Source organism: Rhipicephalus microplus, chromosome 3, assembly GCF_043290135.1.
Source record: "Rhipicephalus microplus isolate Deutch F79 chromosome 3, USDA_Rmic, whole genome shotgun sequence".
NCBI lineage: Eukaryota > Metazoa > Arthropoda > Arachnida > Ixodida > Ixodidae > Rhipicephalus > Rhipicephalus microplus.
In genome coordinates, this window is record NC_134702.1 from 116,138,593 (window position 1) to 116,209,386 (window position 70,794).

The 70,794-nt window shown below is 46.5% G+C and overlaps 1 protein-coding gene across 1 annotated transcript; it reads right to left on the reverse strand.

Annotated features, from left to right (window-relative positions):
- Nucleotides 1–24,518: 24,518 nt before the first annotated feature.
- Nucleotides 24,519–43,099, reverse strand: LOC142802913 (uncharacterized). Its single transcript, XM_075887996.1, has 4 exons — nucleotides 43,001–43,099; nucleotides 39,667–39,808; nucleotides 38,543–38,635; nucleotides 24,519–25,858 (listed from the first exon to the last, which is right to left on the reverse strand). The coding sequence occupies exons 1-4, from the start codon at nucleotides 43,097–43,099 to the stop codon at nucleotides 25,722–25,724; spliced, it is 471 nt and encodes a 156-aa protein (XP_075744111.1). The 3' UTR covers nucleotides 24,519–25,721.
- Between the last annotated feature and the right edge of the window lie 27,695 nt (nucleotides 43,100–70,794).

A 70,794-nucleotide genomic window follows, 5' to 3' on the forward strand; every position in this document is an offset into this window, starting at 1 on the left:
GTCAAGCCAAACGGCGACGCTGACGCCCGGCGACGTGGGACCGGCTTTCCGAGGCAACATGGACGCTACTCTCATGCAGCGTGGATACGACCCACATGCCATGAATTGGGAGACGATTACGACTTCCGAAATGCCAAACTCTGCTTCTTCACTGAGGTTTCGGAGCCAAGCTCTCGAGGACGTGGTGGAACGCCGCTCGCAAGCCAACGCCAAGAAGGCGGCGTCCGCCGCAGCCCCGGCATCCGGCACGCCAGTTGACAAGACGCAGCCTCCCGCTTTGCGCGCTGTGGGACGCGAGGGCAAGTTTCTCACCAAATGGAAGCCTCACCCGTTTCCGAAACTGAGTCCGGACGACTGTGTGATAGTCGTAAAGCCACGACAGTGCATCTCATTGCATGATGCTTTCTCTGAGAACTGGTACGGGACCGCGTTTAAGGCATACCTAGGGCCCAAGCGAGCTGAGACGCTGACAGGTATTCCATCGAGAGGGCAAAATTTGATCGTGATTCACACCCTGGACCCTGACACGGCAGACAAAATCATCGGGGACTTCGCGGTAAACATCGAGCACAGGCAGGTTCTGCTTAACGGGTACCTGCGACAAGATGGTAGCAATGTCTGCCACGGAATCATCGTAGTCCGCAACACAGATACGACGGAGACACTCCGAGAGAGCGTACGCTAGAGGTCAGGCACCATCGTTGAGGTGCGTAAATTTGGCACATCGAACAAGGCGTGTGTAACCTTCGCCGGCAAGGAGAAGCCACGCTTTGTTAACTACGACACCATGCTGATCCCCGTCAAACCTTATTACCGGACGATCCCGGCCTGCGGAAAGTGCGGTGTCGTCGGCCATCGGATGGACACTTGTCCCAACGCACGACCGGATGCGTGTGGCCTGTGTGGACAGCAGGTTCCGCTTGGGGAGGAGGGAGTGTGGAACCCTCAAGAATGTGTACCCGTTTGTTCTGTGTGCAGTGGAGCACACGCCACAAACTCTCGAGCATGTACGGCCAAGTACCGTAATTCCAAGGTGGCCGCACAACAGGGCGGAAAGTCCAAAAGGGGTCCAAGAAACGACGCAAAGATCAGACTCCCAGTGAGCCACCATGCCGGGAAGTCGCCAAGACAGATAAGCCTGCTTCCCCTACTGGAGAAACTGAAAAGCAGCCGCCGTCGCAACCATGCGGCAAAGCCGGGCCATGGGCCAACACCGTCAAAAACGGAAACGAGGTGGGTGGTACGGGTAGAGCTGCCTCCTCATCCCCCCTATCATCCCCTCTTCATCGCGTAACGGCGACCAAAATATTATTGCCAAACTTCAGGCACAAATCGAAGCGTTACAGAAAAGACTAGCGGCAGCCGAGGCCAAACAGACCCAACTAGTCTCCCCTCCTCCTACCCCCGCAGTAGAGGTAATGGAGAGTGAGACCGGGGCGACGGCAGCGGACGCGGTTGCCGCACTCGAGGCTCGTGTGAACACCCTTGAGGTCCGTATGGACAGCCGTATAACTGTCCTCGAAACCCAAATCTCAGCGGCTGTAAATGCCGCCATTGCTAAAATGAAAGAAACCATCCCAACCCTGATAGCCCAACAAGTTGCGCGTTTCACCAAACGAGCCGGCCCAATTAAGGACGTGTCTGGCCGGTACCTTAAAACGCTTATACGACAGATCGAATTTGAGGATGATGACAGCTGCTCCGCCTCCGGAATTGAGGACACCCCCTCCCCGCGAGTGCTGGCTCGGGAGCACCGCCACCGCAATTGCTCGTTTACCCCACTGACCATGGCGGGCACCCTTAGAATTCGGAAGACCCCACGATCCAATACGGCCACTCCATTCCAAATCACCCAGTGGAATAATAGGGGCTTTAAGGCTCACACTAAGCGCGCCAACCTCCGGCTTTTCCTCGCAGCATTTCAAAACCTTCCTGCTGTGGTAGCCCTCCAGGAGCCAGGGAGTGCTGCCACACTCACAAACTATACTACGTTTCAGTAGGACCCTTTATCTTGTATCTGCGTGCACAAAAATTATACGGCCAACCTAGTTGATCTCGACCTTAAGCCAGCTTTCTCGTACGTGATGGTGACACTCTTTCCGCTGCGTAAACAGGACCCGCCACTGCACGTGCTCAACATTTATTGCTCACCGAAACTAAGCAACATTACATTAGCAGACCTTTTTAGCCGCGCTTTAAAGGCTGCAGGCAGGGACCTTCTGATGATCGTGGGTGATTTTAATGCCCCCAGCACACTCTGGGGGTATGCACGTGAAGAGAAACATGGATGTATATTGGCGGAACCTATGTCCACGCTGGGCCTAACTCTTCACACCGACCCTGCCTACCCAACTCGCGTGGGTAACTCCGTGACCCGCGACACATGTCCGGACCTTACCCTCACAAAAAACATGCAGTATAAGGATTGGGTCAACACTGAGGAGACCGTCGGCAGTGACCACTGCATACTCAACACCATCATTCGCACCTATCCTTTAACAAGACCCTACGGAGAGCCAAAATTACCCAATTACACGAAGTTTCGGCAAATATACGCCAATTCAACACCCATTGAGGAGCAAGGATACCATGCTTGGTCCCAGCAACTGGTTTCCTCATTACGCTGCACAGAAACACAAATTGAACTCTCCGAGGCGACTCCGGCAGTGGATAACCATCTCCTTCACCTCTGGGAGGCCCGGCGCAGCCTCGTCCGCCGATGGCGCCGGCAAAAACACAACTGAAAGCTCGAAATTCGCATCGCTGAGCTCACCCAGTGAGCAGCAGAGTACGCGGCCCAGCTCGCTGACTCTAACTGGGTGGACTGTTGCAACACGGCCGCTCGACAAATGTCCAGCCGGATTACCTGGCGCCTCTTCCGCGCCTTGATTGATCCGACTCAAACTCGAACAGAGACACAAAAGCGTCTGCAACGAGCATTTCACAGCTTCGACGGAGACACAGCCAAATTGGCATGTAAACTCCGAGACCAATATCTATGCACACAGCAGGACTCCCGAGGGCCTGTGTACTCGTATGCAGGTACCGAGAACGCGGAGCTGGATCAACTGTTCCAGTTACACGACCTGAAGGCAGCCCTAGCAAAAATGAGGCGAGGAACGGTGCCGGGAAGGGATAAAATTACCGTGAAATTACTTGCCAATCTTCCTGACTCGGCCTACACCATGCTCCTTGCCTACATCAATTCCATTTGAATCGGGAAAACAAGCCTACCAATTGAGTTGAAGACCGCCCTGGTCGCCTTCATAACCAAAGCGGGCAAATCCATTAACACGGACAACCTCCGCCCCATCTCCCTTACTTCTTGTGTGGGAAAATTATAGGAGACGATGGTGCGCGACAGGTTGTCTACGTTCCTGGAGACCAAAAATGCATTTGCAGACACCATGTTCGGGTTCCGCCCAACACCGGTTCGCGCAAGATGTCTTGCTTCAGCTCGACCATGAGATCCTCTATCCAGTCGAGTACCCCCTGAATGACAAAGTTGTGCTCGCTTTGGATCTGAAGGGGGCCTTTCATAACGTGACCGACGAAATTATTCTAACACATCTCTCACAGGTGGATTGCGGCCAAAACACTTTCAACTATATTAAACAATTCCTCACTGAGCGACAATCATACATTCGGATTCAGGACATTGAACACGGCCCTTACCGATTAGGCACGAGAGGGACTGCGCAGTGAGCGGTCCTCTCGCCCCTCCGATTCAATGTGGCAATGATGAGACTCCCCACTCAGCTGGCGAAAGTCGAAGGCATACAGCATGCGCTGTACGCCGACGACATCACCATATGGGCTTCACACGGCTTGGCAGGAGACATGGAGGCAAGCCTGCAGCAAGCGGCAGACATCGTGCATGACTATGCCCGTCGCTGCGGCCTTCAGTGCTCCCCGTCCAAATCGGAATTTGTGCACATACGCCTATCACCAAAGTGCACCACAAAAATCGACCTCTCCCTTCACAGCGGACCCATACCCGAACGCGATGTAATTAGAGTACTAGGGCTTTTTATACATAAAAATCGCAGAGCAGACACAACATTGGCCAAATTGCGTAAGGTGGGGGACCAGGTGGGCCGGATGGTCCGCCGGGTTTCCAACAAGCGCAGGGGGTTACGATGCAAAGATGCCTTGCGGCTGGCGCATGCATTCGTAACCAGCCGAGTCCTGTACTCGGCTCCATACCTCCACCTACGCAAATCCGACGAGAATGCACTCGAAGTAATTCTCCGCAAAATCTACAAGCGTGCCCTCGACCTTCCTGTCAGCACCTCTAACCAGCGCCTTTTGGGCTTGGGAATGGTGAACGCCTTCAAGGAGCTGAGAGAGGCGCACTTGACAAATTAATATACTAGACTCTCTAAAATACCGTCGGGTTGCCGCCTCCTTGCCCGGCTACACATCAATCATTCAATACACATGGAAGAGCGCGTACAGATTCCATAAGTTTGGCGATACTCCTTGCACGTGTGCCCTCTTCTGGCTATCATGACCCCAGACGACTAGAGTGGCCGACGCCTCGCGCGGGCGCAGCCTTGGCTCGACACTACGGCCACAAATTCGGAGTATTCTACGTGGACGCCTCCGGCCCGCACCACGGTGGTTGGTGCACGGCTGCGGTCGTCCACCAAAACACCGTTGTAAACGGACTCACATTCCGTGCACATAACATTAGGCACGCGGAGGAGATCGCCATCGCACTAGCCGCCGCAGATCAGGACTCGAGGGTCATCATCACCGACTCAAGGGGTGCCTGTCGCAATATTGAACAGGGATACAATCCGTACCGTGCTTATAAAATTTTGCAAAACAGCAGCTACCTAGGTGCCCCCGCGCACCGAACGATCATATGGGCTCCGGCTGACACGGGCCTCGATGGTAATGAGACGGCCGATGCCGCCGCCCGCGCGCTCATTCTCCGGGCACTATCCTCGTCCCCTACCGATCCGGAACTCGAACCCAATCCCGCCTACACCTTTAAGGAGGTCACACAATTTTGTCAATCCGGCCATAACGTCTATCTGAAACCCTGTAATGGCCTCACGAAGGCGGAAGAGCGAATCCTCCTTCGCCTTTATACTAAAACTCTATTGGGCCCGGCAATCATAAAGCACTTTGACCCCGCTTGCACGGGGAAGTGCCCGCATTGTGAGGAAAATTCCTCTGACATTTTCCACATGATGTGGGCATGCCAAAAAACTCCAAACCTTTCCCCACTACCCAACCCTTCGCGGGAGGACTGGGAGGCAGCCCTGCTCGGCTGCTCTGACCTGACGGCCCAACGAGCCCTGGTAGAGCGTGCCCGGGCCGCGGCCAACGCCAATGGGCTCCCGTAAGAGGGAGCTCACCTAGTGTTTGTACGGGGCGGCCCCTTAAGGACCGTTCCCACCCTCCCTGTAAATAACATCTGTAAATAAATGTTTTTCAGCAGCAGCCGTTTTGCTAGCTCCACGTGTACCGAATTTGGTATCACGGGAATGCAATAGCCGAAAAAAATAAATGACGCGTCCAAACCTGATAATCATCATATGCGTTTTATGTAAAACATGACTACATGCTACGCTCATAGCGTTCTTGCAGCCGTTTCACTAGCTCCCTATATACCAAATTTGGTATTACGTGACGTTAATGAATGACGAATGTAAACGATACGTCCAAACATAATAATCATGATATGGATGTCATGTGAAACATGATTACATAGCACGCTGACGGCTGTTTCGCTGGCTTCAGATGTACCAAAGTTAGTATCTGGTGACGTTCACAGATGACGAAGGTAAATGGAGCATCCAAACATGATAATGATGACTTGGAAGTCATGCACAGTATATTTACCTCCGTCTCGTAACGTTGTGCTGATTTTGGAGTGACCTATGAACCTTTCTCATTCGCGCTTCGCATATCATCGATTCACACTATACGTGGAATCTGCCATTTTTTTTCAAGTAGAGACATTGTAATATGATATTGTATTTACGCGCTGTTATGTCGTGTGAATCTATAAAGATGTCACGGTGAGGGCATGAAAACAAAAAGCTTCATCTCTGACGCCATGACATGATGACGCTTTTCGCACTTCTTTTTTTGAAGCCGGCATCGCCGATGATGAATTTTCGTGTTAGCTAAGGGACCTAATAATTTGAACTTACTCAGCAACTAAGGATTGAAGGCGTAACAATTCGACTTTATTTAATCCTTATTTGATGTTGTTTAGTATAATTTGCCTCAAAAATATGGCAATGGTAGCTAAGTGCCTCTTCAGCGCTAAATGTCCTGGCGTCTATCATTTTTTGTATATATAATGCTTTATTTTTTGTATATAACGAGTCTACATACATCAGCATCACGGTTTCACGGTCGAAACGAATTTGCTTTGACCGACATTTCATTAACTCCCCAATCAAGCGATGTCCGCATCCTGCGTGATGCCAGTGATTCTAAGAAGTCAACGTTCGGAGAGCACATCTACAGCACTTGCCATATGAACATAGTCCTTGACTTCAGCAACCAATATCGTAAAGCGCGTGAAGAGATCATCAGATATCGGTACAACTAGAAGAAATGAACGCAAATACCCAGGTGAATTTTAGGACCACTCATTTGTGGTAGTTACAAAACTGCAGAGCACTCTGCAGCAAAGAAAGTGCTCTTCGGTGCAAGGTAACTGGGCGCGATTCATTTTTAGAGATGCTACCGTCTAGGTGTGCTTCACAGACAAAGTACCAAGCCGCTCCCGCGTTCATGAAAGATTACGCCACCCACGTGTGCCCTCACCGATTGTCTTCGATGCGAGGCCATGCCGCGACCTCTGCCACTTCACGATACACGAGCATGCTGCCCCATGTTCGCAAAAAATGTGGATGATCCAGTGCACGTACCAGACTGAAAGTGGTGACTGGTGATTGCCAGCTTCATCACCTTCTTGACATGTTCATAGCAAGCGTCATTCGCGCTTCTGCCTCTGAGGAACCATATTGGGTCAGTGAGCTGAAAGAGCTGCCTGTAGAAGGTCCAGGCGACCAGGTACTGCAAACCTTCCTTGCCAACTGAGCTGCTTTCAAAAAGTTCTGCCAGCATTCTGCCAATATCTTCGCGATAGAGCATTTTGTCGGAAGCTCTATATGTGCGATTGGTGTACTTCTCAAGAAATGTCTCCCAATCATCTGGTAAGAAAAAGAGAGAAGAACGGTGAAAAGTTAGTTTTGACAAAGTGCTAACAAAGAGGCATACTTCAACTGAACACTCTGCACACAGCGGACGTACAAGGAAGCATCATATTCACTGCCAACAGAAAATTGTATCGCCTTGGCGCGCAAAGGCGTTGCAGTATAGCTCTCAAGTTTCTACTGTACGGCCGCTGGACCAAGGACACGTTTTCGAAAAGTGTTGTTGCTCACCAGAATGCACGCAATTGCTGTGAAAAGGTAGCTGTGCAGGAAGAAAGGGACTTACAGTTTTTTGTTCGGTACATTTCACCAGTGACTGCTTCCCTACAGGTAATACGACGTGAGTTAGGATATCATTATGAATAATTTATATTATTCGGAAGGCTTTCTGAAGAGTGTTGTTAACTTATGTTGACACTTTTAGGGAGAACTGACCCTTCAAGTAAGAACTGCCTTCAAGGTTCAGTAGACTACCTCGCAGTCCCAAAGTTCTCAAGGAGAAGTACCCGTACAGGTGCACATTAGGATTATGTGACAAGATCTTTGCCAATAAGCGCTCTTCGCAGAGTATCCAGTTCTGCTTATAATAGCTGGATTTCAGTTTTTTTTCAGCATAGCTGCTTGTACAACTTCACAAACATATATAGTGTTTTTTTAATGCGAACCATTTCTTAGCAAACTGCGGTGACTTTGAGCGTATCTATCTTTCTAGCCGCCTACGACTTTTAGCTCTCATGGCCGTTTCTATAAAGCTATCAATACAAAAATTGGTATGGCATAATATGAATGTATGAAAAACATATTTGATTAGTAGTAACATAAAATCATGACATGTATGTCATAAATGTCATGATTTTCTTCTTATAGTTCTGCAGCCCTTGCGATGGTTTCATTCACATTGACTGTTGCAAAGCTGGTACGGTATGGCATGATTGCATAGCGAACACAAGTGACTGACCCTCACTTGAAAAGTATGACATCTGTGTCATGTAACGACATTACTACATGCCACGCTCATGACATGCTCGCGTTCGTTTCGCTTGCGTCACATATACAAAATTTCGTATTACGGTACGTGAATGGATGACGAAGGTATGTGACTGGTGCAATTATGATTATCATGGGATGCGTGTCATGTAACAACATGACTGCATGCCACGCTCATGATGCGCTGGCAGCCGTTTCACTAGCTTCACTTATACCGAATTCGGTATTACAGGGCGTAAATGGATTGCGAAGCTATGATACTGCTGCTAACATGATAAACATGAGATGGTGTCATATAACATCACTACATGCTACGCTCATGATGCGTTCGCGGCCGTTTCGCTGCTTCACATGTACCAAAATCGGTATTACGCGGCGCGAACGGACGACATAGGTAAATGACAGATCCAAACCTGATAATCACAATATGCGTGTCATCTAACAAATGACTACATGCCACACTCAGGATGCGCCCACGGCCGTTTCACTAGTTTCACATACGCCAAATTTCGTATTACGTCACGTCAATGGATGACGAAGGTATGTGACTGGTGCAAACGTAATAATCATGAGATGCGATGCACGCCAACATGACTATGTAGTCAGGCCACAGCCAACGCGCCAATACATTTCGACGTGCACTTGCTCACTGGCGTTCCATTTCGACGCGTGTTGCCAGCGTTGTCACGCCAGGCGCCAGTCCTGCCATGTACTAGCATGTGCGCGCCGCGCTGCGTTGCTCTGACGCATGCGCGTTTCTGCGCGTCCAGCGTTCATCCATTACGAAATGAAGGAGACGCAATGTTTTTTGGTGGTGGTGGTGGTAAAAACTTTATTTTACCATGTGATTCGGGCCCGTATGGCCCAGCGTCCACGCACGACTCCACTGCTCTATGCGTTCATGAGTTCATGCATGACTTCGGCGGCCCGGTCAGTGGCGGTCTTCTGCTTGACCGGGTCCGTCAAGCGCATCAGGGTCTCCCATTCCTCCCGTGTGGTTAGTGGCTGGGGGTCCCACGGCGAGGGGTCCGCCGGGCATTCGAGAAGGATGTGGGTAAGAGAAGCGTCGGGGTGAGCGAATTAGCACAGGATGGGGAGGATGCTCCTTGGTTGATGCGGGAAAAGAAATAAGAGGAAAGAAGTACGTGGGTGTAGAGGCGATACCATACCATCTGGTGAAAATTGTCAGAGATCGGTGGGGTGGAGGGTATAGCTGGCGTTCAGGACGGCATACTTCAGTCGTCTCGCTGAAGGAATGCATGCGCTCCCTGGAAGAGCCCGACTCGGATTCTGCCGTCACCCGGTTGATGGGACCTCGGGCGTGGTTATTGGCGGCTTCGTTGCCGGGATTTCCAGAGTGAGCAGGCACACAGATCAGCTCCACATAGCGAGCTGAATGTTTGGGGGCGAGCTTAGTATACCGAAGGTGGTCTCATAGACTCAGCCTCGCGCAAAATTTATAATTGCGGTTTTTGAGTCGGAAAGGACGTACCGGGAATCAGTGCAAGTGAGGGCAAGTGCGACCGCTGCTTCTTCCGAGGATTCCGGGTTGTATGCAGGCGTTATGCGGAGAGTTGTGATGGGCTGCAGTGTGCCATCAACGACTGCAACTTCCACGTCATCGCCCGTGTAAGCTGCATTCATCCATACGGCATGCTCCTTCAAACCGCAGTATTTGTGGAGAGCTTTTGCGCGGGCCTTGTGGCGGGCCAGATGGTACGCCTGGTGAGTGTTTCTTGGGAGAGGCTTTATGGTGAACTGTGTGTGTGTGTCTAGTGACTGGTAGGAGTGAGGGGTCGGCTGCTGGTATGTGAATGTTGAGGGTGTCAAGTATGTGGCATCCAGTAAAAGTCTTAGCTAGACGAGTGTACTGGGCTTGTCTGTGGGCCTCTATCATTTCGTGTGTACTGTTATGAAGCCCAAGTTTAAGAAGTGTAGTGGCTTGGGTGTTAGAAGGGAGATGTAAAGCCACCTTGTAATCATTTCGAAGCAAGGCTTGTAGGGTGACTATTTCTTCTTGTCGAAGTAGGAGATATGGGACTGTATAAAGGAAGCGCCTCAGTATGAAGACATCAATGAGTCGACACAAATTGTGTTCTTTCATGCCATAACGTGAGCCAGAAACACGGCGGACAATGTGGGAGAATGATTTCGTCACCTGATCCAGTTTATTTATTATTTATTAATTTATTTATTTATTTATTTACTTATTGGTACTGCATTCCCCTGGAGGGATTTTAGCAGGTGGGTACAAAAGACGTAAACATCAGCATATAACACCAGGCAAGCAGATAGAACAGCCTATCACATTTCACATAGTAGGCAGCCATATAACACAAGGCAAACAAACAACTGTCACTTGCGTTTTACAACGTAAACAGACGTAACAAAATTTTTATCGATGACACATCACTCTCATTTTAAGAAAAAAAAACAGAACTAGCACACAAGTAAAATTATTTTCTCTTTTGTTCAGACCAACGGCAAAGGACGTTAAAGACTGTGTTGTGACTTGAAGGTTACTTAAACTATTCCAATCCTGCACAGTTCTGGGGAAAAAAAATATTTGAAGCAGTTAATGCGGGTACGTATGGGAGTTATTGTACGATCATGGCGTTGTCTGGTGGCGTAACCTGCAGAAAATGACATATATTTTCCAATATCTATTTTGTAATTCCCAATAATTATTTGATATAAAAATTTTATTCGGGATATGCGGTTTCTTTCTGAATATGAAGGTGAGTTAGCTCTTACTAACAGTTCATTTACTGAGGTTCGTCCATAACTGTTATATATGAAGCGAACGGCTTTTCTTTGTACTTTTTCGACTTTATGAATGTTAGTTTGAGTAAATGGATCCCAGATCACTGCAGCATAATCAAGTATAGGGAGGACTATCGATTTGTAAGCAAGAACACGGACAGATGGAAGGGAGAGTTTCAAAGTCCTTCGTAAAAAGAACATTTTCTGATTAGCCTTGGAAGTTATTATGTCAATATGTTTTGTCCAGTTAAGATCAGTTGTTATCCATAACCCAAGATACTTGTAGGATTGAACCTCGGAAAGAATGGCATTGTTTGTAAAGTATTGAAAATTTAATTTGTTTTTATGAGAAATGGACATGTACAATTTTTTTCAAAATTGATGGACATTTTTCAAGCCTCGCACCAGGAAACAACCCTGTTAAACGACTAGTTTAACAAAATTTGGTCCTTTGAAGATTCAATTTCAGAATAAATAACGCAATCGTCCGCGTAGAGCCTCATATTTATAGGTATACCGTTTACTATGTCATTATTATATAAAATAAATAGAAGGGGACCCAGAACCGACCCTTGGGGAACGCCAGAGTCAATGGAAACCCTGTGAGAGGAATGATTGTTAATATCTACAAACTATTCTCTGTTTTTCAAGTAGGTTAATAACCATTTATTAAGTTGATCATTCCCGAGAATTTTTTCTAATTTGTATACTAATTTATTGTGCGAAACCTTGTCAAAAACTTTTGAAAAATTCATAAAAATTGCATCTGTTTGTTTTCCATTATTAATTGAAGTAGCGAAGTCGTGTATTGTTGATACCAATTGTGTTCTTGAAAATCCCTTCCTGAATCCATGCTGATGTTGGTTTGAGATACTATGTTCGTCCAGAAAACATGAAATACTATTGTGTTTATTGTGTTCCAAAAGTTTACAAACGGTTGAAGTTAGCGAGATGGGGCGATAATTTTTGACACTCTGCTTGTTGCCCGATTTATGGATAGGCTTGACTCTAGCTGTTTTCCAGTCGTCTGGAACCTGGCCCTCACGCAGCGATTTTGTAATAAGAACATGGAGGTATTTCGACATCCATTCAGCGTATCTCTTAAGGAACAGGTTAGTGATATTGTCCGGTTTAGAGGACTTTCTGATATTAGGGTTCACAAGCATGTTCAATATGCCCTGTTCACTAACAACAATATCGAGCATTCGCGGCGAAACAGTTTCAAAGATCGGTAATACAGAGTTGTCAAAAGAAAAAACTAATTTGAAGTGATCGTTGGAAGCATTTGCAATTCGAGCAATATCGTGCGTAAGAATACCATCGACATTAACAACGTAACACTCTTCCGAAGCGGGCGAAATGCTCCTCCAAAATTTCTCGGGACACGAGGTCAAGTAATGCGGCAAGGATTCCCCAAAATAACGCTGCTGATCTGTTTGAATTAGATTTTTCAGTTTTACTGAAAGCTTAACTGTTTGTTCTGAATACGCTACGTTCAGACTTCATTTTTTCTTTAGACGCTTTATTTGCCTTTTTAGCCTCAGTGTTATCCGAGAAATCCACGGATTTTATCGCTTCAATTTTTTAATTACCAGAGGCACAAATGATTCCATGCATTCTTTGACAATGTCCTTAAAACAGTTCCATAAATTATGTATATCAGTTTCATTATTCGCAAAGTTATCAAAGTTGAATTAAAGGAGATATATAATAGCAGTATCATCTGCACGATCGAAATAAGGGAAAGTAAAACAGGGCAATGTCTTATGGAACACTGTGTTGCTTAAAGTAAATAGCACTGCATGATGAACGGAAATTCCCGGATATATCTCAGTCGTTGCTTTAGGTGTAATTGCCTGGTTAACGAAGGAAAGGTCTAGGGTTGACTGAGTGGTCCCTTGAATTCTTGTGTAGCCTTCAACTAGCTGAAGGAGGTCAGAAATGTAGCAAATATCAAGCATAACTTCACCCGAAGGGTCACACTGCTTCAGGGCAAATTTTTTCCAATTTACATTAGGTAAATTATAATTGCCTGTCATTATAATCCGGTCATCATGCTTAATATTCAGTTTCAAATAGTTTTTCAATTCATTCAGTACGTCAACAGGAGCGTTTGGGGGCCTATAAACACCTCCTATAATGTAACGGACATCGTTGCGATAAGCCTTACAAAAATACCTTCTACTCCTGGCACATCAGCTATTCTACATTCTAAGGTTATTTTTGAAAAGTACACAAACGCCGCCGCCTTTACTAGCCCGGTCATTTCTGTATGTGCTGTAGCCAGACGGAACAAATTCACTATCAAAAACCGAGTCGCTTAGACATGTTTCCGTCAAGACAGCAATAGCAGGATCATGAGAAAGTATTAATGCCTCTAATTCAGTGGCCTTATTAAGAACGCTCCTAGAATTTACATTTAGTATTCTTAGTGCGCCATAGTGCTTGTTTTTGTGTCAATTAGATTTTTTTCTTCAGCCGATAGCGTGACCCCTTTCCTTCGTTCCATGCAAACAACACGTCATCGACCTTAAGCTTATCATAAACTAGCTTTGTCTTACAGCCACGCAGCCTTTTCTCGTCTGAACGTTTCCACAATTGCTTCCGTATTTCTCGAACTCGTTTCGAAAAGTCTACAGACAGGGACAATGTGCTTCCCTTTAATTTTATTGCACTCGACAAAACGTCAGTTTTTTCCCGGTAATCAAAATATTTTATGATCACAGGTCGTGGCCCGGCCTTTGTTTTTTTGCCAAACCTGTGACATCTTTCAATGCCGGTTACCGTTATTTCCAACTTCCGCTGAAAAATATCTTCCTCTATTTTAGGTTTCAGGTCCTCATACTTCTCGTCAGGGGGCTCCTCTAACCCGTAAATGATTAAGTTATTTCTGCGGTTTCTATTCTCAAGGTCATCTACTTTGTCAATAAGTGTTGATACCTGTTCTTCAAGCTTCGATGTTGACACCTTCATATTCTTAATGTCGGTAGACAAACTGCTAAGTTCATTCAATTTCTGTTCGAGGCTGTCTATACGATCTGCTAAACTTGAAATTCTTTTTTCAATATTTACTTGCTATTCCTTAACGCGTTCAACGGCACAAGTAAGCTTCTTTTGTCCTTCCAACAACAGTTCCTTCAATATATTTTCGTTAGGAGGGCCTGGGTTTGATTCAATTTTCCCTAATGCCCAAATATCTCTTGATAACAGAACAACACTGTTAAGAAAGCAATGAACACACAGTGGGCAAGGCAGCAGCACTAAAATCGGTCATCATTACGTATACAATAAGCAAGATGGTGATGACTAACCTGAAGCACAAAGCAAAAAGGATTGCTCAGCATGTTGCCCGTTGTGCTGCAGCCATGCCCACTGATGGATGGTGAAAGTGTTACGGCCATTGTTTTGGATGTGAAGGCTCAAGATCCGTATTGTGCCAACCTCCGGGATAACATGGCCGGTCAGGGTAATGGTGATAGGAGAAGTAACGCATCAGTGCGAAATGCAGCATGTCGCATGTAGCGCCGGTTCCGATCGGGCCGCCCCGATGGACGCTGGTCGCGCCATTCGCACTTGGCATCAGAATATAGAGTGCTCGCGTTTTGCTAACATTGCATGGCTGTGCCCAGAGCGCGCGCGCGTCAACGCTATATAGGAGTATTTTGGGCCTTTTATGATGCGCACGCGGCCGTTTTGCTAGCTCTACATATACCAAATTTGCTGTTACGTGGCGTCAATGGTTGACGAAAGTATATGACTTGTGCAAACTTGATAATCCTGACAAGCGGACAACATACCACGCTCGTAGCGTGCTCGCGGTCGTTTCGCTAGCTCCACATATACTAAATATGGTATCACGTGACTTGAATAGATAAGGAAGGTAAACATGACATGCAAACATAATAATCATCATACGTAAGTCATATACGGTATTATTTACCTCCAGCTAGTAACATTGGGCCTATTTTAAAGTGACATATCAATCTTTCTCATTCGTGCTTCCCATATCATTGATTCCCACTGTACGTGGGATCTGCCAATCTCTTTGGTTGAGTGGGATTTTCCCAGCGAGTATAGCAATTTTAATAAACATCATACTCATCATGAGAGCGATATTCATTCACTAGTACCGCGTTTGTTCATTACCTTAAGCAGATATGTAGTGACTTCAAACATATATTTGGGAAAGAAACAAGTAACCAAAAGCCTGCACCGACAAGGTGCATTAAACCGAAGAGAGACGACACCACAGATAGTGTTAAAAATGAGCTTGTGCTTTCAATTTTGGCCACAGCTTCGCTGTAGAATTAAATATTCAAATTTTTGTACCTCTGCCTCATACTTTAGTGAGTTTTTTTTATGTAACTTAAGATATGAACATTCGGGAACTTCACAAAATTCCTGCTTCTCCTGGGTTTCCATTGTTGTAATTATTGGCGTGTTAGCTGGCTAGCATCTAGCAAGTGTGATGCTGTATTCAAAAAGTTACAAGACGCAGAACAACTCGCACTTGCAGTTTTTGGTTCGTCATTCGACGAAAGCAGAGAGGAGTAGCCCTTTGCCGCGACTAAGCCAACTTTCAAACGTAACAGGCGTCAGTGAGTATCGGCACGCACCGACGATGCGAGGAATACAACACTCTGGCAAGTCATGCATCCTTCACCCAGCGGTAAGGTAATAACACACATTGAATTCGGAGGCTTTAGTTATGACAATCTAGCCAGTTAGGAGGCTGTGACTCCCGAGTAGATCTGGTCACTGGTCGAGGTAGAGTGCAGCTTCAATAACAATTAAATGACCTCAAAATGGAGCGGTTCTTGCGCACCACGTAATAGGTGAAGCCAGTGGCTTCAAATCGGTGAGTCTGAATCTGCACCTCCACGTAGTACATCACGGCAAACGTACGAGTGCCTTCGGATGTTCTCACGGCTAGGTGAAGAAGCTCAGGCTGCGGTATCTGGGGTTGGATGGTCCTTGGCTACATTGAGGGGAAAACATTGGTGGGAAAACATGCTCTTCAGTTGCTCCGAGTGTGAGCGCTTGGGTTCTCTGCCCGTTGCTAAATATCCGGTGCGGGGAATGTGCCCCACAGGCTAAACCAGCCCGAGTCTGCAAGCGGTGTGGAAAGCCAGCGTGCTCTTTTTAACTGCACGCGGCGAACGCTGATGCTTAAGACGGTCAGTCTAGCTGCGTATGGGGATCAGTCTGTCAGTCTAGTTACGTCCCTGCAAAGAGCGGGTAAACAAGCGGACACGCTCAGCGGCAATGACTCATCTGAGCCCTAACAATCGGGTTCGCTTTATTCATGGCTCTAATGCGAATCAAGACTATATATGACCTTCGTGTATGCCCCCTATTTGCTCTGCTTCTATGGACGAACGTTGCTCATTGAGAAGTGAACCACGGATCGGAAAACACGTCAGCTTCAGGAGCTTAACAATAGACGCCCACTTACAATTTGCTGTGTTGTGGTTGGTACATCATCCCAAGTAAACTATGTCAGGACTGTCACAACTAGCCAGCCTATTGTAGTTTGTGCTGTTTATGCTGCTTCTTTTGTGGTTAGCTGTAGAGCAAAGCGGAAAAACTGTGTGTTGACGAGATTTGTCGTGGTTATTTCCACAGGAAGGCTAAAGGAGGATGAAATACTGTTTTAGCTTCAGTGTGCTGTTAAGAAGAACGTCTGTTCACGACACGTCTGATCAATTATGTTTTGAAGGGACTCACTTACCCACCACAATGATAGACTACTTCAAGCGTTTGTCATGGCAATTGGGCACAACGCAATTTTCGAAAAGAGCTTTGTGTAGAGGCCCAGCCAGCACGTCTACTTAAGAGCAAGTTGTTATTGTCATATGCAGGAAAGTCTTAACGGTTGCAATCGTTCATACACCTGCAGAAGTCTCAGACAGATCAAAACGATTTCATTTTGCACACGTGCATTATACATATCACCTGATGGAGCATGTTTTCTTCACTGCGTTGACATGATTCATTGTTCCAGCAGCAAACGAAAGGATGACTTCGACTATGTTTTTCCAAATTGTGTGCAGCGACAACGACATGCCTGACACAGGTGTAGTGGAGAGGGCGATCGTGGCTGTGGTGAGATTTAGAAAGTTTTCAGGTTTTTCGGAGTTCACAAGACATAGCACGCGAGATACTTGCCGGCTCTTTTCATGGGATGTAGATATTTAGCGGTGTGCAGCACAGAAAGAGAGCCGCGGCCAGCAGTTAGTGGATCAGCAAGTACGTAACCACCTTGTCCATCGCACGTTGTTGTACCATTATCGCAACGGTAACATCCATGAAGTGTCGCTTAGATTGCACTTGTCATTTGTAGAAAGAACACTCGCGACAGATTTGCTTTATGCGACGATGTACCATAATAGTTACAGTTCGTAACTATGTATTCTTGCTCGAGGCATTTGTATATTGTCGCAAAGAGCCTCTTCGGGAGGTGGGTCAGCCATTACTCTATGAGTTAGCAAATTAAAGCTTATACGCGTGGCCTATACTGCTGCGACATCAATGACATTTCTCACTTGAGTAATATTGCCGCTTTTGAGGCACCTCATGTTTTGATGTGTTTCTCAAAGGCTAAAGTTACAGATTAACAAGGCTCTCTGTCTTCATTTCACAGTTCCTCTCACAGCCACTGCAGTCTGTGTGGCAGCCACTGCTTTTAAACGTGTGGGAGGCGCTCGTAAGTAGTTTTTGCAAGTGCTGCAGAAGCTTTAACGTGATTTTAGAAGGCGGTTGCGAGCAGCCAGCTAGGCCGGCTGAGCATTGTCTACACGTGTCAATGTTTTCAGAAGGATTCTAAATGCAATGCCAGTGCCTGCATCACAACTGGGCAAAGGTGTAGTTTCATTGTAAAAAAAATTAGCCGATTCCATGTACACTGGGAATCGATAATATGTGAAGCGTTAATGAGGACGGTTGAAAAGTCATTCTAAAATCAGCACAATTTTTGAGGCAGACGTAAACCATTCCCTACATGACTTCGTTGTCATAATTATCATCTTTGGACGTTTCATTTACCTTAGTCGTCTATTCACGGTCACGTTATACTAAATTTGGTATATGTGAAGCTAGCGAAACGGCCGCGAGTGTGCATTGAGCGTAGCATGTAGTCATACTTCACATGACGCGCATATAGTGAGTATCATGTTTAGACGCAACATTTACCTTTGTCATCTATTCACGTCACGCAATACCGAATTTGGTATATGTGGAGCTAGCGAAACGGCCGTGAGTGCGCATTGAGCGTAGCATGTAGTCATACTTCACACGACGCGCATATAGTCAGTATCATGTTTAGACGCAACATTTACCTTTGTCATCTATTCACGTCACGCAATACCAAATTTGGTATGTATGGAGCTAGCGAAACGGCCGCAAGTGTGAATTGAGCGTAGCATGTAGTCATACTTCACATGACGCGCATATCATGAGTATCATGTTTAGACGCATCATTTACCTTTGTCGTCCATTCACGTCACGCAATACCAAATTTGGTATATGTGGAGCTAGCGAAACGGCCGCGAGCACGCTATGAGCATAGCATGCAGTTATGTTTTGAATGAGAAGCGTAACATTATCATGTTTGGCTGTGTCATTTACCTTGGTCACCTATTCACGTCACATGATACCAAATTTGGTATATATAGAGCTTGCGAAACGGCTGCGAGTGCGCATTGAGCGTAGCATGTAGTCATACTTCACACGACGCGCATATAGTGAGTATCATGTTTAGACGCATCATTTACCTTTGTCGTCCATTCACGTCACGCAATACCAAATTTGGTATATGTGGAGCTAGCGAAACGGCCGCGAGCACGCTATGAGCATAGCATGCAGTTATGTTTTGAATGAGAAGCGTAACATTATCATGTTTGGCTGTGTCATTTACCTTGGTCACCTATTCACGTCACATGATACCAAATTTGGTATATATAGAGCTTGCGAAACGGCTGCGAGTGCGCATTGAGCGTAGCATGTAGTCATACTTCACACGACGCGCATATAGTGAGTATCATGTTTAGACGCATCATTTACCTTTGTCGTCCATTCACGTCACGCAATACCAAATTTGGTATATGTGGAGCTAGCGAAACGGCCGCGAGCACGCTATGAGCGTCGCATGCAGTTATGTTTTTAATGAGAAGCTTAACATTATTATCATGTTTGGCTGTGCCATTTACCTTGGTCACCTATTCACGTCACATGATACCAAATTTGGTATATATAGAGCTTGCGAAACGGCTGCGAGTGCGCATTGAGCGTAGCATGTAGTCATACTTCACAGGACGCGCATATAGTGAGTATCATGTTTAGACGCAACATTTACATTTGTCATCTATTCACGTCACGCAATACCGGATTTGGTATATGTGGAGCTAGCGAAACGGCCGCGAGTGCGCATTGAGCGTAGCATGCAGTTATGTTTTGAATGAGAAGCTTAACATTATTATCATGTTTGGCTGTGTCATTTACCTTGGTCACCTATTCACGTCACATGATACCAAATTTGGTATATATAGAGCTTGCGAAACGGCTGCGAGTGCGCATTGAGCGTAGCATGTAGTCATACTTCACACGACGCGCATATAGTGAGTATCATGTTTAGACGCAACATTTACCTTTGTCATCTATTCACGTCACGCAATACCGGATTTGGTATATGTGGAGCTAGCGAAACGGCCGCGAGCACGCTATGAGCGTAGCATGCAGTTATGTTTTGAATGAGAAGCTTAACATTATTATCATGTTTGGCTGTGTCATTTACCTTGGTCACCTATTCACGTCACATGATACCAAATTTGGTATATATAGAGCTTTGGAAACGGCTGCGAGTGCGCATTGAGCGTAGCATGTAGTCATACTTCACACGACGCGCATATAGTGAGTATCATGTTTAGACGCAACATTTACCTTTGTCATCTATTCACGTCACGCAATACCGGATTTGGTATATGTGGAGCTAGCGAAACGGCCGCGAGCACGCTATGAGCGTAGCATGCAGTTATGTTTTGAATGAGAAGCTTAACATTATTATCATGTTTGGCTGTGTCATTTACCTTGGTCACCTATTTACGTCACATGATACCAAATTTGGTATATATAGAGCTTGCGAAACGGCTGCGAGTGCGCATTGAGCGTAGCATGTAGTCATACTTCACACGACGCGCATATAGTGAGTATCATGTTTAGACGCAACATTTACCTTTGTCATCTATTCACTTCACGCAATACCGGATTTGGTATATGTGGAGCTAGCGAAACGGCCGCGAGCACGCTATGAGCGTAGCATGCAGTTATGTTTTGAATGAGAAGCTTAACATTATTATCATGTTTGGCTGTGTCATTTACCTTGGTCACCTATTCACGTCACATGATACCAAATTTGGTATATATAGAGCTTGCGAAACGGCTGCGAGTGCGCATTGAGCGTAGCATGTAGTCATACTTCACACGACGCGCATATAGTGAGTATCATGTTTAGACGCAACATTTACCTTTGTCGTCCATTCACGTCACGCAATACCAAATTTGGTATATGTGGAGCTAGCGAAACGGCCGCGAGCACGCTATGAGCGTAGCATGCAGTTATGTTTTGAATGAGAAGCTTAACATTATTATCATGTTTGGCTGTGTCATTTACCTTGGTCACCTATTCACGTCACATGATACCAAATTTGGTATATATAGAGCTTGCGAAACGGCTGCGAGTGCGCATTGAGCGTAGCATGTAGTCATACTTCACACGACGCGCATATAGTGAGTATCATGTTTAGACGCAACATTTACCTTTGTCATCTATTCACGTCACGCAATACCGGATTTGGTATATGTGGAGCTAGCGAAACGGCCGCGAGTGGGCATTGAGCGTAGCATTTAGTCGTACTTCGCATGACGCGCATATCATGAGTATCATGTTTTGACCCATCATTTACCTTTGTCGTCCATTCACGTCACGCAATACCAAATTTGGTATATGTGGAGCTAGCCAAACGACCATGAGCACGCTATGAGCTTAGCATGCAGTTATGTTTTTAATGACAAGCGTAACATTATTATCATGTTTGGCTGTGTCATTTACCTTTGTCACCTATTCGCGTCACATGATACCAAATTTGGTGTTTATGGAGCTAGTGAAACGGCCGTGAGTGCGCATCGGGCGTAGCATGTAGTCATATTTCACATGACGCGCATATCATGAGTATCATGTTTAGACGCATCATTTACCTTTGTCGTCCATTCACGTCACGCAATACCAAATTTGGTATATGTGGAGCTAGCCAAACGGCCACGAGCACGCTATGAGCGTAGCATGCAGTTATGTTTTTAATGACAAGCGTAACATTATTATCATGTTTGGCTGTGTCATTTACCTTCGTCACCTATTCACGTCACATGATACCAAATTTGGTATTTATGGAGCTAGCGAAACGGCCGCGAGTGCCCATTGAGCGTAGCATGTAGTCATACTTCACATGACGCGCATATCATGATTATCATGTTTAGACGCATCATTTACCTTTGTCGTCCATTCACGTCGCGCAACACCAAGTTTGGTATATATGGAGCTAGCGAAACGGCCACGAGCACGCTATGAGCGTAGCATGCAGTTATGTTTTTAATGACAAGCGTAACATTGTTAACATGTTTGGCTGTGTCATTTACCTTGGTCACCTATTCACGTCACATGATGCCAAGTTTGTTATATAAAGAGCTAGCGAAACGGCCGCGAGTGCGCATTGAGCGTAGCATGTAGTCATACTTCACATGACGAGCATATCATGATTATCATGTTTAGACGCATCATTTACATTTTTCGTCCATTCACGTCACCCTATACCAAATTTGGTATATGTAGAGCTAGCGAAACGGCCACGAGCACGCTATGAGCGTAGCATGCAGTTATGTTTTTAATGACAAGCGTAATATTATTATCATGTTTGGCTGTGTCATTTACCTTGGTCACCTATTCACGTCACATGATACCAAATTTGGTATATAAGGAGCTAGCGAAACGGCCGCGAGTGCGCATTGAGCATAGCATGTAGTCATACTTCACATGACGCGCATATTATGATTATCATGTTAATACACTTCATTTACCTTTGTCGTCCATTCACGTCGCGCAACACCAAGTTTGGTATATATGGAGCTAGCGAAACGGCCACGAGCACGCTATGAGCGCAGCATGCAGTTATGTTTTTAATGACAAGCGTAACATTGTTAACATGTTTGGCTGTGTCATTTACCTTGGTCACCTATTCACGTCACATGATGCCAAGTTTGTTATATAAAGAGCTAGCGAAACGGCCGCGAGTGCGCATTGAGCGTAGCATGTAGTCATACTTCACATGACGAGCATATCATGATTATCATGTTTAGACGCATCATTTACATTTTTCGTCCATTCACGTCACCCTATACCAAATTTGGTATATGTAGAGCTAGCGAAACGGCCACGAGCACGCTATGAGCGTAGCATGCAGTTATGTTTTTAATGACAAGCGTAATATTATTATCATGTTTGGCTGTGTCATTTACCTTGGTCACCTATTCACGTCACATGATACCAAATTTGGTATATAAGGAGCTAGCGAAACGGCCGCGAGTGCGCATTGAGCATAGCATGTAGTCATACTTCACATGACGCGCATATTATGATTATCATGTTAATACACTTCATTTACCTTTGTCGTCCATTCACGTCACGCAATACCAAATTTGGTATATGTCGAGCTAGCGAAACGGCCATGAACACGCTAAGAGCGTAGCACGCAGTAATGTTTTATATGACACGCGTAACTTGATTATCATGTTTGGCCGTGTCAGTCACCTTCGGCGCCTATTCACGTCACGTGATACCTAATTTGGTATATGTGGAGCTAGCGAAACGGCCGTGGGTGCGCCAGTCATGTTTTACATGGCATGCATGTCATGATCATCGTGTGTGGGCGTGTCGTTTACCTTCGTCTTGCATTCACGTCACGTAACACCAAATATCGTATACGTGACCTAGCTAACTGGCCGTGACCGCATCATAAACGTCGGGTTGAGCATGGAACTGCAGAGTCGAACCAGGCCAGGAACTCCGACGGTTACAATGGCTGTGTTGCGTCGCGCCTTTCTTGGCCAGCTGCAGCGCTAAAAAAGAAGAGAGCCGTGTGGCTCGCATAGTTTTTGTAATAAAGAGTTCTTTATGGTGTGCAGCATTGTAGGTACTGGCAAAAAATATGCATGCCGTAGTCTACTGCGTAAATTAGCAAGCTTGATCAGGAGTAGAAAAAAGAAAAGATGAATCCTGGTTATTTTACCTTGAATACTTAGGGACTGATGCAAATTTCGTGTTACTTATTTTCTTGTGGCTCTGTGTCACGATGAATTAAGCAGTGCGAATATTTTTGTGTCATAATCTTGTCCAAGTTAAAAGTAATATACAGAAATTTTACGCATACTTGAAGACACGTTCGCTATGTCTACTTTTGTTCTGTAGTTGCGCAGTGGTGTTCTCTCACCGCAGCGTCTTTACAATTCATGCGCCCGTAATAAATTAAGGTGAAATCGGCTTAGAAGACCGGTAAATAATACATGCTTCTAGATACAGCCAATTTTTTCATACTTTGTAGCCACCCTTCATAGCCACCGTGTCACAAGAAGCAAGCTGCAGCGTAGTCTTGGTAATTATTGGTGTCGCATCTAGTAGAACGCCTAATTGTCACTACTGCTCCAGCTGCGCATCCGCAGCAGCGAGACACAAGAATATTAGGTCGGGAAAAGGCAGAAAAATACATAACTAGAAGACACACTCCAAGGCAAAAGGGTGATAAAAGGATGTGTGGTTCGTCTTTTCAGAAAGATTCAGGCTGCCACAACCATTATTTTATTTAAGGCGTGACGGCACTTCGTCCCACAGTTAGTTCCCACAGACCACATCAAAGTACAAACATTTACACCTTAGAAGCCCGTTAGTCCACACAGATCATTCAAGATGCTAACATTCACTCCTCACGTACATGCCTTCCCGAGCAGCCATCTTTCCCCGCAGTTCTCCTCAAGACATTAACATTTTGTCCCCTTATTTACGCCTTAGCGTGCATCCGTTAGTCTTCAAATTTGCACTTTGCTGGATGACTGGATGGTTCACTAAAAAATCACCGGATATCCACGGAGTGAATGATGCTGAGTGGGGCGATGTGTCCGTCAGTCAGTCCGTGCTCCCGTCCATCCACGCGACATCCGTTTGTCCATCCATGAATCCCTTCGTTCTTCCGTCCGTCCATTCGTACGTTTGCACGTCCATCCAACCATACGTCCATCTGCTAATCTGCCTGTCCGTCTGTCCATGTGTCCATCTAATGAACCCTCCAAGTATTGCCATCTCCCATCTCGCATCTCCTGTGACACATACCCGCTCTAGAGAAGGTATGTGCCACCGGTGGCTACCTACTGTTATACATTTATCAGATGATGTACATACCAACACCTTTAGGAGCTTCGCCCCTAAAATACTCGATTCGGACGTTTTTATCCGCAGTCCAATTGGATCCTGCATCCCCACCGATAACTTTCTTGATTTACTCTCCGCAAGGCTTAATAGTTTTTCACCTCTCTTTCTCCGCAGTAAGCAACAAACGCGCTGAAAAGGATACGTGTAAAAATACTTACTCAATCGTATGTCACTGCTTCCGCACTCAATGCAACATCAAAACACGAAAAGGAGACAATAAATCTATTTTATTTTTTGTATAGGTATGTTGTTTCTGCATTCTCACAGTGAATTCGCGCTTATGTGTCCAATACAAGTCCACCCGCGTTGTCAGATATTGCGCAGTCTTCCTTGTGATGCTGCTCCGACGGAAGCGATAGCTAGAATGTTTTAGTGAGAATGACTTGAAATCCGTCTAGGATTTCGGAGGCAGTAACTTTGAGGTTACGTTTAAGAGTAAGGTCGCGGTCGATCGCTTCTTAGCTGATTCCGCGACCATTAAGGTCAAAGGATCCAGTTGGTGCTGTTGCGAATGATGAAATCATGCCTTTCAAATATATCCATTATCATTCTTCCTGATATGTCATAGTTCTCTCATCAAACACGGAAGTAACTACCACAGAATTTTTATATATAAACCACAATAGCTATTCTATTTCAATAAATGTTATTGGTGTCAGATTTGATACTCTGCAGCTTGGCACTCCAACACGTGCTTATTTTCTGATCGAAATATCTCAGTTCCCACAGTGGCAGTTGAATGATTCATGTTTATAGTACCTCGAAGTTGTCTGAGCTCGTCTAGGGCACTCCCTTTACATTTATATTGTTGTGCAATGTGATTTTAGTTTGTGCATTTTTTCTCGTAATATATAAATCGACTGGGGAGCGAGCAGTCTATTACAGCATTGTGAGTGCATAGGAAGTCTCATCCCAGTATGATAACATGAGAACAGTGCAGAAGCACGATGAATTAGACCGTATAAAAACATCTTCGATGACCACCCATGCTGTACACGCAGCGTAAAGCCGAATGTGTTGCGCATCAGTTAAAGAGTTCTTGAAATGTCGCTCCTAAAACCACAGGGCAGAACTGCTGGCAGCCACGCCCACTAACTAGGTGACGTCAAGCAAAGAACGTAGACCTGCATGGAAGCCACAATGAGCTTATCGAGCATGGAGGCTTTGTTTCGATTAGCGTCCACGCTCGGTACTTTGGCGGACGCCACCTAGTTAGTAGGATTAGCTGCCGGCGGCATTCTCTCAGTAATTTGCGCTCATGTGTCCAGTACAAGTCCATCTGCGTTGTCATATATCGTGCAGTCTTTCTTGTGATGCTGCTCCAACGGAAGCGATCGATGAGTGCCATTACACGCACCAGCACCCACAGCCTTCCGTACGTTTCGGACCATGACTGCACAAAAATATAGAAAAAATTGTCACACGTCACAGAGAGGATTATGCACGCAAAATACAAATAGCAAGGTACAATAAAAATATAGATATAAAAACATGGCATAAAAATAATTTCACTACCATATCTTACATCGTCAAAGTCGCGATTCGAGCCATATAGCCTAACAGCTGAAGTACGGGAGCCCCCCCCCCCCCCCCCCCCGCCGACAAGTCGACGAGTTTTAAGCGGGCGACAGCAAGTCGAACAAGCAAACGCGAGATCAAACATGGCGCCTCATGCGAAGCGTCTGCGCCAGAACGAGCGTATCTCGAACAGAAGAGCAAGCAAAATATGACCCAGCTGGTCTGCCGCCGTGAATGGCGCTGAGCTGCTTCGGAGCTAGCGCTACAGTGGCTAGAATAAGCAAGCGTGATGAACGCGCCGGCTAGGGCGTAACGCTTTCGGAGAAAAGCGCCAGGTGGCGCTGGCATACGTTTGTACGTCCCCCAAGCTGGTGGTTCCCCCAATGGTACTTCGAATAGCAATTTATTATATCGGATTCAATGTCGGATATCAAGGCATATTATGTTGCAGGGTATACAAATAAAGCGGCACTGCAAATATTAGCACGACCTCAACAAGAAATCAAGCTCATTTGGGTTCCGGGCCACTGTGACAACCCGAGAAAAGAGGCCGCTCACCAGACAGCCCGAAGGAACATAAAACAGGCAGTGGTGCGCTCCCAGGAACCAAATCAGAATGACCTGGCGCTCAGCTACAGAGACCGGCTCAGCCAGCACAGAGAACAAAGAAGGCTTTATCCACCTCCAGATGATGCATTAACCCAGACCTAAGCAACTACAATGCGAAAGACTCAGACTCATTGTATACTCAGCCCGAGGAGGCTGGCCACAATAGTGAAATTAAAAGCCACACAAGTGCATTATTTGTGGCCTAGCGCAGGCAGGACAAGACCACGTGTTGTGGGGTCGCCCCACCCGAGGAGCTCCTGGAGCCATCTCCCTCACCCGAAGCCTGGGAGAGGTCCTTAAGAAGCCCGAATTCGCATATACAGGCCAAGCTGGTCGACTGGTCTGCTAGTGTTACGGCCCCTTAGGCCCCAATCTAGCCCCCGGGAAACTTGGTTTCCCCCATTTCCCCTTCCCTTTACGAATAATGAAATTTATTCCTCCTCCTCCTCCAAGCCGGCGGGGCGCTGCGCAGAGACAGGAATCAACCACGCGAGCGGGCAACGTGATGATTTTAAAACAAATTCGTTGCTCATACATGGTTTCAAATGACGACCGAGAAAATATGTTAAGTAGCTTATGAAATTAAATGATACCTACGCGGGTGCGCGACTGAACTAAAATATTGACAGGGTGCCGAAAGTGAGCGCGTGACGACACTGAAACATTTATACGATGTGAACTGGTAGAAGAGTGGAACGATGAACTGAGTTGTGAGCCATTGCTTGCAACACCTTCCACGGTGAACCATCATTTCCTAAAGCAATAATCTGTGAATAAAGCCCAATCATTCGTAACGTTAAACTCAGAGACAAGAGTGACAGTGATATCTGGGTGAAAACTTTTTATTTTCAGCACCCTGGTCATACAACGCATTTCCGAGTAGTGACTCCCAATCTGTTTACAACCATGCATTCCTAATATTGGTCGCGCGTCTTTAAAAAAAATTATATTTCACAACCGCCCCACAGAACATTGTTTCCCTTGTGCTGCGAGCCTAGGTGACGCGCCTAATCTTCAGCTACTTCCTCTTTTCACGGGAAGATGCTCGCTTCTTGTGGAGTGCCTTTGTCTAAATATGCAAATGGGTCAGCAGAAAAACTTTTTCCCTCGACTGATGAGGCTCGGACCATGTTGTGCGCAGCCCAGTGTGACATCTTTTCTTTTTTTTTCAGTCAAGAAACAAGTTCTTTCAAGATGCCACTGTGAAGCTTGTTTTAGCTAAATCACTTTGAAAAAGGGATTTCAAGGGCGTTTACAAGTGTGGCGCTTTGGGCAAGTTGGTATGACATTACGAGAGTGATAGCGCGAGAACAGAACGACGACAAGTGTACAAGACGGAGACGAGCTGGTTTTTGTCCCTTTGTAGTCGTTCTGTTCTCGCGCTATAACTATCGTCTTGGTCTCTACAAAGGCGAAGAGCTTCTCTCAAACACCTACCCATCGGCGTCCGCACGAGGGGGGCAGAAGAGGCGTGTGCCCCCCCCCCCCCCCCCATAGTCACCTAGGAGGGCGGGGGGGCGCTAAAGCTAAATCTGCTTTATACATTGACGAGGCGGCGGGGCACTCTTTTAGCCATCTAAAAGAGGGGGCGTGCGAAATCTGCCCTGCCTCATACTCTGAAATAATAGCGAGGGAGTGCCCTGCGATGACACCCCCCCCCCCCCCCGAAACGTCAAGCACGCCTATGGGTCTACCCCTTTCAGTACGCACAATTTCACCGTTCACAGGGAGCGCGAAGTACCGATAGAATAAATGTACCTCTCCTCGAAGTGCCGCTTGCACACAGCCAAGTTTTCTTGAAGCAGCTTGTCAGCGCGCAGGATCGATCTCCGCCGCTGCACACTTTGGAACCCCGAACAACCTTACTTGTAGCCTCTAGTGCTCCCCGGGACGAAGTAATGACTTTGTTTTCGTGCCATGAGAGTGCGTACAGAAGCACTGGTGTGAGAGTGCCACCGCAATAAAAAAAAACGAGGACGAATGCGCCCAACGAACCTGCCAGAAACGTGCAAACTACGTGCAAATGCCTACATGCGCCCCCACGCGGCTCCTCCGGATGAGTGCGCTCTGTAGGAGCCGCCTGCCGCTTATCACACTTCCCTATTCTAGCCACTGTACTTTTGCTGAAGCCTGCGGTGATGGCGGCCCTTTCCCACAAACTTCCTGAAGTGAGCACACAGTAAAGCGAGTGACGCCTACGGGCCGCCGCAAACGGCTGGCACCGAGCTGTTGGCAACTGACTCACGGGGAAAGCAAGTGTAATGGCGACCACTGAGTTCCGAGGCACTTTTTAAGTAGGCTAGCGAAAGACCCCACCAGCCCATGCCGGTGCACTTTAAGCGCGTGAATATAACTAAGCTCGTAACCGGCAACCGCAACGCCATTTGGATGAGTCGCAGCGCACCGGTGGGGTATCCGCCCTATATCACGAGCCCGCAGCTCATCACGGCGGCGAACACAGGTGAACAGTCGATAAGCAGCCGATCTGGGCATTCCAAGTAGCCGACGACAATCGCTTCAATTTTCAGGCAGTCACGCCCTCTTTTTTATCAATGCCAGCAAGAAGCGCCTAATCACGCCGTCCACCGCCCTCTCTTCTAGCCATTTCCTTTTCGCCACCTTCGCCTAGCCTTCGCAATTGTTTCGCGGTCATCGGGAGAGAGCCCGTCATGAGTGCCTCGCGACGAAAATCACACGAATTAATTTTTTTTGTGTACACATCCGTTTGGTGGCATTTTGCATTCTTTATGTTCATAAAGCTAACTGTCACGCTGGCTCCGTAATAGATACGGTGGTGTTTTGAAGTAGCATGTCTTTGTGTCTTCTTTTGTGGGCCTATGCGGGCAACGAATGGGGAAGCGTCACTTACTGCACGCGCCGACATAACGAGCGCTGTGATTGTGGCTATGTTGCAGCGGCGGCGTTGCTTCGAGCCAGAAAGGGGGAGCCCGAAAGAACAAATTTCACAGACGTATGACATTGGAGTGGAAACACGTCGATTGATTGATTGATACGTGGGGTTTAACGTCCCAAAACCACCATATGATTATGAGAGACGCCGTAGTGGAGGGCTCCGAAAATTTCAACCACCTGGGGTTCTTTAACGTGCACCCAAATCCGGGCACATGGGCTTACAACATTTCCGCCTCCATCGAAAATGCAGCCGCCGCAGCCGGGATTTGAACCCATGACCAGCGGGTCAGCAGCTGAGTACCTTAGCCACTAGACCACCGTGGCGGGGCGAATGAGAACACGTCTCTCGTATCTTTGGGTGAAGCGCTCAGTCGCATGTGCTACGCGAACAGCGCTACGTAAAGTAACTGTATATGCTACCTTTAGACAGAAGAGCGTACAGTTTTGTTCCGATGGTAACCATGCACTGTGGGGAAGCTGGTGCACAGGCCGCACCCCCAAAAGCAGTCACCGTTCACCTGTAATCTATCAAGTGACCGTCGTGTGCTCTGTACCTCGTTAGCTACAAAAACGTGTTTTATTTGTTTTCAGTTGATGTTCATACCCATTGATGGCAAAGTATTTACTTGGATGAGGGACAAAAAAACATACTGAAATAATTAATGCTGATTTGATTGATTGATACGTGGGGTTTAACGTCCCAAAACCACCATATGATTATGAGAGACGCCGTAGTGGAGGGCTCCGGAAATTTCGACCACCTGGGGTTCTTTAACGTGCACCCAAATCTGAGCACACGGGCCTACACCATTTCCGCCTCCATCGGAAATGCAGCCGCCGTAGCCGGGATTCGAACCCGCGACCTGCGGTGCAGCAGCCGAGTACTTTAGCCACTAGACCACCGCGGCGGGGCTGAAATAATTAATGCTGTAGGCTCAGTGTTGTATTGCTTGAATATGGGAAGACCTATATTTTGTGTTTGTGACTTGTTGCTTGTCGTCCAAAGCTCGCACGACTTAAATATGCGGCAGCCGCAGTGCATGTTATTCAGCACTATGCAACGGCTTTGAGCTTTGTGTTAGCGGGCAGACTAAAAAATGCTTTTAAACTTGCTTGGCAGAGCCCCTAAATCAAGTGTTTATTCTTCTTTCGCTTGCCGTCAACACGCCAGGCACAATGACTGGCGATCGGCGACAATCTTGGGCAAGTTGCCTGCCAAAACAGAGTACGGCTTCATCGCGTAAGTATGGTTGCTAACCAGGCAAGATGGCGTACCTATGCGCTACTCTGCTTCCTTAGGGAGCACATAGTTACTTTAGGATTTTAGCGCCACATCGCGAACACTCCCGCAATTGAGGCAGTCTGACGGCTCTCGTTGGGAAGTACGCGTTTGCACTGGAATTGAAAGAAAAAATGGAGGCGGAGACAAAGCACAGGGAAGCTCATGCCCAAGACTACCTTCGCGGTGCATTTCGTGGGCGATCGAGTCGGTTGCTGGCAAGCGCCATCCGTATCACACACGCGTCGTGTAATGCGACAGAAGAAAAAAAAAATTTCTTACTTGTAAAAGAATCCAGTGCACATTTCTTCTCAGAGTCGGACTAAAATATTTGAGCCGATAGGCATTCTGTCTTCTCAGCCGCCATTCCCAACCGGTGACAACGCAAGCTTGCCGTGACCGTCGCAACTGCTCCAGGTATATGAAGCGCAGCGTCGTGATTGGTTCAGCCGTGCTGATGACTTCAAAGGTAGGGCGAAACGTAAAAGTGACAGTGCACGCTCATCTAGGCGTACGTGCTGTAAAAGAAAAGCACCGTGGCGTAGTACCTAGATCGTCTAAATCCTCGAGCACGACGCAACGCCAACCGTGACTAGGAGTAGAAGTGCAAAGACTGAGCCAAGAGTGAGGTACCTGTCAAGCGGTTCATTAATTTGGAGATTACCTGGCTTGGACATGGCTGGCATTGGTGTGTGGTTACTTCTAAACGGTCAATCTATAGACATCGCCCGCTGTTATTGGGCTTTGTCACTTCTTTTAAATGCGAAGTATTTCCTGGCAAACTTTGGTGACTTTGAGAGTATCTATCTATCTATCTATCTATCTATCTATCTATCTATCTATCTATCTATCTATCTATCTATCTATCTATCTATCTATCTATCTATCTATCTAGCCTCTCACGTTTGCGTGCTTTTGTGGTTAACCCCTTAACTTGGCGTGAACCAAAATTAGCATGGGAGGTTAAGATTGTTTTATGAATATGACGCCGTGGTGAAGACAAAAATATGGTCACAATCCCGTCACGTACGTCGTCAAACACTTCCCGCCAGACAGTGGCACAGATATACGGTGCGAGTATGTGCCGCAGGTATGTGGATATGTGCCACAGGAGATAGACACTTAGTATCTACCCAGCATTTTACAACAGAGCTAGGCCAGGTCTCGGGACTACTTTTCAAATAGGCGCTAATCTTCGTGAAACTACATTACTGGCTGCTGTGCCGCCTATCCAATTTTATAAACATTACATATTGCCAGGCTGTGTTGGTGGCAGAAGACGAGAGCGAATAAGTGAATGGCAGCTGTGGCGGAGTAAAAAGTCCTCCACTTCGACTTACTGTCTACCGCTTCCTCTCGCGACTGACTGGTGGACGTGCTGGGTACCGTAATGCAATGTCTTATGCCTGCTGGCTCTGAACCAGAAGCAACCAACGCCAGTGCACCAGGGTCTGCTGATATCCTACGAAGCAGCCGCCGCCTTCAAGGACTACCACCACAGTACGGCCCCTTGGCAAGTTCCGTGAGGACAATGTTTGCCACATCTGCAACCCAAACCGAGCATGACCCATTCGCTAGCGTACCCTGTATCATCAACACGCTCGCACATCCAACTCATTCCATGGTGATGCCAGTGAGGATGTCGAAGACTGGCTTGACCATTTCGACCGGGTCGCTGCCATCAACGACTGGGATAATCGCCGTAAGATGAATAACGTGCATATCTCCCTCTTAGACGTGGCACGTGTGTGGTATAGAACCACGAAACTTCATTCACAAGTTGGCAGGAATTTCATCAGCAGCTTCGCGAGCCAGTCAGTAAGCCCGAACGAAAAGAGAGAGCGGAGCAGGTACTTTCTTCGCGGTTTCAAATGCCGAACGAGAGCGTCGCCATGTTTGTCGAAGAGATGTCGCGATTGTTTTGACGGGCTGAACCCCACATACCAGAAGACAAGTACGCCTGCTAATGGGAGGCGTATAGGAGCAACTTTTTGCGGGCCTTGTGCGCAACCCTCTTGCGACTGTATCGGAGTTCACACGTGAGCCCACACTTATGGAGCGCATGCTTCGGCAGTGGTTGTCACAGTATGAGTGTAAGACGGCCATGTCCGCTGCGTGCTTGCCTGTACCAGAGCTGATAACAGAGAGGTCCTCACAGAAATCATACAGCAAGTTGTACGCGAAGAACTCCGGAAATTTCATGCAGCGTCCCCTCCCAGTAGCGCTGCTCTTACTGACGTAGTTCGTAATGAAATCAGGCAGTTCGTTCACTTCTCACCACCATCGCAAGTCAAACCACCCGCGCTTTCCTACAATAATGCCCTACGCGTCTCTACGCCGTAGACGGCACATTTTGCTCATCCACCTGCTGGGACCCCCAGATGCTTTCTAAGTCCAGCCCATTGCTTGCTTTCTCAGGCCGATTTTCGTCCTGGCCCACGAAAGCCCTCCGTCTGGCGTGCACCCGACAATGGTCCTTTGTGCTACCATTGTGGCAAAGTTGGACACATGTAGCGCGACTGTAAGTACCTACGAATAGGCCTACGCGGATTCCACCCAGATGCACGTCGTCCACGCTATGATGAGCGCCCACAAGAAGCTGCGGAATAATTGGAAGGTAATCATCATGCTCTTGTCCCGCCGTGATGACAGTCACGATCACCATCCCCCCGTCGCTCCGCATCAACGCACCGCGCCCGACTCGCCTATTGGTCCTCTGTTGTCAGTGGCACAAGCCCATGCCGGGGAAACTGAAAACAACGACCTTCGGAGGTGAGGCCGCTGTCACGCGAACCGAGAAATACCCTCCACCGCTGCCTTATGACATGCCGTTAAAGCCTGTTTCTGAAACCACCAACAGAACGTCCGCTGCCATTACCGTTTCCGTAGACTGTTATTCGGTGACTGCGCTTGTAGACACGGGAGCTGATTACTCGGTGATGAGTGCTTCATTGGCCACCCGTCTACACAAGGTGCTCACAAAGTGGGATGGCCTTCAACTAATCACCGCTGGAGGACACTTCGTATTTCCTATAAGAAGGTGCACCGCCAGGCTTGAGATTTGTGCGTCAGCTTTTGTAGCGTCATTCCTTGTACTGCCCAATCATTCTCGGCCGGTCATTTCGGGCATAGGTTTTCTGCAGGAGTAGGGAGCGATAAGTAATTTGCGTGATTTGTTCTCAGTTTGCTAACTGTATTTCTCTAGATTCCGACATCGAGAATTAACATCGTGGCGTGGCCTTACGCGTAGTCGATTATTGCGTCACGTTGCTCCCTCGCAGTAGTATCTTCGTGCTTGTCAAGTGTCCACGGGAAAAGTCGATTACAGGCATCGCCGAACGTAACCTGACGTTATTGCTTGATCTGGAAGTCGCCATTGCTCGAAGTAACGGTGTTAGTTACGAACTTCAGTGGCGAACACAGGCAATTTGCGAAACGCACAACCATGGCTTACTTCGAGGCATTGAATGATTTGGATGCCTTCCCTTTGATTACGACGATCTCGACTGAGACAGCTGTGATACTGAAGTGACTAGTCACCTCATCGTCAATCGCCAGTTAGAAGAACCTAAGAGGGCAAGGCTCCTCAGTCTCCTCTCATCCTTTCGTGACTGTTTTGCCACTACTTCGAAAGTCCGGCAGATTCCTATAATGAAGCACAGAATTATCACTGAGCCGAACGTCCAACCCGTGCGGCAACATGCTTACCACGTGCCGCAGACGGAGTAGGATGCTATCCGTCATCAAGTGAATCAAATGCTCTATGACGGCGTAATTCAACTATCGACTAGTCCTTGGGCGTCACCAGTTGTTCTGGTTAAAAAGAAAGATGGTGCATTACGATTCTGCGTCAACTACCGCAAACTCAAAAAGATAACAAAAAGAAGACGTGTATCCTTTTCCTCGCATTGATGACTCGGTGGATCACCTGCGACATGCCCGTTACTTCTCTTCGATGGATCTCCGTAGTGGATATTGGCAGATTGAAGTACATTAACAGTACTGAGAAAAAACAGCGCTCATTACAACTGGTGGTCTCTATGAAATTAAAGTTCTCCCTTTTGGCCTGTGCTCTACTCCAGCCACATTCTATAGAATGATGGACACAGTTTTATGTGACTTGAAGTGGCACTCTTGCTCAGTGTATTTCGACGACGTAGTCGTTTTTTCTACGACTTTTGAGCAGCACAATGAGCGGCTTGAGGTGCTTATTCAGGATATTCGCACTGCCGGCCTCTCTCTGAAACCAGCAAAGTGTTATTTTGGATATGAGAAACTCAAATTTCTTGGCCACATTGTCAACTGCAGTGGTGGTCGCCCCGATCCGGAGAAGGCCATGGCAAGGCTATGGCAGTTGCTTTGTTCCCGATACAAAGCGTAATGTACAGTGCTTTCTGGGACTTTGCGCTTATTACCGCCACTTCGTGCCGAACTTCTGAAAAATCGCCGAACCTCTACAACAACTCGTCAAGGACGACGTCGCCTTCGTCTAGGGCCCCAAACAATCCGACGCTTTTCGCGACCTTCAACAACGCCTACAAACGCCACCGATCCTTGATCACTTTGACACCAAAGCAGACACAAAAGTCCGCACTGACGCGAGCAACCTTGGCCTCGGAGCTATTCTCCTGTAATATCAAGATGACATGGAATGCGTCATCGCCTACGATAGCAGCACGTTGTCGTCTGCGGACAAGAACTACTCGACGACTGAAAAGGAATGTCTGGTGGTTGTATCGGACATAACGAAATTCAGGCCCTACTTGTACGGACGCCCCTTCCGAATCGTCAGTGAACACCACTCTCTCTGCTGGCTAGCGAATATGAAAGATCCTTCGAGCCGTCTCGCAAGATAGAGCCATTGGTTACAGGAACTCAACATAACGATGGTTTACAAGTCTGGCCAGAAACACAGTGACGCTGACTGTATTTCCCGCGCACCCGTCGCGGTCACTGCAGAAGGCAAGGATGAAGACTTCAGCTGCCTTGCTATTCTCGCATCACTGAACGTGGCTGAGCAGCAACGCGAAGACTTAGAATTACAGCCACTGATCGAATACTTCAAAGAACGTCACCCACAACCCCCGAGTCAGTTCGCGCGTGATTCGTCATCTTTCTGTCTACGCCAAGACGTGCAACTTTCATACAACGAAAACTGTTTACCTCGTCATTGCTCTTGCTCCTCTCCGCGATGATATTTTGCGTGCTTGTCACGACGAGTCATCGCCAGGGCATCTTGGCTTCGCGCGTGTTCTGGCGCGGATCAAGGACCATTACTGCTGGCGGAAACTTACGAAAACTGTACGGTAGTACGTCAAGACATGCACAGCCTGTCAGCGCCTCGAAAATCCAACGACGAAATCAGCCGACCTGCTTCAGCTTTTGCGACCCCCTTGTGCACCTTTTGGAACGGTCGGCATGGATTTAATTGGACCATTTCCGAAGTTTACGGCTCGTAACCACTGAACTGTGGTAGCCACTTACTACTTGACCGATACTGTGAAACACAAGCCGCCTAGCGAGCAACTGCTTCAGAGGTGGCTGACTTTTTCATCAAGAACATCGTTCTCCGCCACGGGGCTCCTGCTGTCGTCATCACAGATCGTGGTACTGCTTTTACGGCACCGTTGCTCTGAGAGATTCTGTTGCTGAGCGGCACGACGCACCGAACAGCAACTGCGTACCACTGGCAGACTAACTGGTTAATCGAACGCCTTGACAAAACCATTGCAGATATGCTTTCGATATATGTCGCCAAGGATCAGAAGAATTGGGATGAAGTCCTCCCGTATATAACATTTGCCTACAATACGGCCCTGCAGAAAACCACCGGCTTTGCTCCTTTTCGTGTAGTTTACGGCTGCAACGCCACCACAATGCTTGACACCGTGCTGCAACCAACTCTGCTGGACAAGATTACCCCGGACGCAGATGTATTTGTTCAGCGTGCCGAAGACGCCCGGCAGCTGGCGCGCTTTCGCCTTTTATTGAGGCAAAATCAAGATGCTCGCCGGTACAACATCAACCACAGAGCAGTAATATACGAACCCAGTGACCTAGTCTGGGTTTGGACTCTCATACGTCAATGTCGACGCTCAGAAAAAAAAATGTTATGTCGCCACTTAGGACCCTTCCGAGTTCTTCATCGCCTCGACAAAGGGAACTACAGAGTTGTCCCAGCAGACACGTCACACTGTTTTCGTAGACCACGCTCCTCGGAGGTGGTTCACGTCTCCAGGATGAAGCCTTACCATTCGCGTTGACTGCAAATCAAGAACGTTGTGATAGGGCAATAGCCTTCAAGACCATTGTACATTTTTTCTTTCTTCTTTAATTTTCATCTTGTCCTTTTTATTTTCAGCGAACACAGACATTTTTGAATATTTTTCATTGTTTTTCGGAGCCGCGGCATTCTTGCGATGTTTCTTTTTCTTTTTTCTTTGGGGAGAGGGTAACGCCACGCTGTGTTGGTGGCAGAAGACGAGAGCGAAGAAGTGAATGACAGCTGTGGCCGAGTAAACAGTCCTCCACTTCGACTTCCTGTCTATCGTTTCCTCTCGCGACAGTATGTACTCCTTTGATACAGCCGTCACGTCGTGTTATTGTGAATTGTGGCCAGTTTCCATGCGCTGAATTAGATTTATGTAGCAGTGTCCGGGACTAGCATTCGCGGGAGCATTAGCGCTTCATATCAGGTTCTGGTTTTGCTAATACGCATATTTCAGTTGGCTCGGTGCGCAAGTGCAAACTACTGGTTATATAAACATCTGCAACTCTTCCACATATATCTGTGCGTGAAGTATTTGTGCGTATGTTTTGAGTCTTTTATGGTGTCACTCATTAAAAAAAATTGCAACACGGTGATCTTCCCTCTGCATACTTCACATAGCGTCGATTCCCAGGTAAGTGTAATTTGTCGAACTTATTTTCAAATTATTTTGCCCTAAAAAGCACTGCCGATCACCGTGTGTCGAATGCTCCATTGATGCTAGCTCCACGTCAGGATTCAATTTATACCAAAAATTGAGTACGAGCGGCATTGAAAAAATTATCGACATGTCGTTCATTGTCAGTCTTTGTTTGTGCTTACTCAAAAGGTAAATTTTAATTGCTTTGAAATCTTGCGACTCTTTCGGCTATTCGATATGTAAAGTACAAACTAAAGAGCGTGTTCGTGTGTTCACTTGTCATTTCGCTGGAAGCAGAGCGTGCCTCTTGTGGCGCATTTCTAAAGTACTCGATGAGTATCTGAAGGCGCTTGTTCAAATTCTCTTGAGAGGAGTTTTTTTGTTTCATTCCACTCAATTGCTTTTTAACATTCCAATCATGTTTTCGGCATCGCATTCTACACTCATAAGGAAACTGTTAAGCACTCAAAGGCAGGGACAATGAAAAGGGCACCCGGAGCACAATTTCGAATTGACGGAAGCAGCGCATTTACTGTCATTTTCAATGTTCCTGTATTCTTATGATTACAGGTTTCAGCTTGTCACTGCGTCAACTAGATCAAACCGAGCCTCAAATTCCACAATCCTAATTCTTTGTGGCCGAAAGGCACTGTGGTTTTAACACTGTAAAGACTTTTGCGGTCAGTCATAAATTATCAGCATCCATCGCATACTAGCCTGATACAGCATACATCAAATGCCACGATCCATAAAAATATTGCACCATTATGATGGATCGTGGAGTCTACCGATCCGAATGAGGCAGATACATTTACAAGGGCAGTGAAGCCATTTCAAAACTGTGACGTACCTAAAGAAACGTATGGGTCGGTCTGGAAGCTCATCTCAAAAACGTATTCCATGGTTTGGTCCCCGGTGAGAGTGGCTTTCGCGATGCTTTCCACTGCGTGCAGAAAAATTATTACTAAGGTGAGAACTACACTTTTATTTTGCGACTTTCACATCGAGGACACAAAGCACCGAATGCAGTTTCGCAATAAGACACCTTTGCATTGTAATATACGTTTTTTATTGAGTATTAAGCTCCTTTGGACCTAGCATGTCAATCCGCTGAGAGACAGCAACAGAGCTATGTCTGTTTTACCGCTACTAACGACTGCCAGCAGCCCTACAACGCACTGTAGAGCGTTTGACCTTTTCACCGGGTCTGTGGTGCACCCACGTAATAAGGTACAAGGTGTGTTTCTTGTTGTTAGTCTATTTTTAAATTTGCGCTAAGCATGGATCACGAAAAGATGAGAGAGCGGCAAGCACGAGCTCACTGTCCTGTCCTATGTTTCTAGATCGGAGCCTTATCTACGCCACGCAAGCTTTACAATTAGCGCACACGCATATATGCAGGTCATTTAGGCACCAGCTTCGTTTTCTAGCCCATTAAAAACAAGTATTGTTTCCGAATGGCTTTGACGAACAAAACAGATATATACTGACTGAAAATTATACGATTTGTTATGTTATTAACGCTAAATTTCTGAGCGTTAACAGCACCTGAGATATTGTTGCGCAAAGACTACATCTGTACTCCAAAAATTGTTAAACAGGTGAAACGCCTGTTTGGAAATTTTGGCTCCAGCAACACGCACTGTTCCAGGCATATTCATAAAACAATTGTGATCACTTCCATAATTCGACACTTTATTCAGTTACAGTAGGGTGCTTGATCTGTGATCGATTGCAAACCAGAGATTAGGGGCAATGGTAGATGTTTAAGATATATTCATTGCGATAAACGGTATTGCTTGAAGCAGAAAACGAAAGAAAGTAAGTGAAGCAAAAGTTAAGCAGCCGATAACAATGTTAACAGTTGTGGCCCATAGATACTACAATATCACAGCTTTACTGAAGCTATAGAAAGGGCCTTTTGCACTGATAATAGTCTGTTTAAGGGAAGAAAAACAAACGAATATGTCTCACACTGGTTTTCGTATCCGCGTAATTTCGAGGCGAGGTCGTAGGCCAGATATGTTGTTGCACCAAACTCTGCCAAAAACAGTACGTAGTCATTCAAGCCGTGATTCTGGGATCGCCATAAATCTTGTTGTTTGCTGTAGTCCATCTGGTTAATGAGCAGGTGTTGAAAAAGGCTGTTAGGAGTATAAGGCTGTGAGGACAGTACAATGCGTATTGCTTCGCTGCAACTGCGCGGAATCAGATCTGATAGCTACAACTTGTTATGTCAGGCGAAATAAGGCTATTACCTCGCACTCTCGTACTTAACTCACGTGACTCATACTCAATTAGTTGAAGCCGTAGAACTCCGTGCAGCACGCTGCTGAGGGAGACCTCAGCGATCAACACGTGCAAGTCTCCAACTATTAGCTCCCCCCCCCCCCCATGACTAATTTTCTTTTCGCACTCCATATTATCCTATAGTATGCATCGCTATGTCATGGTTTTGTCGTCTCCCTTCCTCCACTCCAGGTGGTCAAAATTTCCGGAACACTCTACGACGGCGTCTCTCATAATCATATGAGGACGTTAAATTCAGGACGTTGAATTTCACACATATGTAGTGCATGATCATCATCAGCATTTCTCGATCACCGCGCCGCGCTTCTCGCGTCGCTGAAGCTAGCTCGAGCTGCGCGAGCTGCGCGAGGATTAGAACGAGCTAATACCCGTGACACACGGGCAAAAGTAAAGTACTTTGAAGTAAACCCGTTTTGTGGCCTAAGGGGACCATTTGCAGAAAGGAGTGGTGCTGATGACACACGGCAACGGACTACTGCTTTAGGCGGTGCCTCAGAAGAACGCTGCAGAAAAAATGGCACTGTTTGTGGAAGCAGCAAGATTGGAAATATTAAAAATAATATGCGCATGTACATCACATTCAGCGACGCCGGAACATAAAACTGTTTTTTTTATTTTCTGGTGTCTTGTAATGCGCACACCTGTAATTTTCCTTCGCTTTTTTTGCGTTTTCAGCAGCAACTTAAGTTCGTCTTGCAACTATGAACAGTCGGTGCTTTGCTGTTTTTGTTTATAGGGGCGAAGCTCCTTATGGCGTGACTTGGGCGTCCCTCGTATGTAACCACCAGTGGCACATACCCGAAATAGGTATAGCACTTGACCTCCAAGGTGGTGCCAGTGAGAGATTTCTTCTGTGCGTTGTTTAACAATAAAAAATAGTGCCCAATGTACATGCCAATGGCTGCTAATGGAAAATGAGAGACATGAGCATTCGGCTTTTAGTCAACGCGCACGCTGCGATCCCCAATAGCAGCCATTGGCATGTACATTGAGCACTATCGGACAAGAAAGGGATGCTACATTATACTCGCTGGGTGTAACCTCCTTAGTTTTAGAAAGGTTTAGCGAGCGTTGAGCCGCAGTGCCATGAAGGCAATGAACTAGTATATACCATGAATGAACTCAAGGTGGTTAAAAATGAGAAGTAGATACGAAGCGCAAGCCGTAAGAAAAAAAAAGCCGAATTCTCCTGTCTCTCACTTCTCATTAGCAGCCATTGGCATGTAAATTGAGCCCTATCTGACAGGGAAAGGTTGCTACGTTATACTCGCTGGGCGTAACCTCCTTGGTTTTCGAAAGGTTTAGCGAGCGTTTGGTCGCAGTGCCATAAATACAGTGAGCTAGAATATACCATGAACTCGAGGTGGTTAAAGGTGGGAAGTGGACCCAAAGCGCAGGCCGTAAGAAAGTGTGCGTGTGCCACCTCTCGTTTAGTCCTTGGAATGTCCGCTGGATGGCGGTGCTTCTATATGGGGAATATATGATAAAAAGATGCGAGATGGTGGGACTTGGAGTGTTGAATAGATGAACGAACGGACACACAAACAGATGCATGGATGGACGCATGAACGGACGCAGGGGCGGATGCATGAAAGAACGCAGGGACGGGCGCACAAACAGACGCATGGATGGTCACACAGATGGACGCATGGACGGACGAATGCTTCGCCCCACTCTCCATCATTCACTCCGTGGATATGCTGCCATTATTTGTCATTCATTTTACATGGCTGCGTTCAGCTGGGTCAGTGACGGCGTGCCACGTTTCATCGTGATCCTGCGATGTCTCAGCGCAGAGACAGAGATAAAGCAACAGTTGAGGTGGGCCTGACTCTTGTCACCCTCGGCTCCATCGAAGATGAGCCAAACGCTCCGAAGGCAAGAGTGATCAGCCTCAAACAAAGACTTGTCATGAACAGCTTCATTTTGACTGCTTCCGCACTGTCCCCCCGAGCCATCAACCGCGAAAGGTGGGCCTATGTCCGCAACGAACGCTGGTTCGAAGACACATTGCTGTTATCAGGCGATGGTCACTTTAAGCAGTGTTTTCGAGTGAGCCCGACACAGCAACTGCCGCTGCCAAGCCTAACATGATCGCGCTAGTGACGTAATGCAGGCGTTTGAGAGTATGGACAGACTATTGGCCTTCACTTTTCAACAAATCGCACTGCTGCTGAAAATGAAAATAATTTCTCAGTGCGAAAAAATACTGACAGGGCACTGCAGTGTTGCGACACGTTTTCTTTTATTGATAAATTATGCACACTGTATGCGACAGTACTCCCTTCATGTCAGAAAAGTAGATGCGGGATGTGTTTTTGCGAAAAGGATCTTCGCCAGAAAGAAGTTACTCCTTTGTCGTGTGTCACTGCGCCCGAGCGCTTTTCCGGAAGATGTCCCCTTGTCTGAAGGACTTCAGGGTGCCCGCGTGTCAGGGGCATAACACACCTGGCGTGTCGGACGCTGGCAGCCGCCACGGCTCCGCTTCAGGCGTGAAATAAAGTGGCGAGAACGGCCGCCTTTGAAGTCATCTCACGTCTCCTCTTCCGTCTCACCGCTACAGTGGTGACCCGGAGAACGCGCCCTTCGACGCGCCATCAGCTGCCATGTTTCAGCGACTCTGCCCACCAGAGCCGCCATTTCAATCTACCTACCCCAAGGTATGATTTATACACCTCCACGCCGCTCTTACGGTGAATGGCATCACGGACCAGCCGCTGATGCACGCCATTCTTCTCGCCGCCCTTCCGGTAGAGCTGCGCCAATCTCGCTGCCACTTTAAACACCAGCCCGCAGCCTTACGATGCCCTCTGCACTGCGGTACTCGCCCGAAACGGCCACACGTACCACCCGCTTCCGTTTACCCGCACCTGGCAGGTTTCCCAGGCGTGGCAGAGCAAGGTACGAACCGGCCAGCAGCCCTGCATTGACCGCTACCTCGGTACCCGGCTTCGACTATTTCTACGCCTGATCCGGTCGCAGAAACCGGTCGTCTGACCCGGTCGTCTTCCGTGACACCGGCGGCACGCGACACCGTGGCCCTACCCGACTCCACGGTGGCTACCTGGCCGCACTCCTCAGAATCACGCGCAGACATCCTTCCACCCGCTATTCACCTCCCGGTTGCAAAACCTTCTTCATCCCTAATGTCTGAAGGGGACTCTCTACCAGCCTCAACGCTCTGCACGTCCTGCCAGCATCGCCCTCAGTCTCCTGCAGCTGAAGTTAAAGCCACCAGCCATCAACCACGGTCAAACTTCCGAGACGCTGCGAGTATGAGCGACGCTCTTGAGGACGACGTGCCTGGTCCGCCTATGTCACAGCACACCGAACATCTCACGCCTGCCATACAGGCACCCATATTTCATATCGACCTGCGCATAAACCTACGTGCGCCGACTACAGAAGGTGCTTCCCCAAGTCCTAGTACGCCCACCGAGCGTCCTTCAGAGTTCACATCTGCTGCATCACATGATATGCCTCCTGCTGAGTTCTTGACGGAAACTGTGGGCCAGCTGGCAGGTAACTGGAATGTAGCCACACCCATTTACAAGCCACATACGTCATACACCTCTACCCGACGTGTACAATGCTTCTTACCCACTGCCAACGTACGTGGTCAAGTCTACTCATATTCAAATACCTCTCAAGTCACGACAGCTGTGTACCGACATCGGCGCCGGTGCTGTACACGCCTGGGAAAGCCTCATCAAAGCCATTGCTTATCGATGGGTGGTCTGCAAGACTTCACTACGCTACTTCTAATTGCTTCTCGCGCAGGGGCCAAATCGGATTTTGTACACCCGCCCTCGCCTCACCCTGAACACACCTCTACCTGTAATGCTCACTCGCGACACCCTGTGCGCTCTCAGCTGGCCCCAGCTGGTCATCCTGTCACCCACTTGCGTGCAAACACAGCGACCGAACACTTACTTCTTTGTCCACTGCGCAACTCCCAGTGTCGCCCACCAGAGACCAACTGGTTCCCGATGGCCACTACGCGTTGACAAACTGGACTTCCCAAACGGACACCTTGAGGGTTGTCACTCACGTATATAGTCTATTTCTTTTTCTTTGTTATATACACTTCAAATCGCGCGAAGCGCTAGGGGGGAGGGGAGCCCTGTAGTGAAGGATCATCGCCATCATTTCTCGATCACCGCGCCGCACCTCTCACGCAGCTGATGCTAGCTCGAGCTGCGCGAGGATTAGAACATGCTCACGCGCCTGGCGGTTTGGACGTGGAAGCCGCTGCCGCTCCACTTCGGCAATCGAATAAAGCAGCGAGTTCGACACGACCACCGTCCTGTCTTCCTTTCTCGCTACATATCAATCAATCAATCCCTTTCTCCTCAGCTTTTCACGAGTTTTTTACCTCTTTCCCATGAAAAGTATACCTGCTAAACAATGCCCTGTGCCCTCCCTCTTTTTTTCATGTTCCTCATCCTCATTTCTTCTCTCCCCTCTTCCTCTTCCACGCATCTACTACCCTCTGGAACAGCTTTTTGTGGCAATGAAGTTAAGATTACAGAATAAAACTGGCTTGTGTCCCCGCTGTAGAACATAGTCCCACACATGCGCTTGTGCTTTTGGCGTGAAATCTTGTGATTTTGGCGTGAAAAAGAAGACTATTCGCTACGGGTGCTGTTGATAAAGAGATGCTGCATGAACCGAGGAGTTATTAATATTTGTTTTGCTTTATGAAGTGTCCTTTCGCGTTTTTGCACTTCTGAAAACGTAGCACGCTATAGGTACACACGAGAGTCCAAATGGCAGGTGAGTGGTCGTCGCCCTCCAGCTATTTAGACGACTCACCGAAGAAGCTTCTGACATATTTCAATCACAAACAGCTTTGTGAGCAGACGTAGCAAATTCAATGCAACGACATTGTTCGAACGCGGCCGTCATCCAAAACACGAGCCGAATACAACTACCTTGCCGAGGAATAATGTGCAGTAGCTCCACCGCCACAGCTTTCTTTTGATTGCCACAGAATGTTGTCCCACAGCATAGGAACTTCGCACGCCCGATTGAGCCCTACTACCTGCACCGATGCTCGCCTTCTCAGCTTGACCTTGTGCTTGTCCCCGGCCTCTTACTTGCCTCTCTGCTCCATTCTCCTCTGCTATGTATATTGTACTACTAACCTCCGTCTTCGTTTACCTCGTCACTCTCACAACACTCAAGCTAACTTCCTTTTCTAATCCGTCGGTAAGCGTAAATATACATGGCTATGCAACTTTTCACCTTTTCTCATCTTTTCCAAGCTCCTGAGCCTCACGTCACAACTCATCACTCTGAGTTCTCGTTAAAGGGCCACTCACCAGGTTTGACAATTTTGAGCTGACAAGCGCAATGCGTAGATGAGGCTTTCATGATTACGTCTGCCAAAATTTGCATTTCTACGCACCGCCGAAATAAGTAAAATTTCAACATGAACACTGCTCTCCCTTCCTTTCGCGTGCGCGCGCCCCAAGAGTGAGGGCATGACTTGCACGTATGAATGGCCCTACGCACACGGCAATGCAGTGAAGTTGGTCCTCTACGTCAACAACTGTGCTCTGAAGTTGCAAACAGGGGCACTTGACATGACGAAAACTATTGAACACGACAAGCGTTTATATGTATTTGTTGCTTGAAGAGAATAATAAATCTCTAAATAAACAATGGGACGCAGTAAATGAGCGTGAGCGTTTTTTTCCCAAGAATCGCAACGAAATGCGGGGCTAATGTGCCGGCGTTTCACATACGTTCATGTCCCCGTGGTTAGCCCATCGAGCAGGCAACATAGGTGCAACGCTTCGGCGTGTTCGCGCACTCATTGTGCTCGTCTATTATACCGCATCGAACGCAGCGTTTCGAAACCATCCCACAGAAACAAGCAGTACACCAATATTTACGCTGGTCAAGAAAACAACGCCGCTCACATGCTCGTGGGTTCAGCTTGTTCGAGCACGTCATGTCCACATGACCTATTGGTCGGATACCAGAGATAGTAGAGAAGAGATTTGGCTTGCGAAAGCTACGCGGAGAAGCGGCAAGGGTTTCGAGCTCACCTCCTACCAACCGCGTTTCGCACCGCTTGAAAAAAAAAAACTGTTTTGTCAGCTTGTAAGTAACCGATTCATAAAATTGCCCGCAGCTTCCCTCGGGGGAACACTGAGGAGGATGCGGAGCATATAATTGGTTAACGGGGTGTTTGCCGTGAGTCAAGCGTCGTATACTCATGAACGGTAGTCGAGGAGCGATGAGTCGTTCTTCAACCGCGCTCAACTCGGGTAGATGTCCGGGTCGGGGCTGGTAGCGGTAGCCGTAACTCACGCTAGCCGAGGGAACTCGACCGGCAATCAACGACTGCTTGCACGTAGCACACACGACGTAGTCGGCATAGTCGGCGCCCTTTCCAAACGTATCGCAAAGAACCGACAACGCTTTGGAGTTGTTCTGAATGTTGCCGATCCGAGTTAAGTTGTTATCGAACCAAAGACAATCACACACCTTGCATGTGTTGCCGAAGCTTCGGTCGAGGTAGTCGCGCTTGAAGCGAGCGTTGGGCGTGGCATACTGCTTGGCGCGCCACGCCGCTACCTCGGCGCGCTTGCGCTCGCGGGCAGCATCGGGATCGGCCTCTCGTCGCCGACGCTTGCACTCGGCTTCCCGTTTTCGAAAGTCCGGGTCCTCTTACCGACGCTTACGTTTCAAAGCGGCCGAATCCGGTGCTGCTGCTCGACGCTGACGTCTCTCAGCGGCTTCACGTTCTCTAAGTTGAGCATCTTCCGCTCGACGCCGACGTTTACGTTCGGCGTCGCGAGCTCTTCTCCGCGCTGCCTTGTCTTCGGACGACGACTTGGTTGCGGTTCCGCCAACACTTTGGCCGGCGCTGGTCGAAGGGACGTCGATCATTGCGACTTCGGACGTCGACGCACCGTACAAACCAACCGACAAGCGGCAACTGAGTGAGCGAGCACCGACCTTGAGTATATATACAGCGCGACGGCGCATGCTCTGTCAGCTGTCGAATGTTCGAGAAGGGGGAGAAGCGCAACGGCGCATGCGCGCGCGTCAGCTGCCGATGTTCTCGAAGCGCGATGGCGCATGCGCGCGCGTCAGCTGCCGATGTTCTCGAAGCGTGACGGCGCATGCGCGCTACATTATACAGCTAGCGAATGTTCGTGAAGAGGAGAAGCGCGCGCGGTGTGTAGAGGAGGAAGGGAAGCACAGATGGTGGAAGAAGGAGGAAGCTTGCGGACGGCGCCGCACTACAAGCCTCGAGTATTAGATGCTCCACATCTAAAAAATTTTTGTGGCAAAAGTTCCTCATACGACACCTAACAACCTACACTCTCCAACTTAAATTTGCTGTGGGGCCTGTTGAGTGGCCCTTCAGCAAACTTTGCAGTGTTATTCTGTCTATGGCTATGCAAAGCTCTACTGCCTTCCCATTTAGCCACCTTCAACATAGGCTAGAGACAATATGATTCACTCTCGTCTTTCCGACACACCAGTCTTCACTGCGCTGCTGACAACACTTCGCATGGCGTGTTATTCGGCTAGTTGGTTAATAGAAACAGAAGTGAAGAAAGAAGTCAAAACGTATCAACAGAGAATCATGCCAGACGGGAAACGCACCGCCCGTGTGCGTGTGTCAACGTTCGTATGAGTGTTCTCCGCGCAGCGTAAACTCGTCTGCCAAATGTTTGCACGAGTCCTACACTACGGCGTCTCTCATAATCATATGGGGGTTTCGGGACGTTAAACCCCACTTATCAATCATCAAATGTTTGCATGAAACGTCCAAACGATGCTGCTCTTCTTGCATGCTTGTATTTCTGCATTTTTACGTGCTTCCGTATTCACCCAGTTCAAACTAGTCAGCCAAATCAATGAATGAACTAGCCCAACATATTTCTGTGTGTCTTGCGTGGACCATTTTCAAGTTCTTACATGCCCCATTAGTGAAGTTTTCAGTTGTCTGTTGAATCTCTGAACCAACTAGCCCAAAGACGAGACTTACAGAGGCGCATCCTGTATAGGCGTATTTCTATGTTCTTACAAGTGGCCTTCAATGCCCAGCTTAAAATTTTCGGCTGGACAATACCTCACCCATTAGAGCTCGGCTTTACCAGCTCTGCTGTAAAGGGCTGGTGTGAAGAAATGCTGCCGCCCAGCGAATAGTAAGCGAGTTTCATACAACATGATCCAAACTGCGCTGTATGAACACAGCACGTAGAAGGGTGTAGTGATGCTTGTCAAGATAGCGCGCACACGACAGATCCGAACCGTGCCCTTCTGGTAAGCGTTTACACTCGCTTCTCAATGTACAGAGCAGCGCCCCCCCCCCCCCCCTTGTCTCTTCTAAGGCACCCATGCTCCATCACCCCCGGAATTACAGGCTGGATGATTCCTCCCTCAGATTCAAAAGCACTGGACGGCAGGCCTTGCACGGTGGAGGATGCCACATATGCCCTCTGCGCTAGGGCAACGGCCCACTCATGCCTCCGCTGCTTCATCCGCATTTCTCACGCTGCTGACGCCCTTCCACTTGCTATAGAAAACGCGACACCAGCAGGAGATTATCAACTTGACAAGAAATAGACGGCGGCCGTGACACTTATGGCAGGATCCTGTTAAGAGAGTTTTTATAATTACTTTCGATGAAAAGAACAGCTCTGCGTTTAACGCCACTCTCATGGGAGGGCTGCGCTCGATGGGTGGCAAGCAGAAATAGGGCGCACGGCGGGTATTACAATATTTTCGCGAAGTCGATGTCTCGCGGAAAGCTTTTTCTATTTCAGCTACAGCTGGAGTTCGTTCTTTGCCAGGTGCTCTTGTTAGAGGCGCTATTTAACGACTTGTCTCGAGGAGGGCGTCTCGATGAATAACGAGAGTCTAAACCGAAAAAGCTGCTTCCGGTCAGTCCCCATGCTCTTCGTTCCGAACCAGGCACTGTGCCGTGCTCCTAACCGGGCTGCAGTAATTCAGTGCCATTATCCTCTTCTAACCACTACGAACACCACCGCAAACGAGCGAGTCGCCACTTGCGTCCTCCGGGGTAATCGGCGGCCGATATTTGAGCACTTGTGTGTGCGTCAAGGCCGCTATAGGGGAGACCCACGCTGAGGGAGGTGCTGCGGAGCGTGGCGCTGTCATTTAATGCGGGGAGAAAACTGGTTACTCGAGTCTACGCCCCTCCGCTGTCTCATTCAACCTGCCTTGAAAACGCGTTTCTGTGCTCGCGCACTGCACGCGTTCTGCACGTGCTTTTGAGAGTTTTGCGTCGCGTGTGGTTACGATGTACACGCTTCTGTCCGCGTTTAAGAGGATCCCCGCAATTGAGGATTTTTTTCGTAGGAGCAATTTGCTAAAAGGGCAGCGTCTGCTCAGCCATGTAGCCAATGTGAAGCAAATTGTAGCAGACGACGCCGCCCTCGTCAAAGCGAAGTGCGTTTCGCAAGTGAAAGACGACGCTGTTTGCGACGTTAGAGGGGAATAAAACTTTCTGTACGTTCATAATTATATACCTGTTTTATTTGGTTTACTCTGTGCACTATGCACTATGTCTGTTACTGGATGCATGAGTAAGGCCGCTTCTCAGCTTTAGGTTAAGCGATTATTGCGCTGTGACTGCTATTAGTTGGGAAACCTTAATTTACTAGCACCCACCCAAGTTATCGTGCGGTATATACACAGCACTTCAAAAATAAATGGTCTATTTGGGGCTTCTTTCTGACCCACAACGAAAATTGACATCTATCTTGCGTGTCTTTCTTTGCATTATCACCGTTCTCATCGTGGGTACCTCGAGTTCACGAACAGCGTGCGTGCCATCATGATGAGCGCCCAGCTTTCAGAGAAACTTTTTTGTTTGTGTCTAATCTGCAGGGGAAGAGCGCATTGCTATAAAGGCATTTTATCTTGGTCACGTATCAAAAATGCACCGTGTTGTTCGGGCTACCCCTGCACACTCAGTAACAACTAGTTCACTGTATCTGCCAACGGACGTGCAACAACGGCTAATGCATTTTTGTTTTTTGTTTCATAGCTGTCCAAGCTTTTGGCAACCACACACTTCCGTCGGCGCTGCGTAGATTTAAAAATATATCACAACACATTACCAATACAACATGTGCACACAGCTTCAACTACTACGTCCCCAACAATATCGAATAATAGTAGCAGCATAAAATATTTCTTCGCTATTTTTTAACAGTGCTCTAAAGACGGGCGTTGAAAATTTATACCTTTAAGATGGGGACGTGCATCTCCCAGTAACTCGATAGATTAGAGGAACAGTGACGCAAAAATTAACACCCGTAATTTTGAATGCATTGTGCGCGTGCTAATTTTTATGAAAAAAATTGTTTACATACATTTTCGGCGCACTGCTTTAATTCATTTCTGTCGTCTGCTTGTTTCGCACCATCGTTTTGGGAATCGGTAGAATTTCACTGGTGGAGTCGACCTCTTCGTGTTTGCATGGTTATTGTGACAGTTGACGACGCAGCAATGTCCCCCCCCCCTTTTCTGGTGGGGTGACATCGCGGAATGAGGGCCGTTTCACGTGCAGAGCGTGCTTCGCAAATGCGTGGAAGCCAAAGGGAGAGGAAGGGTCGGAAGACTCTACTGTTGTGCGCTTTTTCTGGCAGGGAAAGGCAAGCGCTGGCGTTGCCGGGCAAACTTGAGCGGGTCTCCCCTATAGAGAATGTGCCCCTTTCAAAAAGCTGCTACAGTTTTGTTGCGAGGCAGGCGTCACGCGACCATGAAAGCTCGTGTTGGGATTGGTTATCCTCGGCTTGCCTGATGGTCCACGCAGCCGTGGATGCTAGGAAACCCTATTTAGGCAGCAACTCGGGCCTTTTTTGTGGTGAGAGGACTCGGGGTGAACAGCGCATCTACCACCGGAGAACAGTCATGCTAGCCGTGGAGTATGCCATCATTTTTCAAGTTTTGTATTTGTGACTTAGTGCATTGTGTAAATTTAAGTTGTGTTAGATAAATAAGCCCCCTTTGAGTGCTCCCCAAAATCATCGTGTCGACTTGTCATCGCCTGCCTGTGCGGAATTGCTCCGACACTTCTTCGTCTGGATGGTCATCAGATGTGTCTAGCTTAAAAAACCCCGCAGTTTCACTACAATATCCTGAAGTCGTTGGCGCCTAGACGACCTGCCGAAATGCACCCTGTTAACAATTTCCATGCTTGAGTGCAAGCCGAATAGCTCGAACAGCCATGGTATCAATCATGGAGGAAGGAAAAATATAGAAGAGGCATTACGTCAGATTCGTGAAGCCGCCGCATCGCAAACACCCGCACTGCGTCTGAGCGGAGAAGCAGGTAAACACTTCGCGATTTCGGGCGACCAGCCGCTGCAGCGGCCTTGGAAGCGGTGTTCTCTCCCGACAGAAAGTCAATCCACGAGTTTTGCTTATTTTGCGTGTTTTTTTAAATCTGTGCGATGCCCGGCTGTAGTGTATACTCGGTGCGAATCGCATGCACCGCCGGATGTACGTGGTGGCACTTCTTACGTATGTTCGCTTCACTGTTGATCAATAATGCATGGTATTTGCATGTGAAGCTCTCCGCTGTAAGACACGTTGGTTCTTACTCATTGTGTCAACCGAAAACACACGCGAACTTTCGTTTTTACTGTTGTAGGCATCGTATCGCGTTCCTTGAAATTTTGTCGTTGAAACAGAGGGCAATAAACTTCTTTTTACCGGACCAAGTGTGCATGCATTGAACGGTGTGCGCTCGCTGCATGTTAGTTTGGTGCGCACTAGAAATACACACTTTACGTGCACGATCAAGTATACAATAAAGCTGTGCCTTCTTATCGACGTGAAGTATATACGTCAAGTACTAGGCTGGTGTTGCACAGAATTGCTACAAAGCAAGCTCTCAAAATCGTGCATTGCCACACTGACACTACATACGAGCAAAGAACTGCTAATTGGCCCATAGATCAAGAAATATGGCTAAAAGAGAGAGAGAGAGAGAGAAAAGGCCTTGCGACGAGCCGAATGCGTAAGTCACTGCCGGGTAAGTGTGAATACGATGATGCATGGGCTAAAGGATTTTCCTTCCGACACGTACCGGTTCTTTCTGTGCCGTTGCACAAAAACACTCCACGAAGTATTTCAGCATGTCGCACTCGGGCCTGCCACGCACGAACTGTATGGGAGAAGTGGGCTCGCAACATTTTACTGCATGAAAACCATACAATACGCGTCATGTTAACGCGGGGGCTATATAAGCGAAACAGCGCCGAAAGCATGCCGCGGAGCGTCTGCGGTTTTGTTTGCCCCATACCGGTTTGTTTGCACCATAAGTTTGACGTCACTTCCGCCACAGTTGTAGCAGTGCATTGGGATAGGTTAGGTCCTCTCAGTTTTTCCTTCCTCCATGGCACCAATATTACGGCCCTATGGTTTACAAACACAAAACTTTGGTTAAGGACTGCTTTGACAGAAAAGAAATTTATTATTGTTAGAAGGTCGCACCATGATAAAGGGTGAATGTTAAATCATAGCATCTGTTATGCGGTTTAATTGTGGTACGTTAAAAAATTTTCTGTTAAAATTTCAGCGTAACTGGTCGATTGCATAGGTTCTAATTGAATATTTTGAGCCACGCGCAAGTGGCCTGAGAGTCGGGAAACGCTGGTCGACTGGGGAGCACTTACGTATCAGGGAACTAAATGTGCGAGGGTCTGTATTCCCGCCAATGTTAGTGTTAAGTAGTGGGCGGCGTGTAAAATTCACATAATTATAGCTTTCCTTGGCTTGCCACCAGAGTTTGAATATGACGGCTAACCTAATTACTGCAAATGAAGTCACACATGTCATGTCAATAGCGCGGTTGCCAGTTTTGGCGGGTTTCACAACCAGCGACTTCCGGGGCTCGTTTGCACTGACATATTTCTATATCACCCATCATTTAGACATTCGACTACCTTAGAGACACTTTGCTGCTAGTTATCAATGCAAACTGCAAACTGTTGAGCGAGCATGTAAGGCTCCCTTTAACAAATTGGCGAACAAGTGCTCCAAAATTGAAGCTTCAAAGTAGCGAGAAAGTTTAATGAAACCCCAGTCGAAAGTTTCAAGGCCAATTTCACGCCAAGTATGATATAGCTTTTTCTAAAATGCACCTACCATTTGAAATTTACGTTCTGGTGTAAGACTATATTCTACAAAACACAGTCAACACTCCCGATTTTCCTTGAATCACCCAAACATGGATGCGGCCTCGTTATCAGAGGTGTATGGGAGACAACAGTAGTATGACTCGGCACCTGCATTAATCTCTTTCCGTCCTGAAAAGCCTTATCGTGGAAGGTGATGGAGATAACAGCCTCCACACCGAGGTCAAGAGAGCCGCGAACCATCATCTCTACCGGATCGACTGTCTCGAGTGCCTTACTGTTGAGTAAGTCCAGGCTCAACGATTTCATCCAAGTGACGAGGTAGGACGTCTGCGATAGGAAAAGCGCTAATTAATATAAACTGAAACGCACTCTTAAATAACATTCCGTGCAAATCAACGTCTGCTATCCTTACTGAATAACGTAATTTCAGGAACCACTTGAAGACAGTTGTTAACGGCTTTTAACACCAATGTGCAACATAAGTTTGTAGTGCCATATCTTATTCTATATACTAGTTGCAGCAATTTGGAGGCTTGTGGGGCTTGTCGCAAAAAATGCACTCGCATCCACAAATAGTTGGGCGATTTTTTCGCCGGACAAAATAATGAATCAAGGTGTTTGGTTTTTATACATAAGCAAGCACAATTTCAAAGCTATTGATGACATGGCGCGCATAACTTAACACTTGTTTCGTTTCTGGGGGCTATTCTGGATATTGTCTAATTCCCCCATGTTGTCAGATTCCGCCATTGATTGATGCTGATTGGTCAAATGAGCTGCTACGACCTCTCTGATTGGCTTAAAATACCGCCATGTGAAATTTGACAATATGGTGGATTTAGACAGTGTCCAGAATAGCATCCTATATTAAGGTAATTATTTCGCAAATGACTGCGTCGTCTCACGCAAAAAGTCTTGTCGGCTTGCATGGGCACTTGCAAACGCGAAAGCCAAATGCGAGATGGGCAGAAATGCGTACTTTCTCGCATTCTTCGCAGCCCATTAAATGCATCCACAGTTTTCAACGAACCACCATAAAGGCCACTTCACGTAACTTCATTTACTTACTGGAATTCTGTAATGTAACTAAGCAGACTAAGAAGAAAACATCGAGCCGCGGCTGTAAAAAGCGAAAAAAAAAACACGCAGCTGTGGCAACTCGATTCTGGCGCAATTTTTTTCGCATATGCACACAAGTGGGCCGCACATATTAAGCTGTTTTACTTATTTTGCAGAGAAGAACTTAGCAGAAAAAATTACTAAAGCACGCGAGAAGCGTAACAGCAGTGAGGGTCATGGCTGTTTGTGAACGTTTCGGCTCCTATATGGGTGCATCTCCAGATCGTTCCGGCTCCTCGAAAAGACTCGAACGCCTGTCAAGCGATAGTGTCATACTATAAACACTGCGAAGTTGCTTAAAATGGCCTCGGACTAGCGTGAGTACTTGATACGCACTATTATAGCCTTCTGTGAGCTCAGCCCAATTTGAATACCCGAATCGGAATTAGCCATTATGAAGACATTTCAACTCAGTGAACATCATACTGCTACGAAGGCACTCAGTTCACCCAGTGGAGTCCTCTTTATGACTCCGGCAAATTTCTGCTCGCTTCCTATGCAAAGCACTGGCATCACCCAAAACAAGCCAACATCGTCATTACAGCTTTACAGCGCTCATAAAGCCGCCAACGTGCTGCTTTCAAACAACCATCGAAAAATCTTCAAAGTTTCCTACTCCGCCCTGAATGAACGTACAGGAATCAACTGCATAATTCATTTCAAGTGACCTAAATTATTACCAAGAAAGTGTTTTATGCCGGGGTCTAGCATGGCTCCATGATGTATTTAGGTCACGGATGTGATGTTGTAAAACATTTACTAACAAATTGCAAGATATGAGAAAGAAAAGTTCGGCAGCAGAGCGTCGAACCACCCATTCGCGCTTCTGAGCGCGAGACGCCAACCCTCGAGCCACAAGGCAACCATTCCGTAAGATGTTAACGTCAGGCCATTTATTGGCTCCATGTACCGCTGACGATCGTCAGAGCTCGGCAACTTCAGCGCGTTTCGTAATCACTAGCGATATGGCACGACGGGCGCATTGGACGCACGTGCTTACAGTCACCCTGCCACGCCACCCCGCTCATCGCTGTGTGCGCGCGCCTCCTCCACAAGACGTGGTCAAAGTGCGTAATGTTCTCTATTGTTCTGCCTCACACCTGTGCGCTTATCTTAGGATGCGGCTGCTTAGCACCTCTCATGCTTCCACGGCAAGTTTGCTTTGAAGTTAGAGTCTATGTTGTAGGCCCGTGTGCTGAGATTCGCGTGCACGTTAAAGAACCCCTGGGGGTCAAACTTTCCAGAGCCCTCCACTACGGCATCTTTCATAATCATATGGTGGTTTTGGGAGGTGAACCTCACATATCATCATCATCATTATAGCTGCAAAAATGAGCAAAAACTGAAGTCCTTTACGTCCGTGGCAATTCGCAACGCAACAGTAGCGTCGACTGGGTTAAGTTTTGCAGAGCGTGGAGCTGTTGCGTCTGCTCTAGAAATTCGCGTTTTTTTTTAAATGTTCAACGAGCAAAAACACCTAACATTCAGTTGAATATTTGTTTCGTGCGCTGTAGTTGCACCTGGTTGCACAGGAAACTGCGCAGGGGAGTCGGTTTTTGCACTACTCAAAACAGCGTCGACAGGTGGCACTGCGTGTCCGCAAAACTCTAGAGTCTGACATGAGCACAACCAGTGCGCGAACGCGTAGAAGTGTTCTAAGGCTGTCGTCTGCTAGATGCGTAACAGCGGGGACACGAAAGCATGCGAAACGCGGGCACATTCGCCCTTAATATCGCTGCAATGCACGGGAAAAAATTAAGAAGAGAACGCTCACATTGTCTTTTGCGTCTAATTATTATACTAGAGATTTATTATTCTCTTCAAGTAAAAAATACATAAACAACGCATGTTGTGTCAAATTATTTTCGCTATGTCACGTGCAACTGTTGGCAACGTGAGAGCAAAGTCGTCTACGTAGAGTGCTAACGTTGCTGCTTTGCCGTGTATGTAAGGCCATTTATACGCCCACGTCATGCCATCATTCTGTGGGCTCGCTCCCGCAAAGGAAGAGGAGCAGCGTTCATCTTGAACTTTGACTCGTTTCCGCGGCACGTAGCGTTGGAAATTTTCGCAAACGTGATAGACGGGATGAGACGTGATAGCGCACGCCTCATCTACACATTGCGCTTCTGAACTCAAAAGTGTCAAACCTGGTGAGTGGCCCTTATGTGTCGAGCTGTGACAGTTGTCTGTCCGCACTCGTCCTGTATATGCTCATTTTCTGCGTGCTTGTTGCTTGAGGTGTGCGCTCCTTGCTGTTCACTCTTTCGTCCCAATGGTGAAACAATGTTCAATGAATGCTTAACTACCTCTTCGAGAACACGTTTCACTTTCATGTTATACCGATTCTTTAAAATAAGAATCAAACACACTTTTTGTTGCTCTAGGGATATTGTGAGATAGATCACAGCCGAATTCAGTAGTATGAGATGCGAAGCAGTTCTTTGACGAATCTGTCAAAAGCTGCACGTCCGTGTCTCCGTGCCAATGTGCCGCACCGCACTCCTCTCGCCGCATGTGTCGGGGTGGTGCCAAGGAGGTCACGCTTTTTCTCGCAGTGCGCGGTCACGTCACTTTCTTCCTCGCCTGCCACGCGCCCGCCGCCTGTCACCTTTCTTTCACTCCACCCTGTAAACCGCTCGCAACATGTGAGCGCACTTCGAGTGAACACAGTTTCGGATAGTTTATCTGCGATGTAGAGGTCGCCGGAAAACGAAGCTCTCTCGCCCGCCGGAACATGTGCCGAAGTGATTTAGCTTAACCCAACCGCTGTCGGTGTTGCGAGGGTATGGAGAGCCGATCACGTTTGCGAATGGTGACGTCGTGCCTGCAACACTGACGCGGCACGAGCCAGGGAAGCAGATTGCATTGTTGGCAGTAGAATTCCATCGACACCGACGAGCGGCGAGTCGAGCACGCTGATCGAGTTCAGGCATGAAGACAGCGCATGGGTAACACCGACGAGACGCGAGCCATAGAAGCCGAGCGGTAACGCCAACAGCGGAAGGGCAACGCCGGTGAATCCTCGACATCACCATCGTCAGCAACGTCTCGAAAGCACCCCGCGCCCTCCACAAAAGCGCCTGCCCGCAAGCGCCGGGCTCCACCAGCCGATCGAGATGCGTCTGCCAGCCACAACGCCGATCGCGCCCGCACATGGCGCGTAGCGGGAGCCTTGCGCGACGCCGCCAGCAATGCCGTGGCCGACGCCTGTTTCCGACGAGAGTTCCTCCAACAGCGTAGCTTCGGTCACAATAACCGCACGTGTAACCATCTGTTGTTCGACAATCACGTTGACAACGTGGGTTTCATCCGCAACTGCAAGCAGATAGAAGCACCAACCGAGGTGATTCGAGGCGAGTTTGGCGCGGACCAGTTCGACTTCGTGGTCTGTGTCACTTGCAAGGAGACGCTGACGTCACTCAAGGTTCGGATGACAAGCGCCACGCATGGTGCTTCCCTAGCTCAATGGTGCTTCCAGCCCCCTCGTCGACGCTCGTTTTAACCAGGTCAATGCCATGCGCACCACTGCTGTTTCGCATCCCGTCAGGGTTTCCTTGGGGAATATGGTCCATAATTTCTCTTTCATGAAAGTTGCAGTGGTCGCTGTATTCTCGTTATTTCCTTTCATCCTCCCTGGCTCTCTATTCCACAGCTCTTGTTTGACTGCGTGCACATCACGCAGAACGTATGTACTACTATATATCTGGTACATGGTACCATGTTTCCAGAGGTGTAGCTTTAAGAAAAAAAGTGCACGGAAGTTGTTCGTAACAGGCGTAATATGTGTCAATGAGTAATAACTGGATAGTTAACTATTGCACCGCATCTCGTATTAAGACCTGGTGAACGCTGTTATAGACTAATTTGTAGCAGACATGACGGGCATGAAAGTATCACCATAGCTTCCACTTCACATGTCTGTTTCTTCTTGGTGGGATAAAATGAGATAAACATGGGAAAATTTTGAGCATATTTCTTTATTGTACTTCTTACAAATATATGTAAAGTCACAAACTTTCGTTCAGTATAAGGTATATGCTACATAATTATGACCACGTTACCGCAGTTCGAAACTGTAATATAGCAGTAAAGAAACATAAACCAGGTATCTCATTTTGCCCGAACATTTGCAGCGAAACGAGACATTGACAAAAAGGTTGATTTCCTGAGTTGTACCAATAAAGTCCTTAAATTTCACTCCGTGAGCCCTCACGCAGTCCTCACTAGCCTAGTTCGTGCACTCCATGCACAGGATCTATTGAATCCAGACAAACCCCGACGCTCTGCTATTGCGAAACTTGTTGCACATCAAACACCGTCAGTATTGTTTCGTGCTAATGTTACATTTTTGCGACGCTTGCTCTTCATGGGAATCTTTTAAAAATGAAATTAGACATGTTTTGACACCTATTCTTCACCTCGTTTTGCCGTTTTGATGAAGAACTGTAAGATCGTTTCAAGGCTTTCAACTTCGTCAGCCGGGCTTTGTGAGGCAATGAATTTAGGATTTCCGATTACTTGTTATTTTCAAAATTTTGGTATAAAAAATTCTCAATAAAACTCGATTCAAAATTGTGTATATGAACCACTTGAGTTCAATATTCTTTCAATTTTTCATGTGCCTCTTGAGAGCATTCTTTGGAACGCGGAGCAACATCTACGTGCCACGAATAAAGCGAGTTTCGTCCTCAGCGGCACTCAGTGTCTTCTCATTTCATTTTCTTGCCAAGAAGGTTTATATTGTATACTGATAAGATACTACTGATAAAACAATAGTGCCCCTTACTTCCGTTTTATAGGCCGAGGTGAAAGACATACATGCTTGGTACATCGCCGCTGCTTTCTGCCAGGATAGTTGATTTGAAGCAGGAAATTGAGTACTGACGAGGTCTGTTAGGGTAGAAACATCGATCGCAGTTGCAACCTATGAAACAGAGAACAGACATATCATGGCGTATGCAAAAAACACCCCTTTCCTGCAATGAGCGTAGGATTCCGTGAAGCCAGCCTTTCTAGATACTGCTATGCTGCTGTTTGCACTAGAAGAGGTTCCTTCAAATAAAAATCTTGAATATAGTAACTGTGTATGTAAGTTGGCCCGTCTTACGTGTGCTTGGTTTGCTAGCGCGATCTTTTACTAAGCGCACACATTCTTCCTCGTATAGAAAGCAATATGGTGGTTTCGGGACGCTAAACCCCACATATCTATATCATCGTATAGAAAGCAGGCCAACGTCTGCTGCAAAATAGTGGGAAGAGCACATGTGCACAAATGTCTTGGCGTGTGAATTCGAGCGATTGCTTGAGTGATTTCTTGGACATCCAGGGATATAATACGCACATATGGAGCACACGTACCTGATGGACAAATAAGGTGTACACAAGTTTGCAACTTACCTAAATATTGATACTGGTGTAAACTTCTCAATAACTTTCACTATATTGACATGAATCCTAGCATGCGCTATAGTTTTATTTGCAATATTCCTAAAATAGAGCCCACACCTTGCCTATTCTACGTAGAAAGGTATTAAAACGTACCGGCAGTAAGCAATAAACAAATTTTGCTTATTAAGATCTTGGTGACGAAAAATTGCTGTGTATAATGCAGACGTTCTGTCGCAGAAAATTTTTTAGTTTGTGTGGATTTGAATATTTGTTTAACACGCGACTGTATGACTAGGGGACATTAGAATAATTATTTCTCTCTTCCTTGCTACCCCAGCCCCATGACGTCATTTGCTGACTGGCGACTGCACACGTAGCTTAGGTTATCTTATTTGTAAGGTTTACGCTGTTGTAATTTTTAAGTACAACATGAAGCAAGAAATATAAAAGAGCTGAAGTAGTGCCTACGTATATGTGAAAGTAGCTGTTCTGTCTTACGTGTCTGAACATGGTCTGGCCTCTGAAGCTCGCGCAGACGTACTTGTAGAAGTCGTCGCACGGGTCAACGGTGTAGTCGATGCTGTGCCGCAACCACTCTGCCAGGAATCGGCAAAGAGGTCCCGTGCATATATTTTTTCCTGAACGAGAGGTCGGCACCACTTGTCCCCGGTCCTGATATGTGACCGATATATTTCTCGAGTGCGAAGAAGTCGTTCTCATTTGTGAGGTTATAATATGCATTCTAGTTCGCTTGGAGTAGAAAGAAGCCAAAGTGTCCACCTGGTGGTGAGGTGGAAAATTAGAGTTGGTATATGCACAAGCTGTCACTTGATTTCTTAATGAAGCGAAGCAGTTGACAGCAGTCCAGTTTATTTATCTAAAAGTGTCTTCCAGAGGAGATAATGCATAACCGATGGACTTGAAAGTTTGCACACTATGTACACATTAGTTATAATTAATATCGAAAACAAGGTGGTAAAACAAGAATATACATGTAATGAAGGCAATTCACATGGTAAGGCCGTTGCAGCCTGTGGCACTTCGTGAAATGATTGAGTCAAAGAAGTGAGTATGTCACGTGCATGGACGTGGTCTCGGCTGCGGGTGACTAATGCGGTTAAAAATGTGGTTAGAGTGTACTACCGTTCCAGATTACGGTAGATATAAAATATCTTGGGAAAGATCACAAGGCTGCTAGTGCGTCGGGCATCGCAAAGCTCAAGGAAACCTTATGTGACCTAAATTGCTTAAAAGGGACATTTAAGGAGTATTTTCTGTTAATAATAAATCTACAAGCGCGATCATGAACTTAATTTACACTTAAAATATGAGATACGAGTAGTGTGGGTTGTGTATATATATATATATATATATATATATATATATATATATATATATATATATATATATATATATATATATATATATATATATATATATATATATATATATATATATATATATATATATTCAAACGTTAGTTAGCCTCTCAAGTCGAAAATTCACCAGTAATTTATGTCGCATTGTTGTGCTCTTATGAAGATTGACCTTGAGAATAACGTTTGGTTTCCTGATAACATGATATTGAGATATGATCATGCCTGGATTACACTTTATACAGAGTGACTCCTACTTATTTAGAGGAATCTACCTTCTGCAAAGGCAAGCCTTAAATTTTATAGAATGTTTTATGGGATTAGAACTGAAAAAAACCTGATTTTGCATTTGAGGTCATTAGTCGATTGTCTCACCGAGTGTCTATGTTATCTAAATCGTTATGAAGAGCAATGTCACTGTAGGTGCAGTCACGAAGATCACATCCAAAATCACGTTACTTGGGCGTATCACGTTTGGTGCCCATCTGTTGCGTTAGCAAACTTCACATGTAGCCATGCTTACAAAATCTTAAGGCGAACGCCTTCAATGTCTTGTTTCACGTAAACCTTGAGTGAAACTTGGCAAGCTTATAATTGGTGAAGAAAATGCATGACTAGCATGTGGAGACAAAACACCGTGATGTGACGTTATTACATATCATCACCACTTAGTGGAAGGTGGGTCAAGCTGAGAGTTGATGATATACCTTGTGAGGTTCCCGAAGCTCCTGCAGGGCTTATACTGTACATTTTAGCAACCAAAAAGCAGAACAACACACAGACGAGTGCTTTATCCTAAAAGGGCTTTTCGCATAAAATATTTCTGACCCACATGCAATCGGTAATTCTTAGGCGGTTGTCCAATATTTAAATTAGGAAAACGGAAAGGGAAATGGAGTCTTCAGTATTAAAGTACAAGATTTATTTTACTCCATTCTGAGCCCATAGTTTTCAAGATAGCACTCAGCTGTCTCTTTCTTGTTCTGTTTTTTGTGCGTGCTAACAAGTTATAATATGAATACATACCAACTCACCCAGTTGTATGTTTTACTCCTAACGGGTGTTTATAACTAACCCAAAAGTCCATAATTTCACATATATTTGAGAAGCTTGAGGCTTTTACTTAGAGCTTCCCAGGCAGCTATAGCCGCGGCAATCTACATTTTGATATAGAGTTTCTGCGCGAAGCTTACGTCACCCTCACCTTTATAGCATATTTAATCATTTTTGTATTAAAATGGACACACAATTTGTATTGAGAAGCGTAATAATTGATAGGAATGTGAGGTTTAACGTCCCAAAACTACCATAATTCTGAGAAACGCTGTAGTGGAGGGCTCGGGAAATTTTTACTACCTAGGATTTTTTAAAGGAGCCCTGAAACATTTTTTCAGGTAACCGAGAAATTAGATCACTGGAAAAGCCCATTGCCTTACCTATTCAACACTGCAAAAAATTTAAGAATACACCTAGTGCCAGTGTAGTTACAAAGATTTGTCGCATGCTGCAATTGATTTCTCTCTTTTCTCGTCCTAACGAAAGCGCAGGAAGCTAAGCAGGGAGGGATGACAGGGGTAAAGAAACTACGTCACTCAAGCCTCGTGACCTTGGGCACTTTTTTCCTTTTTTTTCTTCGAGTACGCGGCTTACAATATGATCGCGCGCGCATGCGTGTGCTAGTCGAGGCCTCTCGTGGCCATCTCTGTAACAATAACTGAGCGCGCAATGTTAAAATCAGCCAATGGCTGATAAATGGGCTTACTAAGTGTGATTTTCGAGCGTCTTCTGTAATTTTTCGAGAAAAGAGAGCAATTTTAGCTGAATTGATAATTTATTGTGACTCCCAAGACGTGTGCTGTGTTTTAATAATTGGCTCTCGTATTGTCAGGAGCCTCTACTACCGACCGGCAGCGTTTTCTGAGCATGTTCAAAAAGGTGTTGCAAGGCCCCTTTAACGTGCACCCATATCTCAGCAAACGGGCTTATATAATTTCCACCTCTATGAAAAATGCAGCCGCTGCAGCCGGAATTCGATTCCGTGACCTTTGGGTCAACAACCGAGTACCTTATTCACTAGACCACCGCATTGGGGTAATAATAATAGTAATAACAATTATAATAATAATAATAATAATAATAATAATAATAATAATAATAATAATAATAATAATAATAATAATAAGAAGAAGAAGAAGAAGAAGAAGAAGAAAACAAAACAAAACATTGATAACATCATTATAGATAAATGGGTTCTTACGGCCCAAAGCCACGATATGATTACGAGAGCCATTAGTGGAGGGCAGCGAAAATTTAAGACATTTCGTGTTGTTTAACGTACACTAACTACGCACACTACACGTGCATATGTGACTTCGCCTCCATCAAAATGTGACTGACGCGGTCAGAATCAAACCTGCAACAATCGGGTAGCAGCAGAGCACCTCAGCCACTTTTCCACCGAGGTGGGTGTCTTCAGTATAAGGTAAAGGTAAACACTTGATAAAATGTCATGGAAACATGACCCCACGGTTGCATGTTCGTAGTGTTTCACACAATAAAACAGCCCTGACACTTGTGGACGCCAAAATGTGTTGTGAAAATTTAAGCAAGGAGTTTTTGTGTAAAACAAATTATTGGTGATGGCTTGAGAGCCCTCACCGTAGTACAGTCGGCTTTCGCTGACTGTTTGGAGAAAATCATCGCGAAGAGTAGCAGGCTGCAACACAGTCCTAGTACCACAGCACTCATGAGGACCTGGGTCAACATCATCCAATAGCGCCCAAGTCCTTCCTCCATGACATCCTCTGGCAATCGGTTTTTGTAAAGTACTTCTTCCTGTGACTCCTGCGTTATTATTGACAGTGACAACGAGAAGTGGTTACGAGGTAGCGAACAATATTACGGCGCTGGTGCTAGATTTGAGTAGTTAGTAAAGCTGAAAAGACTCGACCGACTAAGAAGTGACCAAGCTGAAGAACTAGATTCGCGGAAAATCATGCCTGCATTGTGTATTTGTGTATCTGAAAAAAAAAATGAGTCTAATTTCATATTCTTCATGCTTCATTCGCTGCGTAATACTGTAACACAGAAAAAATGTGCCAATTCTGGCCAGATGCTCTTAACTCTATGTACACACATTTTATATATTTACAGAAAATCGAGCTTTTGGTACCTATATTGCGAATATCATCGGTAACATTTGCTCACAGCCTCAATTCAATTCATTACCATTCACCAGCATTGTCTAATCATCACAGTTACGCAATATGCCCAGCCGAATTTCTCACATATAAGAGTCAAACTAACCCGGAGTAAATTAGGAGTGAAATATTTGGTGAGTGAAGAATAAATAACGTTTCGGTGAGCCTAAATTCTTGTTTCAGCAGCCTGAATGAATATCACCACGTTTATTCTGCTTTGTTCACTCCCAGGGTGCTGCGGTGGACAGAGACAGGACACCATAGCAGAGGGAGGGGGTAGAGCTGCCTCCATTTTATGAATGGACGTCATGAAGGCAGCTAAGTGGGGGCCGCTCGAATGGCTTGGATCTTGTGGCTATCGCGAAGCATATAGCCGAGGGGTGGCGTGACCGGCTCCTGGAGGAACAAGATGAATGCTGGCCAGAGCTCGATGGCGCAAAATCTAGGGGCGAAGGCTCCGGAAAGGCGCAAGTCCGGAGAGAAGAAGGACACGGTCTCCGTTTTATGGTGGCCAGGGCACGAAGTCTAGGTGGTTTGTATACAGGGCACTCCCAACACAAGTGGTTGGACATCAGCCCGGCAGTTGCTCGTAGAGATAGAACCTCTCAAGGGTGGTGGTGCGTTACACCTGTGAAAACAGTTCAGCAATAGATAAGTAAGAGTGTTCTCTCATGAAGTCTGCGAAGCAGAACAGACTGTCGCGATGTGAAAACTTTCAAAGGAAGCGATGGCAGTGAGAGTGGATTGCCCACTGCGGTGAAGTAGACGGCACGACTTTGTTTGGTAATGTGCCTGTCTGCTATCGGATCTGCTCGCTCGGGTGGGGTAGCCGGAAAAGCGGAACAGGTATCGGAAGCTCTGGCGAGCACAGTGGAGAGATGAACGCACGCTAATTTGGGAGCTTTTTCGTTTCTGGGGATACTGTAGTGCCCGGGCACCCAGCGTATCGTAACTTCAAGACCGCATTCGTGAAGCAGGCGTGCCTGGTGTCGGATCTCCTGAAGTAAAAGATCTCTGTATAGAACTTTAGCGCATGCCTGATGAGTGACCTGGGAATTGGTGTAAGCTCGATGGTGAACAGAATCAGTTGGAGGTGACATCTCGAGGATCCCCTCTGAATAATCTAAGATGGCCACAAGCTCTGCTCGAGTTCTGTACAGCGCTTCTGCTGAAACATGATAAATCGGCTCCGATTTTCATTGTCTGGTCGTACCACGCAGTGACACAACAGGTGTTTTTGGTACCGTCTGCAGGGAGTACAGTCTCAGAGTATATGATGCGTTCATTCATGAGGAAGGAACTCGTAGCCTTAGCACGTCTCTTGGCGTAGTGAAGGCGCCGCGCTCGCTGATTAGGGTTCAAATTCAACGGAACCCAGGCAGCACAGAAGGTTGGCCCAATATTGGGGATAGATCGGCATTGCCTGGCCCATGAACGGCCCAGTTTTCACAACGTACCGCCAAGATTGGCTGTGCCAGCCAAATAGAACGGCGACGTTGGACCAGCGTTGACAACGTACCCCCAATATTGGTTCTGCCAGCCGAATAGAACGGCTATGTTGGACCAGCATTAACAACATTCCGCCAATGATGGCTGTGCCAGTCTATTAGATTGGTTATATTGGGCCATATAGGCTGTGCCGGCCTATTAGAACGGACACATCGGGCCAGGTTGTACAAGTAGCAGCCAATATGGGCGGAGCCATCCGATAAGACCGGCATTGTTGGCCCGCCGTTTGACCGTTATTGCCGGCGTCAGCTGAAAAGTCAACATCACGATGTCATAATATTAGAATATGAGCCAATTTCTGCGTCTTCTGCTTTTTGGCGCTGTTCTGGCCCCAATTCACGCGCCGATTTTTCAAGTTAGAGAGAGAGTAATATATGTGCCGGGCACAATATTAGAACTATCTTTTCGTCATTAAACCATGCCCCGCCGCGGCGGTCTAGTGGCTAAGGAACTCGGCTGCTGACCCGCAGGTCGCGGGCTCGAATCCCGGCTGCGGCGGCTGCATTTCCGATGGAGACGGAAATGTTGTAGGCCCGTGTGCTCAGATTTGGGTGCACGTTAAAGAACCCCAGGTGGTCGAAATTTCCGGAGCCCTCCACTACGGGGTCTCTCATAATCATATGGTGGTTTTGGGACGTTAAACCCCACATATCAATCAATCATTAAACCATGCACAGATAGTTGAAATGCATAATCGTTGGTTGAAGTTGTGCAAGGTAGACTTTTTAAGTGAGAAAAAATTACCGATCAAGTTTCTCTGTCAGACGTGACGTCTGATGCAGTGCTATCCGTACGTATGACGAAGCTGCTGTGGATACCGCTGTCTTACGCGTGCATGTACACGTCGAATATCTGACGCAAATCTTATCGTATCATGTGTCGGGCTAGCTATACGCGACCTATTCGAATCTGTTTTGCGTTCACAGCACAGTACGTGTTAACGGAACTTGCTGCTGCTTGACGTGTGGGAAGAGCGGGGGTCGTCAGTTGCGTTATGGTGACTGAATCATACAACATATGCAGTCGCCGTGATCTAACACACAGACGCGCGTGCGCGTGCACGCACGCGCTATATTCATGCAACGACCACACGAATTCCCAACAACATCGCAGCGAACGGTTGGTAAGGTGTTGCGGAGTGTGTGGGCGTCGTAGGGCACCCTGTCGGTGCCCAGCTCGTGGTGAACGCGAATTTCGGCGTGGAACGCTTCTTTTTTATGTACTTTTTTACGTGTGCCCAAAACGGTAGGCTGCGCGATACGAGCAGTACGACACACAAAAAAAGAAGAAACGTGAATGCATAGGGCAAATCGTTAATAACAAAAAAAAAAAACACACAAGCTCACGCCACTGCAGTGGCGTGAGCGTGCGTGTTTTTTTTTGTTATTAACTAAGCACATGTGCTTCCATAAAACATGACAGCCAAGAATGATGAAGTATTCATTTACATACAAATTACTATGAGTTGCTGAAACTCACGCAAAATAACATAATTTTCTTCCTTGGATATTGATCGAGTGCCTTGGAATTATGCTATGTGAATTTGACACATCAACAGTGCATTATGATTCCCACCATAAGGGGCCACAATCTTGGCAAGTAATAGAAGTACTCTTCCCACCTGATGTGCACCTAACGCAAAGAGGCCTTGTTTCTCAAGTTAGCAATATATTATATATATATATATATATATATATATATATATATATATATATATATATATATATATATATATATATATATATATATATATATATATGGAGCACATCACCACTGGAAAAATATACCAGGTGTAACCAGAAAAAGGCGCACCTGCAGTTCTAAAGTTTAAAAGAAGCAATGACATGCCAACCATCCAAAATAGAACGCCCGAGAAAGGAGCATCAATCAGTATTACAGAAGCTAAAAGCCTGCTAACAGCTGAAGGTAGTCATGCTGCTCTTCCATTCAAGTATAGTGTACACTGAGAAAAGATACTGAAGATACACCATCAGCAAATGACAAAACCAATACAGACAGAGCTTTCCCTTATAATACAAAAAGTCTTTAGCAGAGGAGGCAAATAAGTCATTGGCACACAATAAGTGCACAAAAAAAAGCTGTCGCACGAGGCTGTCAGCGCTTAGACAACACAGGCAAAAATACAGTAGACTGAAGAAGGGAAAACCCATAGCAAAAATTACCATACTCCTGAGTTCTTGCTTTGTGTGCAAATGAAGCTAGCGTGAAGTTGAACACTAGATTAAAGCACCACAATCAACATCTGGAAGTCAATGCTTTAGGAATAATACAAAGTACTGAAGAAGCATGCAAAGAGCATTCCTGTGAAGGCAAATATAAAAAAAGACTTAAAGCTCTGTGGCCCTGAACAAGACAACACCACAACCAATCGAAGAGCCGTTCGGACACACCAGCAGTTCTGGCCAACACTAAAAAGTCACAAAAACATACCTTTAATGCCTTTTTTGCAAGAGAACTTCAAAATAAATGTGCATACACCAATGCCAGAAGTATCGATGGAAGCTATTACTCATATTCAGCTCTTCATTGAAACACTGACAGAAGATACTTGTACCTAGATGCTTAATTACTTTGGTACAACTCAATAGCGCCGACGCCAAGTGGCAAAAAAATTATGATGGAAGACTACAATGTGATCAAATGCACACGTCAACCACCAACCAAGGTTCTATGCTAGAGTGAATATCGCAAAAAATCTTGAACGCCTAATGTCACTGGCTCATACTCAGCGTTCTCAATCAACAGAAGATACTTGTACCTAGATGCTTAATTACTTTGGTACAACTCAAGAGCGCCGACGCCAAGTGGCAAAAAAATTATGATGGAAGACTACAATGTGATCAAATGCACACGTCAACCACCAACCAAGGCTCTATGCTAGAGTGAATATCGCAAAAAATCTTGAACGCCTAATGTCACAGGCTCATACTCAGCGTTCTCAATCAAAATCTTGACCTCCCACACAGCATATTATTTTAACAACCTGCCACCTCTCATCATGTCATGAAGCAAGCTCGAGTATACACAAACCCTCCTCACCGTTAGGTAGTTAGATAGCTCCACTAGTGCTTCACTCTCGGAACACATAGACCAGGGCCGTAACTAGACGGGTAGTGAGGAGGTTCTGAGCCCCTGAAGTATTTTCAAGCTCTGATTTTTCGTCAAGAATAGCTTAATCTGGGCAAGTTGATTCATCGTGGTTGTGTTCTAGTAACAGTGAGAGAAGTTCAGGAAGAGACAAAAAGGACAGGAATGAGCGCTGACTGCCAACTAAATTTTATTGAAAGTACTACGCCCACTTTTATACAGAGTACAAGAACAGTGCTCATGCACAACGACACATGTGAGACCATGGTAATATAATCTTAACTGAGAAAAGAATACTCTCTCTCCGAATGGATGAGTGAAGGTATACTGATGCACTGATCCATGGCCTTCCTGACAAGAAAATGCTTTCACAGTCTCTCTTTCATTTCTTGTTCTTGCTTTTTCAAAAACAGTGTTTTATGAAACATAGAACTGCACTTACATTCTTTACAGTGTATGGCCATGCGACTACCATAGCCATTCTTAACATTTTAAGCATGCTGTCTTGCTCAAACATTGGGGCATTGCCTAGTTTGTCTTATGTTTACGTTTCCACATGTCAATAGTATCTCATACACAACATTATATTGGCATTCAGTATACCTACTCTCGTGACGAATGGGGTGAAATAATGGCTATTCCTGTTGCTCTTTAGTACACACATTTTTGAAAACTTGCAAGGGATGGCAAATAACAAGATAAAATCATATCGGCTCGCTATTTTCTTTATATTGTGAAATACCTTATGTACGTACGGTATAGCATGCAAAGATCTTTGGTCATTCTGTTTTTATTTTGGTCCTGTTTTGTTTAACTTGACTTTCTGCAGGGGTGTATAGCACACGGGTGTGATGGTGCTGTTGGGATATCCAGCATCCTTTAGTCTTTTAATCTGGTTTTTAAGGCTTACCTCATCTTTGTGCTCACATGACTTCTGAAGGGTGGCCTCAATGCACGTGGTGGCAATTCCTCTGTGTAAATTGTGTAAATGTGTAATTATGTGTTATGATGTACTAAAAAATATGTCCCAAGAATCAGAATAAGTGACAGTAGTCAATGTTTTTGTCACTGCCTTTATACAAATACCAGTTTATTTGTTGCCTCCTGCAGTATTTTAGGGCCTCTTATATAGATAGGATGTTTTCTCACTTTTATTACATTTTTGTATTGATGATGCCATATGCTCAGGAGGTAGATTGTCGTTATGTTCTTTCTGATAACTTCTAGCTTCTGAGCAAAGATAATGTTTCAGAAAAATGAAAAAAGGCTAGCATAATATTAAGACATGGGAAGAAAGCAGAGTTTATCAAAAAATGAATGCATTAGTTGGGAATGAGAAAAAAAGATGGATGACAGGTCAGTAATGTCAATTAATTTATATTAGGACACATGAAATGTAGCAGAGGGTGGCAGGTGATTAGTTCCAATGAGATCGAGAAATTATCAGCCATAATATGAAATTGGCTCATACAGGACAGGGAACATTGATTGGGCTTCCACCCTGCAGTGGACATAATATAGGCTTAACGCTAACAATGAGCAAAGCCTGTGAAATTAATGCTCCATGAAATGAGCAGTACTGCACAGATTGCTGTGCTAGACTTCCTATTTTGCATGTTTTTACCAGCTTATCCTGCTCGCTGTTCAGACACAAAGCTTCACCAGAAAAACAATGTTATACTTGGTGAGGATAATGCCAGTGAATCCAGTGTTTTATCTACACCTTTCCTTGCTTAAGTCCTCCTCCAAACTATACGATTTTTCTTGGAAATGTTCTGCTTACAGCACACCAACCGATCAAGTGAAACAACTTTATTGGGGTCCTGCAGGACGCGCCCTAGTATGCAATCACCATTTCACTTCACGTTACAACATACTGGTGGTAAAAATATTCTCTGGCAGGGTACAGAAGTGCATGCACTGAGCTAGCTTGTGCAGCGCGGA

Coding starts and splice junctions, on each gene's coding strand:
- LOC142802913 (XM_075887996.1), bottom strand. CDS start 43,099: ATGTCTGCGCGTGATTCTGAGGAGTGCGGCCAGGTAGCCACCGTGGAG. Junction 38,636..39,666: donor ACGCGGATACGAAAACCAGT/GTGAGACATATT, acceptor TTCTGCACGCAG/TGGAAAGCATCGCGAAAGCC. Junction 25,859..38,542: donor CGACCCATACGTTTCTTTAG/GTACGTCACAGT, acceptor ATTTTTGTGCAG/TCATGGTCCGAAACGTACGG.